At 50.6% G+C, this 67803-nt stretch overlaps 1 protein-coding gene across 5 annotated transcripts; it reads right to left on the reverse strand.

Moving 5' to 3' along the window:
• Positions 1–27197: 27197 nt before the first annotated feature.
• PRMT2 (protein arginine methyltransferase 2) lies at positions 27198–60167 on the reverse strand. Of its 5 annotated transcripts, none has more exons than XM_044250734.1 (11): positions 60073–60167; positions 57194–57292; positions 51057–51164; positions 49997–50179; positions 46963–47124; positions 45939–46103; positions 33588–33763; positions 31071–31200; positions 30131–30267; positions 28459–28630; positions 27198–27797 (listed from the first exon to the last, which is right to left on the reverse strand). In XM_044250734.1, the coding sequence occupies exons 2-11, from the start codon at positions 57230–57232 to the stop codon at positions 27765–27767; spliced, it is 1305 nt and encodes a 434-aa protein (XP_044106669.1). In that variant the 5' UTR covers positions 57233–57292; positions 60073–60167; the 3' UTR covers positions 27198–27764. The 5 variants fall into 5 exon arrangements, with proteins under 5 accessions (XP_044106669.1, XP_044106668.1, XP_044106670.1 ...); XM_044250733.1 differs by lacking the exon at positions 60073–60167 and adding an exon at positions 59109–59197; XM_044250735.1 differs by lacking the exon at positions 60073–60167 and having other exon boundaries at positions 57194–57295.
• Between the last annotated feature and the right edge of the window lie 7636 nt (positions 60168–67803).

The following is a 67803-nucleotide window of genomic DNA, read 5'->3' on the forward strand; positions in this document are numbered from 1 at the left end:
AGTAAGATATTACCTCCTACTGTCAGAATGGCTCACATACAGCACAAGAAACAGCAGATGTTGGGAGGATGTGAAGAAAGGGGAACGCTCATGCTCTGTTGGTGGGAATAAACCTAGCGCAGCCACTCTGGAAAACAGTATGGAGGTTCCACAAGATGTTAAAAACAGAGCTACCCTAGGATCCAGCAACCACACTACCACGAATATGCAAACAGTAACTCAAAAGGATGCATGCACCCCTATGTTTCTTGCAACATTATGTACAAGATCACAATATGAAAGCAACCCAAGTGTCTGTTGATAAAGCGATAAATGAGATGATAGATGCTTACACACATACACACACAGACAGTAGAATATTATTCAGCCATAAAAAGAATGAAATCTTGCCATTTGCAACCACATGGGTGGAGCTAGAAAGTATTATCCTAAGTGAAATCAGTCAGTCAGAGAAAGACAATACCATAGGATGTCCCTCTTGTCTAGAATTTAGGAAATAAACATACATAAACAAAGGAGAAAGAAGAGAAAAAACCAAAAACAGATTCTTAACAATAGAGTAAAAACTGATGGTTACCAGATGGGAGATTACTGGAGGGATGAGTGAAACAGAGGAAGGGGACAGAGAGTACACTTCTCCTGATGAGCACTGAGTCATATATGGAATTGCTGAATCACACGACTGTACACCTGAAACTAATACAACACTGGGTTAACTCAACTGGAATTAAAATAAATAATTTTTTAAAAAAGATTTTTCTTCCAATAACCTATTTGAAAGAGCTGTTGCTACATAATGTTCATAAGCCCTACTTGGGAGTATTTACTCTACGATAATTATTTGCGCTATGCCTGGAATTCAAATTTCACTGAATTCTTATACGATTTTTTATTTTATTTTTTCAGTATTCCAAGATTCGTTGTTTATGCACCACACCCAGTGTTCCATGCGATACGTGCCCTCCTTAATACCCATCACCAGGCTCACCTAACCCCCCACCACTTCCCTTCCAAAACCCTCAGTTTGTTTCTCAGAGTCCACAGTCTCGCGTGGTTCATCTCCCCCTCCGATTTCCCCCAACTCACTTTTCCTTTCCTTCTCCTAAAGGCCTCCATATTATTCCCTATCCTCCACAAGTAAGTGAAACCACATAGTCGACTCTCTCTTCTTGGCTTATTTCACTCAGCTTAATGTCCTCCAGTCCCATCCACGTTAATACAAAAGTTGAGTATTTGTCTTTTCTGGTGGAGGCATAACATTCCGTTGTATGTATGGACCATATCTTCTTTATCCATCAAGCTGTTGAAGGGCATCTTGGCTTTTTCCACAGATTGGCGACTGTGGCCGTTGTTGCTATGAACATTGGGGTACAGATGGCCCTTCTGTTTACTACATCTGTATCTTTGAGGTAAATACACACTAGTACAATTGCAAGGTCACGGGGTAGCTCTATTTTTAATTTCTTAACGAATCTGAACACTTATTTCCAAAGTGACTGCACAGACTTGCATTCCCACCAACAGTGTAAGAGGGTTCCCCTTTCTCCGCATCCTCTCCAACACTTGTTGTTTACTGTCTTGTTAATTTTGGCCATTCTAATTGGTATAAAGTGGTATCTCAAAGTGGTTTTGATTTGAATCTCCCTGATGGCTAATGTGTCTGTTAGCCATTTGTATATCTTCTTTAGAGAAGTGTCTGTTCATGTCTTCTGCCCATTTTTTGGCTTGATTGTCTGTTGAATTCTACTTTGCCTGTTAACCCTAGTCCATGGGAGCCATAGTCCCTTTCTGTCCAGTCTTAGCACCTATGCATTCAAGAGTATAAGTAGAGACAGATGCCACTTCATAATCCAAAAGGCTAATACTGTTACTGGTTTAGGATGAGATAGTCACAGAGTGTGGGACAGGTTTCAGAGAAGGTCTGTTATACATCCTGGATATCTAATTCAGTGATCTTCACCTGGATCCATTTGGCTAATAGTTTCCCCGTGGATGGGTTTGCTTCCAAGCACATACATGGAAGATACAAATGTGGATGGGCTCGGTGCAGGACAGGAAGAAGACCAAGTACAGACCAGGGTACAATCCCTCCCCTGATTGAGTAAATGCCATGGGTGCGGGTATAGGAGGCAGAAGCAATGTGAAAACACCAAGGTCACCAACTGAAGGCAGGAGTACAGATCAAGGGATCTTGAGATACGGGGCTTGGAGGCTGCTCTGAGCTAACTCTGGGAGGAAGAGGGGGTAAATAGTGATAAAGAGAAAGTATCTGCCCCTGTCCTGGCCCATGCCAGCTGCCCACCCTCCCGGCCACATCAGTCTACACAGAGGGCACATCCTGGTCTCAGGATGGGCTGGCTCAAGTCCTGCAACCATCAGGGGGACAGCTGGCTCCAGGGCTCAGGGATATGCTGAGGGAATTGAGAAGGAAGGCTTACCCTCTGAGGTCATCCCCTCCTTGAACAGACAGCCCTACAGGACTGCTGAAAACCCACTAACAGGTTCGAAAGACATGGCATGGGCAAACCAGGGTCATGAGAAATTGAAAACAATATTCATTTTTTAAGTTTAGAGCTGTAAGCTCAGGAAGTGGGGAGAGAGTCCCTGAGGAGGACTGAGGGGAGGGCAGGCCAGGCTGAAAAGGGAGATGGATCTCTTGATTGGGGACCAGCAGCTCCCTTCCAGGGCAAGGTATTGTCCTCACCTCACAGGGGATCCATAGAAGTGTTCCGTCAGGGTACTGACAGGGCTACCTCTTTAGAAGGCTACCCTGGCATCGGGTTTCACAGAGCAGAAGAGGAGGACCAGATGGAGGGAAAGCAACACCCCAGAGGTCATGGACAAGAGGGCAAGAATAGAGGCTCATGACCATGAAGATGATGAAGAGTAGGAAGCGACAGCATGGGAGCCCACTGGCACAAAAGTACCGTGGGCACAGTGTCCACAGCTTCAGTGACTGGGTGTCTCTGGCCAGGCATGACTGACCTCGTGAGCTCCAGATTAGTCCTGACCACCACCCCGGGAAGTAGGCACCACCACATCCCTCCTCTCCCCATGTTCCTCATAGGAATCACAGTCGCCAGATCCCGATCAGCTTTCATGGAAGTCAAATAGTGGCTCTCCCCACAACTGCCCTTCCAGTGGCACTCTAGTGTGACCCTGTGCCTGGCCAGGGACTGCTGTCTACCTGACTCCACACAACTCAATAGACAGGAGGGTGTCCCTGAATTCCACAGGACATGATGAGACAGATCCACAGGCCCTGCTACGCCACCAACCACCAACACCCAGTGGGTCACTCAGGACCTCAGCTATTGTCATGAAGCTCACCATGCCCTGTTTCAGTCACTTTCAACAGAAAGCCTAGTTCGAATCCCCCACAATACCATACATCCTGGTCGCTGACTTGGGGCCATGCCACGAACTCACATGGCACCTTTCTGTTAGAGAAAGGCACCCCTGCACCTCATATAAAATGCTTCTAATGAAGTACACGTCCATCAGGACTAAAGTGTGAACAGTGGTATACAGCCTGGATGGTAGTCAGTACTTCTGATGAGGGTTAACCCCCACCCCCCGACTCCAGTCTCACAAAACCTCCCTCTGTCCCCACAGAACTCGTGCTCTTCCCTCAGCCAAAAAAAAAAAAAGGAAACAAACATTTAATATGAATGGTCCCCCTTCACCTTCTAATTCAGATCTTGTCCAATCACAACGATATGAAACTGGCCATCATTCACAAAAAGAAAATGGGACTGTCAAGAATATGGGGAGATTTAACAACATGCTACTAAACAACCAACTGTCAAAGAAGAAATCAAGAAATTTTAGAGGTACCCTGAGACAAAAAGGAGAACCTACAAAAACTTATGAGATGCAATAAAAGTAGTTCTAAGGGGGAAATTCATAGAAATTCAGATCCCTGTCAATCCAGAAAAAGGCTCTCCAATACACTTCCATGGGAAAAAAGGAGGGGGGAGAAAAGCAAATCCCCAAATCAGTAGGAATAAGAAAATAACAAAAAGGAATGTGGAAATAATTCAATGGAGACTAAAAAGACAAAAGATCAATGAAAATAAGAGCTGGGAGCCTGGGTGACTCAATGGGTTAAGCCTCTGCCTTCGGCTCAGGTCATGATCTCAGGTTCCTGGGATCGAGCCCTGCATAGGGCTCTCTGCTCAGTGGGGAGCCTGCTTCCCCCTCCCTCCCTGCCTGCTCTCTGCCTACTTGTGATCTCTCTCTCTCTCTCTCTCTCTCTCTGTCAAATAAATAAATAAAATCCTTTTTAAAATAAAAAAAGGAGATGTGGTTCATATATACAATGGAATATTACTCCACCTTCAGAAACGATGAATACTTACCATTTGCATGGACATGGATGGAACTGGAGGGGATTATGCTAAGTGAAATAAGTCAAGCAGAGAAAGACAGTTATCATACGGTTTCACTCATATGTGGAATATAAGGAATAACACAGAGGATCATAGGGACAGGGTGGGAAACGTGAATGGGAAGATATCTGAGAAGGAGGAAAACCATATGAGACTCTGGACTCTGGGAAACAAATTGAGGGGTGCAGAAAGGGAAGTGAGTGGGGGGATGGGATAACTGGGTGATGGGCATGAAAGAGGGCATGTGTGGTGATAAGCACTGGCTGTTGTACTCTGTGAATAATGGAAGTAATTGAATCATGAATAATGAATCATCGAACACTACATCAAAAACTAACAATGTGGGGAACCTGGGTGGATCAGTGGTTTAAAGCCTCTGCCTTCGGCTCAGGTCATGGTCCCAGGACCCTGGGATCGAGCCCCGCATAGGGCTTTCTTTAGCCTGCTTCCCTTCCTCTCTCTCTGCCTGCCTCTCTGCCTACTTGTGATCTCTGTCTGTCAAATAAATAAATAAATAAAATCTTTAAAAAATATATATCAATGTATTATACCTTGCCTAATTGAATTTAAATTTTTAAAAATGAGGAACTTTTAAAAAAGGAATGAAAGATGATCCATGATGATGAATACCACAAAAATACAAAAGATCATCCGAGTACTATGAGCAAGTAGAGGCCAACACACTGGACAACCTAGAAGAAATGGGTAAGTCCCTACCAACAACCTAGAAAGACAGAACCATGAAAGGGACAAAATCTGAACAGACTGATCACTAGTAAAAAAGATTGATTTAGGGGCACCTGGGTGGCTCAGTGGGTTAAAGCATCTGCCTTTGGCTCAGGTCATGATCCCAGGATCCTGGGATCGAGCCCCGCATCGGGCTCTGCTCATCAAGGAGCCTGCTTCCCTTTCTCTCTCTGCCTGCCTCTCTGCCTACTTGTGATCTCTGGCTGTCTAATAAATAAATTTTTTTTAAAAAGATTGATTTGATAATCAAAAACCTCCCAAGAAACAGAGGTCCAAGACCGAAAAGTTTCACTGAGGAGTTCAGCCAGACAGTAGAAGAATTAATACAAATCCTTCACAAACTCTTTAAAAAATAGAAGAGGAGGGCATCCATTCAAACTCGTTTTAGGAACTAAGCACTATCCTGCTACCGAAACAATTCAAGAAAAGGATTCCAGAAACATACAAGAAAAGGAAATGCCAATATCCCTCATGAACATAGATGTCAAAATCCTCAAGAAATTAATCAGCAAATTGAATTCAACAATACATCAGAAGAATCCCACAACATGATCCACTGGGATTTTTCACAGTGAGGCAAGGACGATTCCACATCTGCACATCTGGGTACACCACCTCAACAAAATAAAAAATAAAATCCTATGATTGTTACAATAGATGCAGAAAGAAGTTCTCACAAATCTGGGTATTGGGGGAACATTCCTCAACACAATAAAGGCTCTATATGTTGCATGGAGCACTGGGTGTGGTACATAAACAATGAATTCTGGAACACTGAAAAGACATTTTTAAAATAAATACATAAGTAATTTTTTAAAGGCCCTATATGAAAGGCCCATAGCTGACACCATACTCAAGAGTGAAAAGCTGAAAACTTTTCCACTAAGACCAAGAACAAGACAACGATCACCACTTTCATTCAACACAGCACTGAAATTCCTAGACAAAACATTTAGACCAAAAAAATTTATGAAATCCAAATAGGAAAAGAAAACAGTCACTATTTGCAGATGACAGGATACTAAAAATAGAAATCCCTAATGATTCCACCAAAAAAACTGTTAGAGAAAACAAATTCAGTAAAGCTGCAGGATACAAAGTTGACATACAGAGACCTATTGCATTTCTTCTTTTAAAAGATTTTATTTATTTCTTTGACAGAGGAAGCATGAGCACAGTCATGGGGAGCAACAGAGGGAGAGAGAAAAGCAGGCTCCCCACTGAGCAGGGAGCCCGATAAGGAGCTCCATCCCAGGACCCCAGAATCATGACCTGACCTGAAGGAAGATGCTTCACCAACAGAACCACCCAGGTGCCCCAACTTGTTGTGTTTCTATATACTACAGACAAACTTTCACAAAAAGAAACTAAGAAAGCAATGCCATTTACAATTGCATGGAGAAAAAATACCTAGGAATAAGAGTAACCAAGAATAAGAAAGACATGGTGGAAAATAAAGGAAGTGCATGTGTGCATTGGGGTGGGGAGAAATGCGTGGGTCAAAGAAATGGAAGATGACACAAATAAACAGAAGCGTACGCCATGCTCATTAACTGGACATTAACATGTTCCTCATAGCCAAAGCAATCTAGAGATGTGATAAAATCCCTATCCGAATCCCAATGACATTATTCAAAGAAATAGAAGACAATTCTAAAATTCATATGGATTCACAAAATCCATATACCCAAATACCCAAAGCAATCTGGGGAAAGAAAGCTGCAGTCGCCACACTCCCAGATTTCAAACTAGAATACAATGTTATAATCATCAAAACCGAATGGTACTGGCATAAACACACACACACAGAATAGAATCGAACAAAATAGAAAGCTCAGAAACTGACCCACATGTATATAGTCTTAACTTACAACACAGGAGCAGAAAATGTACAATGCGGAGGGGACTTTCTCTTCAGTGAATGATACTGAAAAAACTGGACACTGAATGCAGAAGAATGTAACTAGATCACAACACCGCACACAGAAATTTTAAACGGATGAATGACTTGAACATAAGACCTGAATCCATAAGCCTCCAAGAAGAAAACACACGTAGTAAGTTTCTTCACATTGGTTTTGGCAAAGTCTTCAGATCAGACATCAAAAGCAAAGGCAACAAAGGCAAAAATAAGCAAGTGGAACAACATCAAACTGAAATCTTCTTCACGGCAAAAGAAACCAACAAAAACTTAAAAGGCAACCCACCCAGTGACAAAATCATCTGTAAATCATACATGTGAGAAGAGGCTAATATCCAAAATACACAAAACACACATACAAATCTAAACAAAAACTAAATAAAAAACGGGAAGAATATGTGAATAGATACTTTCCAATGATAACATACATGTGGGAAACAGACACAGAAAAAGTTGTTCAGCATCACTAATCGTCATCAGGGAACTGTAAGTCAAAACAGGAGTTAGCTGTCACAACTTTTGGAACGGCATTTGTCCCAGGGACAGATACCAGGTGTGGTCAAGCATGTGTAGACGAGGGACCCAATGGGCTGTTGGTGGGAATGTACATTGGTGCAGCCACAGCGGCAAACAGTAGGGAGGTTCCTGAAAATAATAAACACAACTACCATGAGACCCAGTAATTGCTCTATCGAATATTTTTTTGAAAACACAAAAACACTCCCTCAAAAAGAGAGATGCACTCCCAAGTTCACTGGAGCATCGTTCACAATAACCAGTCACGGAAACAAACCTTAAGAACATTATGATAAGGAACGTAGACACAGAACGACAAACCGATGCTCTCATGTCCAGTCCACATGGAAACAAAAACATAATGAACACATACATACTGAAAACAAATTGGTGGTTGCCAGATTCAGGGAAGTTGGGGGCGGGAAACAGATGAAGGTGGTCAAAGGCGCAATGTTTGAGTGATAAAATCTGCAAGTCATGAAATGTTCTGTGTCACAGAGAGACTAAAGCTAACCCTGCGGGAGGGGTCCAGGTTCCCCTGTTCTTTGAAAGTACATTTTTCCTAGGAAACCTTTCGAAGCAGAAATTGTGTAAAGAAGTAATTACCATTAAATTGTACAGAAAAATTACTGAGTATGATCAGAGTCTAAAAATTTCTTCTCCTTGGCCTTTCTTCAGCCTCAGGACACAACTTCCTAATGGATACCCAAGATAAATGGAGACAAAGCACAACGGATGCTCACAGCCACGATTCAAAGCACTGGTGGCTGGATATGGAGAGCACTGCCCAGGAAGGAGCTGGTTGGGGTGCACGCTGCCTCTGTAGGGGTTCCCCACAAAACAGGTGCTGAACGCAATGTCCACTCTTTGACTTTTTTCATAAGAGGGAAATCCTCTTCAGGTTTCTTCCTGCTACTGAAGCTGGGTGAAAACGTAGATCTTTCGAAAGAGCCAAGAGTCTTACCATGAACTTTGAAAACATGGTGGAGACTTGTACTTGAAAGTTGCTGAGGGGGCAGAAGCTCAGAGTTCTCCCAGACACGAACATCGGCAGGTCCACTGTGAAAGGTACTTTCCTCAGCATGTGGAACACAGACTCCCTCCTACTCCCAGAAACCTCCTCCTTCCCCTCACTTGGGGCAACCAACAAGAGCTGGGAGTTCTCTCAATTCCTCCTTTCTCCCATTCCCAATATCCAGGCCATCAGCAAATTCTGTGAACTCCGTCTTCAAAATGTACCCAGAATAGGATTAACCACTCCTTCCAAGGCCACCCATCTCTTGCCTATCTCTTGCCTGAGTTCCTAGAAAAGCTTCATTATTGACCTCCCTTGTCTATCCTCAACACTGTGTTATCTGTTCTCAACACTGTAGCCAGGATGGCCCAGTGAAACAAGGTCCCATGGGGTCACAGCCCTGTAATGGCTTTCTGTCACCCTACTGTCACCTCCTGGAGGTCACGTCCTAAGCTGCCTCCTGTGGCCACAGGGCCTTCTTGCTGCTCCTGGACATACCTGGTATGCTCCGTCCCAGGGCTTTTGCACATGCTTTTCCTTCCATTTAGAATGCTCTTGATGTGATATCAGTCACCTTCTTTAGATCTTGATTCAAGTATCACCTTCCTAGTGAAATACCACCTTCCCCCATGTGAACATCGACCACCACCCCACCTCCCTTTCATCACCCCGGCCCTGCCTCCTGCTTTATATTTCCAGAGCAGTTATCACAACCACCAGTCCATCTTGGAAAGGGAGAAACAGAGGCCTACATGGATGGTTTCACTTCTGACTCACTCCAATTTCCTACTCCAGAGCCCTGGGGGAAAAGGTGACCAAAGCTCTTGCACAGTCAGGATGCCTGGGCCAAGGAGTCCACCTAATGCACCCTCCACACCATCAGGGAAATGAGCCATAAGGGGAATCCACTTGCACATGAAACCTGAAACCAGACACCTTCCTCGATTACAGGTGAGCACACACACTTCCTCCCCTTGCCTGATGAGCTAACCTGAGAAAGCTGAGCAGAAAAGCATCCCAGGGCCTCAATCTCCCTCTGGTCCACGTCCTGGGAAACAGACATCTCTCCTCCCTACACCAGCTACCTGTGACCGACATCCAGCATCCTCCTGTGGTCAGGCAGAGTGCTGCACCTATCCCTCTTTCCTGGGATGTCATGACAAACCAGACTTTGGTGCAGTTTTCCGGAAGGAACCTGCAGCAGCAGCAGCAGCAGCAGGCTTCCCAGGTTTGGCCTCAGTCGTGCACATCAAGCCCCAAGCGGAACTAGAGCTTCCTGGAGACTGGTGTGCTGTGTGCCCTTGGAACCGAATAGCAGGAGCTGAGATTTCAGTTCCAAATGAAAACTGGCCTCTTCCGCATAGCACAGGAAAGTGGAGGATCTCTCAGGTGTGTGGCTTTGGAAGAAGTTCTTCTGCTGGTTGAATTCATAGACACCAGGCAGAGGACACCTGCTGCACCTCATCTGAGAAAGCAAGGGGCACCGGGGCAGGATCAATAAAGTTGCCTGTGGACTGCTTCCCACCAACCACCCTGCTGAGCCGAGGGCATGAGAACCAAAGAGAAAGTAACGATAGTGGTGCATCTGCAGCAGTAGGGCTGGCCAGGGAGCAGAGCCCTGTCCCTGGAGCAGGATGGCCTGCCCTCAAGAGTGGTGGTCCACCACCATGGCCTCACAATCTCCCAGATATCTGATCTGACAATGCTTCCAGGCTCAGACCTGCTCACATGATGAGTCATAAGATCCAGAGACTGCTTTCCACCCTGGCTCAATGCTACTCACAGAGAAGCAAACTCCAGCCTCAGAAATGTATTCATCAATTAGCCCTGGAATTCCCTGAGTTTGTCTACACTGGCCCACCCAGGTGTCCCATCCGATCATTCCTCAAGTGCCCTAGGGTTCCAAGCCACTTCCAAGCTGCCTGTAGTGAGTGTGAACCTTTAATTAATGAATGCAATAAATAAATAAATTAAAATGGAGTAGGCCTCCCCTACTCCAACTAAAAGTAAACAGGTAAAAACATTCATAGCAAGCATGGCAGGTACGCCTAGACCAATGTGTGTGTAGTGATAAGACTAATGTGTGTGCAGATTAACGTAGAGCAATAAGGTGTAAACATTTTGATCAGTGAAATGATGTTGCAAAAATGTTGCAAAAACATGTTTACGTGTGTGTGTGTATTTGTGGAGTGTAAGCATATGAAAAACAAGTGATGTAATATGTTCATGAAGGAGACTTAGCATAGCATATAAGAGAGGCATCGGGTTGGACTGAGGCGAAGCGAGTTCCCTGTCGGGAGAACATCGTCGCCGGTGCTGCCGACGCCCCGACAGTCTCGTTGCCGACCACTCGCTGGTTCTTAGTCGCAACTTCTGCGGTGACCTCTCTGTCTAGATTGTGAGGCGACGTCTCCTTCATCGTGACAACTTGACGAGCTGCCAAACCGCGATGATTGCGGTGCGGACCTCGTCCCAATAAATATCAAGTGAGTGACATCTTCCAAATCTCTCTTCATTCTTATAAGCCGCGACCTCCCGGCGGGACGCAGGGGCTTGCTCGCGACACTGCCCTCATCAAGGCAGGAACTGGTCCGAGTAGAAAGACCAGCCAAGTGACTCTGTGTGCTGGAAACTTGGACAACATCCTCCCTGTACCCCAACACTTCCAAGTCCAAGCTTCAAACCTTCGCTCACTGTGCACTGAGGACCGTGTCAGCATGAACACTGCTCTTCCAAATCTCTTATCTCCCATTTCTTCAAATCAGAAACCAGGCTCCAGTCACCACTTCCTTTTCCCTTCAGAGAAGTAAGGAAAAGGACAGAATAAAACACTACCTGTGTGGGGCACCTGGGTGTCCCAGTGGGTTAAGCCTCTGCCTAAGCTGAAGCTTGGGTCCTCTCTCAGCATCCTGGGATCGAGCCCCGCACCGGGCTCTCTGCTCAGCAGGGAACCTGCTTCCCCCTCTCTCTGCCTCCTGCTCGGCCTACTTGTGACGTCTCTCCCTCTGTGTCAAATAAGATCTTGTAAAAAACACACACGCACCCAAGATGGAGAAGTAACGGGCTGAGACAACATCAGTAGCAGGAGACCAGCTGGACCGCTTGTCCAACCATTGCGAACACCTAGAAACCCGACAGGAGATCGGAGAGAAGAAGAGAAACAATTCTAGAAACAGAACATCGACCGCTTTCGACAGGTAGGACGGCGGCGAAGTGACTCCAAAGCACAGGACCTAGACCGCGGGGGAGGGGCGGCTCCCGGCGAGCGGCGGCGCCGGAGCACAAAACGGGACTTTTACAAGTCGGTGCCGCGGAGGGACGTCGCTCCAGAGGCTGAACCGGGGCGAGCGCACGCGGGGTCGGCGTGGCCCCAGGTCCCGCGGGGTCGCAGAAGGATCGGGGTGTCTGAGTGCCGCAGCTCGCGGGTACTGGAGCGGGAAGCCGGCTGCGGAGACGGAGCCGACGGTGAGCTCGCCGCTCGGGCTCACCTTGACCGGCCGCAGGCTCGGAGGGCTCGGAGCGCGGCGGAGCCCAGGCGGACGGGAGGGCTTGAGCGCTTTTCTCCGAGGGCGCACTGGGGAGCGGGCCGGGCTCTCGCTGCTCCGCTGGAGCCCGGGGCCGCCAGCTTCATGCCCGCCCTCCGGAACTCCACCGACTCCGGGAACAAAAGCTCCTGAAAGCAAAGCCGAGCAATCCCTCAGCCCGGCCCCGGGTAAGGGCGGTGCGATTCCGCCCCGGGCAAAGGCACTTGGGAATCACTGCAACAGGCCCCTCCCCAGAAGATCAACGAGAAATCCAGCCAAGACCAAGCTCACTTACCAAGGAGAACAGCGGAATTCCAGAGAGGAAAAAGCAAAGCACGGAATTCACGGCTTTCTCCCCATGATTTAGTCTTGCAGTTAATTAATTTTTTAAAATTTTCTTTTTTTTTCTTCTGCTATTTTTTTAACTTTTACCCTTTCCTCTTTTAACGTTTTTTAACTAGTTTATCTTAACAATACTTTCATTAAAAAAGATAATCATAATCTTTTTTTTTAAGATTTTATTTATTTGACAGATAGAGATCACAAGTAGGCAGAGAGAAAGAGGAGGAAGCAGGCTCCCTGCCAAGCAGAGAGCCCGATGTAGGGCTCGATCCCAGAACCCTGGGATCATGACCTGAGCCAAAGGCAAAGGCTTTAACCCAATGAGCCACCCAAAATTAAATGGGTGACCCTGTTCTAGTCACCAGTCTAATACATATATATTTTTAATCCAGCTTCCAGGCCCCCAACTGGGGAAGCTCCTGCAGGATCCTGACAGGCTATGACCACCAACCCCAGGGCATGAGGCACGGTGCTGAAGTTGAAGGACTACTCTGAAGTTTGTTGCCACCACACCTGTGCCTGGGGGAACAGGGACCTGGAGGCCCCTCCTGCACAATACTGACAGCAGGGAACAATGCTAAAATTAGGAAATGCCTCTGGGGCTGTTTCCACTACACCTGTGCCTGGGGCGGGAGACAGGAACCTGGAGGACCCACCTGCATGATCCTTACAGGCCATTACCACCATCTCCAAGGGACACAGGGCACAATGCTGAAGTTGGGGGATGGCTCTGAGGCTTGGTGCTGCCACACTTGTGCCTGAACAGGGGGACCCTGCTGATCTGGAGGTGCTGCTCAAGGTCCATTACCCGCACTGTGTCAGGGACCGGGGTGCCGCCCACTGACGTGGGGACTGTGTGCCATCCTTACATGCAGTCTTCCAGGGGAACACTGGGAAACCTGAAATGTCCACAACTCATCCCACAAAACCAGGGGTGAGTGGGCGTCCTAGAGTTCAAGGATCTGGGGGTATGGCCAATTAACGGATATAGGGCAGAAGGGACTTTCAAGGGAAAAAGGAGAACTCACCTGAGTTCCCAGGATTAGCTCATTCCATGCCCCCTTCCAGTACCCCCACTTCCCACGTGGAGCTCAACCTACCACCCGGGTCCCCACCCCAGCCCCCAGCGTGTACTCACCCACCAGGGAGCCCCCACAGGTCAATCTCGCCTTCTCCTGCCTCACTGCTGTATCCAGGGGCAGCTGGGGGCCCACCCACAGAGAGGTAGCTCCACCCCCACACGGTGACTGGTCAGGGAGGGTGGTGCCCCAAGCCCATTGGTTGCTACACCTGCCTGCATCCCAGCACCAGAACTTACACCGGTGCCTCCCTGTAACTGCAGGTGGTCCTGGAGGCCCTTCCCACCTGTACAGCTGGCTGCAGCTGGCTGGGCCGCACAGGCATTGGCGGAGTTTGGGGCGGGTCCCCCACAAGCAGGGCCCCTTCCCCGGATTCCTCTAGCTGCAGACCACCCTCAGACCCTTGCCCCTTCCCTTCCTGCACCAACACTTCCTGAGGAGTTGTGCCTGGCTCCTGACAAGGTCAGCTGTTCTCAGACCTTCTGAGGCTTGGACTTCAGGAAATGCAAGGTTTCCCACATTTCCAAGACAATTTTAAGACCCAAATAGTAATGCTCCAAGTGGGAAGAACTTCATTTTCTGGTCTCACCCATGGAGTGGATAGTGCTTCTTAGACCTTCAAAGCACCCTTCTAGGATGAGCCCATTTGTGATGGAATATATATTCCCAATTAAAACTCTTCAGAGTGTAGGGATAGAGGAACATTCCTCAATTTCATAAAAAACACCTATGAAAAGTCCATGGCACATGTCATTCTCAATGAGGAAAAGCGGAGAGCTTTTCCCTTAAGCTCAGGAACACAACAAAGATGCCCCATTCTTGCCACTATTTTTCAACATAGTACTAGAAGTCCTAGCATCAGCAATCAGAAAACAACAAGAAATAGAAAGCATTCAAACTGACAAAAGAAGTCAAACTCTCTCTCTTCACAGATGACATGACACTATATGTAGAAAACCCAAAAGACTCCACCCCCATATTACTAGAACTCATACAGCATTCAGTCATGTGGCAGAATACAAAATCAATGCACAGAAATCAGTTGCTTTTCTATACACTAACAATGTAACTGTAGAAAGAGAAATTAGGGAATCAATTCCATTTACAACAGCGCCAAAAACCATAAGATACCTAGGAATATACCTTACCAAAGAGGTAAAGGCTATAAACTCTAGAAACTACAGAACACTTATGAAAGTAAGTGTTGAGGAAGACACAAAGAGATGGAAAAAATATTGCATGTTCATGGGTTAGAAGAATAAACATTGTCAAAATATCTATGCTGCCCAGGACAATCTACACATTCAATGTCATGCCTAGCAAAACACCATTGGCATTTTTCAAAGAGCTGGAACAAACAGGAACCAGAGAAGACTCCACATAACAAGGGAAAGGTTGAAAAAGAAAAGCAACTCTGGGATCATCACATCACGATGCCTGACTTCAAGCTGTATTACAAAGCTGTGAGCATCGAGACAGCATGGTATTGGCACAAAAACAGAACATAAATCAATGGGACAGAGTAGAGAACCCAAAAATGGATCCTCAACTCTATGGTAAACCCATCTTTGGCAAATCAGGAATGAATATCCAGTGGGAAAAGAACAGTCTCTTAAACAAACGGTGCTGGGAAAATTGGACATCCACATGCAGAAGAATGAAACTGGACCATTCTTTTACACCATACACAAAGATAAACTCAAAATGGATGAAAGACCACAATGTGAGACAGGAATCCATCAAATTCCTAGAGGAGAACATAGGCAGTAACCTCTTTGACCTCAGCCACAGCAACTTCTTCTTTCAAGACACGTCTCTAAGGGCACCTGGGTGGCTCGGTCATTAAACGTCTGCCTTCAGCTCAGGTCATGATCCCAGATTCCTGGGATCAAGCCCCACATAAGATTCCCTGTTCAGCAGGAGGCCTGCTTCTCCCTTTCCCACTCCCCTTGCTTGTGTTCCCTCTCTCCCTGTGTCTTTCTCTGTCTAATAAATAAATTAAAAATCTTAAGAAGAAAAAGACATGTCAAAGGAAACAAAAAAAAGAAATAAATTTTGGGGACATCATCAATATGAAAAGCTTCTGCACAACAAAGGAAACAGTCAACAAAACTAAGAGACAACCCATGGAATGAGAAAAGATATTTGCAAATGGCATTACAGATAAAGGGCTCGTATCCAAGATCTATAAAGAATTTATCAAACTCAACACCCAAAAAAACAAATAATGAAGTCAAGAAATGGACAGAAGACATGAACAGACACTTCTCCAAAGAAGACATACAAATGGCCAAAAGACAGATGAAAAAGTGCTCCACATCACTAGCCATCAGGGAAATTCAAGTCAAAACCACAATGAGGTGCCACCACATTCTAACACCAGTTAGAATGGCAAAAATTAACAAGACAGGAAACAAAAAATGTTGGCAAGAATGTGGAGAAAGGGGAACCCTCTTACACTCCTGGTGGGAGTGTAAGCTGGTACAGCCACCTTAGAAAACAGTATGGAGGTACCTCAGACATTAAAAATAGAGCTACCCTACAACCGACCGATTGCACTACTGGCTATTTACCTAAACATATAGATGGAATGAAAAGAAGGGACATGTGCACCCCAATGTTCATAGCAGCGATGTCCACAATAGCCAAACTGTGGAAGGAGTCAAGATGCCCTTCAACAGATGAACGGATAAAGAATATATGGTCCATATTTATGATGGAATATCACCCAGCCATCAGAAAGGATGAATACCCGCCATTTGCATCAACATGGGTAGAACTGGAGGGGGTTATGCTGAGTGAAGTAAGTCAACCAGAGAAAGACAATTATCATACAGTTTTACTCATATGAGGAACGTAAGGAATAACATGGAGGACCATAGGGCAAGGGAGGGAAAACTGAGTGGGAAGAAATCAGAGAGGGAGACAAACCATGAGAGACCCTGGATTCTGGAAACCAAACTGAGGCTTACAGAAGGGAGGGGAATGGGATACCACAGTGATGGGTTTTAAGAAGGGCACGTGTTGTGATGAGCCCTGGGTGTTATACACAACTAATGAATCATTGAACACTACATTGAAATCTAATGTACTATATGTGGCTAACGGAGCATAATAAATAAATAAATGTGCTTTCTACATGAAAAACAAATAACAATGGGAACAGAAGTTCAGATTTGTAAGATATAATGTTCAGATTGTACGATGAAATGCTCTCAACATCTGTTTCACAGCAGTGTAAACACACTTACCACTGCCAACTTTATACTGAAAATGCTTAAAATGGCAAAATCAATGTTCAATTCTTTATAATTTTTTTAAAGTACATTCTGTATGATGCCATTTTTATATTTTACTCATTTATTTCAGAGAGAGAGTGTGTGGCATGAGAGTGGTGGGAGAGGCAGGAGGGGGAAGGGAGAATCATGAGCCCAAACTGCACTGAACACAGACCCTACACTGGGCTCGATCCCACATCCTGAGCCAAAATCAAGACTCAGTGGCTTAATTGAGGCACCATCCACCCCCACAAGCACTGGCGTTGTTTACTCCGCTATCTCCACCACCGCTGTGTTGAACTCTGTTGGAAATACATCTATGAGGGGCACCTGGTGGTTCAGCGGGTTAAAGCCTCTGCCTTCAGCTCAGGTCATGGTCCCAGAGTCCTGGGATCAAGCCCCCTATCGGGCTCTCTGCTCAGCAGGAAGCCTACTTCTCCCCACTCCCCCACCTGCCCCTCTACCTACTAGTGATCTGTCTGTCAAATAAATAATCTTTTAAAAAAATACATCTATGAAAATCTGTGCCAGAGCTTCCAGGGGTGAGTCGGAGTATAAGCACTGCCAGGTGACGGGTGCCCCTGTGGCCTAGGAAGGATGCTGCTCGCCATTCTCCCAGACAGGGGTGTCCATCACTCTTCTCTCGGGGGGAACTGCAGGAGACCCTCTGTCCTCAGGCACCTGAGCTCCACCTGACCCAGGAATTCACCTTCTCTAGCAGAGGACAGATGGGACTTCCTTCTGTGATGTGTGCAAACAGAGGGAGGCAGGGGTGGAGGCTTCTAAGCCACACCAGTCTCTCCCTTGGTCCTGAAACCAGCAGGAAGAGAGCGCTGAAGACAGAGACTCCAGGGGGATTCCCATCCAGGGAAAGGGGGTCCACTGGAGGGCACTGAAGCTGCCAGGCCCGCCGACCACAGGCCATTTGCACAGGATCACCTCTGGCACTTCCTTAGCACGTTGTCCGTGTTCATGTGTGGCTAGTGATTGACCCACTGGTGCACTTCCCAAGTCAGACTGGAAAACTTCCAGTGCCTGCTCATGGGTCAGAGGACCCCACGCCCAGAGAAGCAGAGGATGTCCCTCTTTCTCCAGACCTGGAGAAGGCAGCCACCACCCTGGGGCAGGACCTGGTCCAGGCATATGTTCTTCCTGAAACCCCCACTTTCAGGGGGCATTGCTGCACCTGAGAAAGGCCCCCTCAGCCCCAGAGTCAGGAGCTGTAAGGGGCTGTCTCCCATTCTGGCCCAGGACCATGACGAGAAACAATCCTGTCTTTGAGATGACGGGTCTCCTTCAGGAGCCAGAGAGAGGACTGGTCCCTCCCCCTTCCCAAGTCCAGGACGCCCAGGACCCTGCGAGAGCTCTTCATTCAAGGAGGAGTCATGGAGAGCGTGTGTGTCTTGTCAGCCCAGCAAGTGAAAGAACCAAACCCCAGTTCTCAGGTTCTAACAGAAGCAGATTTTCAATGTCCTGCTTGGGGGCAGCCACCTCCCCTCTTACATGGCCTTGGGGGACCCCAGGGGAAGTCTTCCTTGATCTCCTTCCCTAAGAGTGAGGAGATGACCCCGTGTTCCAGGGTCCCACCCTGTCCCACTGCTGAAGAAGAGCCATGCATAGGGACCTGGTGTCAGGAGTGTGGCCTCCCAGGGGCCTGGCAGCTGTGTGGAAGGGCTGAATGGCTTGGGGAGGAGGGGTGCTCACTGGCAACACTGAGCACCATCCCCCGCAGCACTCTGCAATCCAGACCCTATGCCCACAATAGGTCAATCACCAGCATCCCATATGTTCCTGCCACAGGAGTGATCGATCACTCAGGATCACTGCATTGCACAGAGGCAGAGAGTGAGGCCCAGAGAGGGGAGGCAAATGACTCCAGTCACAGGGCTGCTCAGCAGAGGGGCTGGAAGGCCAGCCCTCCGGAGCCACCATTACCCCAGCCAGGGATTCCCTGAGCCCAGGCTGAGCTCTCCCCTGCCTGCCCGGCCACACACTGGCCCCTGAGCTGGATGATGGGCTGTTCTTGGCTCTGAGGGTGTTGCTGACCAACTGGGAGAGGGAGTCCCGCTGGCAGGACAGGCTATAGTTAAAGGACAGAGTGACAGTCTGAGCTAGCACAAGCCACACTCTGGTTTCCCTTCCGGAGCGTGCCTGGGAGCTGGAGTATGGGTGCCCTAGGGGCCAGCACACAACAGGGTCTGTGCAGACCAGGGAGCCATGGCCCCCAGGGAGAGTCCATTCTGCCCTCTCCCTGCTCCTGTGCCACATAACCTCTCCTCACTGTGGGACTCCAGGACCTAAAATCAGGCCCCATAGGGCTGGCGCGGCTCCAACTTGTAATGAGTTTAAAGCCTCCTGGAGCAGCAGAATTCCCTGGGGCTGGAGGGAGGACTGGCTGCAGACAAGGACTGGGCTGGGGGAAATGCGGGACCTCATGGAGGGTGAAGGATGGGGCAGGGGCCGAGTCCTGGGGCCACTGCTCATGGCTAAAAAGGGCTGAAATCCATGAGTGTCCACAGGGTCCCTCATTACGGTAACAACACCCTCACACTTGGGCATCCTGGTGGTGACCCCCTCCTTCCTGCCCTCCTTCCCACCCCTCTGACTCTAGCCAGGGCTGAATCCAGGGACAGACTAGAACTCTGTCCCAGGGCACAGCCAGGAAGACAAGCAGAAGGAGGGGAGGAGAACTGGAAGGGGTAGACTGATCTTCGCCCTGCCCTGACTAGGCCTCCACTGATGTCGCCAAGTCCTCTGGCTCAACCCCGCATTTAGCTGGGTCCTGTAATGGAGTCTGAATTCCAGAACAGCTAGGTGGGGGGAAATCAGTTACTTTTGCATCCCCAGATGTCCAACCGACCTGGCCTTGAACCCTGAGCCTTGCTTCCCAGGGTAGGCACGGTTCTGATGCTCAGCAGACTTTGAAGTCACAGAGCACTTGGCAGTGATGAGGGCACATGAGGGACCACTCAGGTACAGAGCCATGGGTCGCGTACACGTCCACTGCAAGGCTGGGTCATGGTACAAGTGCTGCGTGCAGGTGTCCTGTGCACACCTGGCCCTCTCAGAATGGAGGTCTGTGTACCTGGTGCACCTTTCCACCACCTCCGCCTACCCCTGGAGCAATGGCCAAGTTCAAGCATTTCCATGACCAATCCTAAGGGATAGTTGGGAACCTGGGCTCAAGAGAGGCAGGGACTGTCCCAGGACAAAAGACGGGTACAGAGTCCAAGGGGCAGAGCTTCCCTCCAGTCCTAGGCAAGCCCTGACCCTCTCATGAGGTTTGCTTTGAGGGTGAGAGCTCCTCAGATCCTTGGGGAGAGCTACCCACCCCATCCCATGTGGGGACATGACCTCGGGCATCTCCAGACAGCTAGAGGCATATGTGTTTGAGCGCGCCCACGAGCGCACGCGCACACACACACACCACACTGCCCAGCTAAGGGTCAGAGGGGGAGACACCCTGGGAAAATGGTGGGTAACAAGGGGGAAAGAAGAAAGAGGTTGGAGACAGCTGGGCCATGGGGTCAGGGGCTTCAGGACTCCTGGCAAAAACCGAGATCCATAGCATGGAGAGGGGAGACAGGAAGGGTTGATGGTCAAGAGGCCCAAGGGGCCCAGGGGCTTTGCCAGGGCACTGGGTGGGGACAGGGTCTGGGACCTGGTGTCCATCACCACCCTGGACTACTGGAAGTAGGAAGAGGTACCCCCTCCCCGTGTGGACAGGGCTACAATACCAAAGGCCTCCCCTTACTCTTCTATCAATGGGGCCATAGAGACAGGGTGTCCCTAGTCTCCCACAGGCTTGTAGAAGAGCCTGTTGGCCTGGAATCGCTCTCCCTGACCCACTGTGCTCCCAGTCTTGGGAAAATGCTTTGGACTCCCTCGCAGAAGACAGCCTGGAGGCTCGGGGGGCTGACACTGTGGGCTTGCAGAATGTAGCAGAACACTAGCCCCCTGGTCTGGGGACCAAGGGCAGGACCCTCCTTGTTGCAGCCTCAGGGTCCCCACTGGGAAGAGGTTCCAGAGTCAGTGCCCTGCTCAGGGTGAGAAGGCCTTACTTAGCAAGGAACCAAGCACCAGCCCAGGAGAGGGAAACAGGGACAAGGAAGACTTCGGAGGTTTCTCCCATCACCCCTGGAGCCCACAGATCCTGCTCCTGGGAGACACACACAAACAGAGACAGACGCAGGCACAGAGACAAAGACAAAGACAGAGACAGACACTGAACACAGGAGAGAGGGAACCAGAAGTCCCAGACTTTCCTCCATTGGCTGGGAAATGACAGCCAAACATTTTGTCCCCTTCTCAGTCCCACAGGCCATCCACCCTGGGAGGACAGATTCGGGAATGCCCGGGGTCCCCTGTGGGGGCTGGCCAGCACATGGGCGCAGTCGAGGCCCTTGGACCTCAACCTAATGGGAGCCCCGGGAAGTCTGTGTCACCAAGGTCAGAAGCCATGCACTGCAACCTTGCCACTGGGGATGGGACACAGGCAAGAGGAGGGTGGCTTTGCCTGGATCCCAGAGCAGATCCAGGCCCCTCTGGGCTGTGTTCCATGCCCCCGTCCAGCCCCTGGCTCACCCGTGCCTAGCCAAGTGTGTGCACCAGCCTCCTGGGAGAGCAGGGATGGAACGAATGGAGAGGTCCTACCCCTGATGACATCCCTAGAAGGAGAAGCCAGAACAACCCCAGTGTGCAGACGGGGAGACTGGGGAGGCCCTGAGAGCCGCAGGATGTGTGCGGGCTCACGGTCCTGGGCAGGAGCAGGAGCCCGGTCTGAACCCAGCTCTGTGCCCCCCCAGCGGGGACAACAGCTGCACCCAGGCCTCCCAGGGGCTGTGGGGGTCACTGGATGGACAGGGCATGGTGTGGAGGGGGAGCCTTGAGCAGCTGGGGGAGGGGCGCCCTCAGGGAGCCCTGGTGGGAGCAGGAAGTCGGGTAAGGAGCCCCCAGGCAGTGGTGACCTCACTTCCTCGACGACGGAGCCCAACGGAATTGGAACCCACGTATCCAGGCACCCACATTCCAGAGAAAACCCCCCTGCCCAGCTCATTTCTGTGCAGATCCTGTAGGAAGCGACATGTTCTGGTGCTGCCTACCGAAGCCCAGAGGATGCAGGCAGAGGAGAGCTCGCCCGCCCGACACGTCCCCTCACTGGGCGGGTCGTGTCAGGCTTCCCCGACGACTCTGGCCCTTTGGCAAAAAGAATCGAAAGGTGACCCCGGGAGGCTCCGAGTCAGACAGCCCCACACCTTCTGACCGACCCGTGTAGGCCTAGGTCTCCTCCCCGTGTGTGTGTGTGTGTGTGTGTGTGTGTCAAGAGCGCTCATCGGGGGTGGAGACGCCCCGAGCAGGAGCAGGCTGATGAGGGGTCAGATGCCTGGTGGGGAGGTCATGTTCACACCCCAGGTTAAGGCTGGCGAGGTGGGACGGGGTGTGGGGGCTGCACCCTTCTGCCCAGGGTTGATCCTGAGACCCTGCAGGGACGGGTCACCGACCCAGGTGCGGGGCTGTGCACACACAGGTCTGCGTGGGATCTGGGAGAGGCAGGGACACTGGGCAGGGGGACGGTGGGTACGGCCCGGCAGGGCTCTGACGCCTCTTGCACACTCCCCGTCTCTGCCTTGGCAGGCCACGGATGAACGAGGAAGGAGGCGGGAAGACACGCCCTCCTCCCCGACCCCGGAGTCCCCGGTCCTGGGAAGGCCTCCGCTACCTCCCAGACCACTGCCCGCGGGACTCCACTGGACTGCGGTCCTGGACACGGAGCCCACGGAGGCCAAGTCCGAGGGTGAGAAGGCTGGGATGGGGTGCCTGTGGCTGTGTGGGGAGGGGTCGCCGCTGGGCCCCACAGGGAGAAGCCCCCACAGGCTGGTGTGGGGCCAGGAGCCCCGACTTGGCTCGGAGCACCCAGGGGGTGGACTGCAGTCGGGAAGACGTTCCTGGGAGGGTTCCTTCGTGGCTGCGGCTTCTCCGGGAGGCCCTGGGCTGTGCTCGGTCTCTGCAAAGCCACAGGGAGAGGCAGGCCCGTGGGTGACCTTCTCTCCTCTCCCAGCTTCTCCAGCAGAGGAGCTAGACCCACTCCCAACTTCAGCCACTCCGGAGGGGCAGATGGTGTCTGGAGTCACTTCGGCGGGAGACCGGGACCCCACAGGTGCCCGGGCACCTGCCCACGGAGATGCTGATGCTCTCCAGGGAGAGCTGGCTCCTGCTCCTGCCCCCACCCCTGCTCCTGCCGCTCCCCCTTCCCCTGCCCCTGCCAGAGCGACTCCCACTTCCCCTGCCCCTGCCTGTGCTCCTGTTCTGGCCCTTGACCCAGATCCTCCCTTGGTCCCACCCCTTCCCCGACCCCTCCCTGAGCCCCTGTTCCTGCCCCAGACCCAGCTCCTGCCCTTGACCTCGCACAGGCCATCACCCCTGCCCTTGCCCAAGCTCCTGCCCCTGCCCCTTCCCCTGCCCCTATCCCTTCTCCTTTCCCTGCCAGGGCCACTGCCCCAGCACCTGCCCCTGCCCCTGCCCCTGCACCTGCCCCAGACCCAGGTCCTAACCCTGTTCCTGCCCTTTCCCTTGCCCCTTCCTGTGCCCCTGCCAGGACGGCCTCCCTTTCCCCTGCCTGTGCCCCTGTTCCTGCCCCAGACCCAGCTCCTGCCCTTGACCCTGCACCGGCCATCACCCCTGCACTTGCCCCAGCTCCTGCCCCTGCCCCTTCCCCTGCTCCCATCCCTTCTCCTTTCCCTGACAGGGCCACGGCCCCTGCACCTGCCCCGGCTCGTGCCCCAGACCCAGGTCCTGCCCCTGCACTTGCCCCTACACCTGACCCAGACCCGAGTCCTAAGCCTGTTCTTACCCCTGACCCTGACCCTGACCCTGCCTCTGCCCCTGCCAGGGAGGCCTCCACTATCCCTGCCGGTGCCCCTGTTCCTGCCCCAGACCCAGCTCCTGCCCTTGACCCTGCACCAGTCATCACCAATGCACTTGCCTCAGTTCCTGCTCCTGCCCCTTCCCCTGCCCTTGCGTCTGCCCCTGCCCCTGTACTTTCTCTTTTCCCTGCCTGGGCCACTGCCCATGCACCTGCCCCAGACCCAGGTCCTACCCCTGTTCTTGCTCCTGGCCCTGTCCCTGCCCCTGCGTCTGCCCCTGCCCCTGCCAGGAAGGCCTCCACTTTCCCTGCCTGTGCCCCTGTTCCTGCCCCAGACCCAGGCCCTGTCCCTGCGTCTTGCCCTTCAACTGCCGCCATCCCTTCCCCTGGCCCTGCCAGGAACACTGCCCCTTCCCCTGGCCCTGCCTAGGCCCCTGTTCCCGCCCCAGACCCAGCTCCTGCCCTTGACCCTGAACCAGTCATCCCCAATGCACTTGCCCCAGTTCCTGCTCCTGCCCCTTCCACTGCCCCTGCATCTGCCCCTGCCCCTGTCCTTTCTCCTTTCCCTGACAGGGCCACTGCCCCTGCACCTGCCCCAGACCCAGGTCCTACCCCTGGTCTTGCCCCTGCCCCTGCCCCTGCCAGGAAGGCCTCCACTTTCCCTGCCTGCGCCCTTGTTCCTGCCCCAGACCCAGCCCCTTCCCCTGCGTCTTCCCCTTCAACTGCCGCCATCCCTTCCCCTGGCCCTGCCAGGACCACTGCCCCTTCCCCTGCCCCTGCCTAGGCCCCTGTTCCTGCCGCAGACCCAGTCCCTCTCATTTGCTCCTGCTCCTTTCCCTGCCCTTGCCTGTGCTCCAGTTCCTGTCTCTGACCCAGCTCCTGCTCTGGATCCTGCACTGGCCACTACTGCTGACCCTGTCCCCGCCCCTAGCCCAACCCCTGCCCCAACACCTTCTCCTGCGGGACTCCCAGACCCGAGTCCAGAGCCCACAACTCTGCGGGGAGATCTCCCCATAAAAATGCCGGCAGTTCCATCCCCTGACCCCGACATCCCCCCAGAATCTCTCATCCCCTCCCCTTGTGTCCTTCCTCTCCTGTATGGAGTCACCGTTATCGTCGCCGTCCATCTCCTGTATGCCGTGTATTATTTATTTTAAATAAAAGTTCTTGCTTTCCCTTGAACACGTCTTGAGCATGAAGTGCATTCCCAGCACTGGGCCACCACGCCACGGAACATCGTTGCAGGCTATCTCCTTCCCCAAAGGAGACCCTGAGCCCAAGCCCTCCTGCCCATTGTTCCCCCAGCCTGGCCCCTCGCAACCCTAAGCTGCTTTCTCTTTCTGGTCCTGCACGTGTTCTGGAGGTTTCCGGAAGCGGAATCCCTCAATAGGTGCCTTTGTGTCTGCACCTATTTTCAAAGGGCCCTTGTTTGGGGTTGGGTTGGGTTGGGTTGGGTTTACTTTGCTTTTTGTTTCTTCTCTCTGTTTGACATAGAATTTCCCTTATTGGATGTTGAGACGCCCCATGGATTACAGAGGAGATGTCCTCCTAGGGACCCCTTTAGGAATTCTGGGCACAATCTCGGGGCCAAGGCCCCTGTTCCTGCTGGGACACCACAGTCGGTCCCCGGACAGGACAAGGCTGTTTCCTCCTGTGGCCCACACAGAAACCAGGGAAATGTAGAAAGCTGGAAGACACACCACAGAGGGCAAAAGCATCGCTCACAACCCTAGGCCAGAGAAAGGTCTCCCATGGGTCTGCTCCAATCCATGCTCCAAGTCACTGGGTCCCACAGGAACAGAGACAGCGACAGAGACCAAACACGTGCAAGTTCAAGGGGGAGGAGAGGCACACAGGCACTATGTGTCAGGAGATGCAGGAGCTCCCGGGGAAGGACTCAGGCCAAGGAAACCCTGGGGAGGCAGTGATGGTCACCCTCAGACTGGCAGGTGTCTGGTCTGGGGACCAGCAGCCCTGGGGAGACCGTGAGGAAGCAGAGGTGCGATGCAGGGACCCTGGAGAGAAGGCAGACAGGCACCAGGCACCCCTGTCTGGGACAACAGTGAGTGGCCCCCATCCCAGGCCACAGGTCCACCTATCACCTAGCAGGGCTCAGCCTGGGACTCACCCCCAGAAACTCTGGCTCGGTGGGTCACAAATGTGTTTTCAGTAGTATTGGGCACAGCAGTGGTGGAGACAGCAGGGAATGGAACAGTGTTCATGCCCAAGGAGGTGGAGGGGATCCTCATCCCAGTCCTCATGACACAATGTCCTGGGGCTACTTTCTCAGTGCTCTCTGGGGCACAGGATCGCGGCAGGCCCTCCTGAACCCCACTCTGCCACCCTGCTCCTGGGGACATTCATAATAGTTTAAGGAGGACGTAGAGAGGATCCAGGATGACAGAGGGCCAAGGACAAGGAAGGTCAGCACTGGATGGACCAGCCCCAGGCCACCATTCAGGGCCTAATCCTAACCCGAACCCGAACCCTAATACTAAGCCGAATCCGAACCGGAACCCGAACCCTAACCCAATACCCTAACCCCGAACCTGAACGTGAACCCAACCCCAACCTCAAATCCTAAACCTGAAACCAAACCCGAACCCTAACCCTAACCCTAACCGTAACGCCTAACCCTGACCCGGACCCTGACTGTGTAACCCTAACCCTAACCATACCCTGACGCTGACCCTGATCCTAACCCTGACCCTAACCCTGACCCTAACACTGAGCCTGACCCAATCCCTGACCGTGACCCGAAACCTAACCCTGACCCTGACCCTGACCGTGAGCCTGACCCTAACCCTAACCCTGACCGTGAGCCTGACCCTAACCCTAACCCCACCCTGATCCTGACCCTAACCCAAACACTGACCTTATCCCTGACCCTAACACTGACCCTGACCCGATCCCTGTGCTAAACCTAACCCTGACCTTGACCGTGAGCCTGACCCTACCTCTAACCCTAAACGTAACCCTGACCCTGAACCTCAACCTAAACTGACCATGACCCTAACCCTGACCCGGCCCTGACCCTAACACTAACCTAACCCTGACCCGGCCCTGACCCTAACACTAACCCTGACCATGACACTGACCACGACACTGACCCTAAACCTAACCCTGACCTTGACCCTAACACGGACCCTGACCCTTAACCTATCCCTGATTCTAACCCTAATCCTAACCCCTACTCTAATCCTAACCTTGACCCTAGCCCTGTCTTTCCCTATGCTAACCCCAACCCTAAGACTAACCCTAACCCTAACCCCAAGCCCTAACCCTGACCCTGAACCTAACGCTCACCCTGACCCTAAACTGGAACCTAATCTGAACCCTGACTCTGACCCTATACCTAACCCTGGCCCTGACCTGAACCCTGACCCTGACCCAGTCCCTAAACAATACAAAAAACTGTGGACCTCTCCCCTCCAGGCACGGAAGTTCTATCAGAGGAGAAAGGTTCCGAAGCAACGCATATAGCATGACCCCATGCTTGTAAACAGAGCGTGCACACAGCAATGGGTTACACGTCAACATCCTTTATTTAAAAATATTTATTGGACACGTGCGATGTGTCGACACAGAACAGACCTGGAAGATGTCTCTACGACTGTACTACCCATGCAGAGTCCCGTGCATGCACGGCCAGCTCCGGGGCCGGCCCGGCCGGGACAGCCCCACCTCCTGCATGGCGAGGGGGGACGGGGGCTAGGGCAGCAAGGACACCACGACACACGATGCGTGAACAGTCACTTTCACAGGACCACAAGGGTGATGCGTGTGTGTCCTACGAGTTTAGAACTAGACCTAGCTAGGGACACTGTGCCACCAACTCACCACAAGCCAGCACTGTGGACACCACTGGTGGACACCTGCAAACACAGCTACTTCTAGAGGACGGACACAGGCAGTGACGGTGGTGAGGGACTTCCCGCCGAGCCCGGCGCGGTCGGCAGGTGACTCTGACGACGGGACCAAGCCCGCAGAGGCGGGTGCTGTCGCCCACCAGGCGGCGAGCACGGGGGCTCCTGTGCCAGGGCTCCTTCCTGCAGTGTCAGCTCCCCGCTGCCCACAGAGCGTCCGCTGTCATCTCCAGATGGGAAAGACCTTCTCTCCGCCCTGGCAGAGGCAACGCAAACAAAGCCATCAAATCAGCCATCACTGCAGGACGATTAACGTGCCGTGTTTCCTAATAACTGATTGTCGTCCAAAAGAACGACATTCAGGTGCAGAAATTTTCCTGAAGACACGTTAAAACTTTTAACATGAAATCAGCGCAAACAAAGTACAAAAGAGGTATTAAAACATACAAACATCTGATTTTCCTTCCTGCTCTACACGAACCCAAGAGTGTCCCCGGCGCAGCAGCCCCTGTGAGACTCCAAGCCCCAGGGCCCAGCTGGCCACAGCCTCTCGGTGGGCAGGATGGCTCCAGCACCCTCCAACCACCGCCGTGGTCAGATGACCCACAGCACACCCCTACGCCACACGCCCCCGGCCCCGCCTCCGCCCCCAGCCTCCCCAGCTCTCCACGGGGCCTCCTGGCCGCGGGAAGGGTGGACCTTGGCCAGGCCGGGCTCTGCCGTCACAGACTCACGCTCTTGCCCTCTACTTCCGGTTCTGCACGTAACAGCATCCTATTCCCACCGGGAGGATCAGAAAAATAACGCAGCGGACAAGGCCGTGTCTTGGCTGGTCAAGGGCTGGCCACCGTGATCACCCCAGACCCGTCTCCCAGGACCAGCGCCCCCGCCCCTGACTTTACAGCTGAGTATCTCACTTTCTGCGACGTGGGGTCTTGCGTGGAAGTGACAGACCAGCTCAGCGCCACGGACATGTGCCTCCTCCACACCGGGTTTCTCTGCAACACAACTGAGCCCGTGACCACGTCCCCCGGGACGACAGAGACAGGCTCGTCCATCATGAAGAGCACCTGCTTCCAGTGGGTGGTTCTGCAAGGCACGGGGCAGGGGTCACCGCGCTGGAGCCGGACCCTCTAGGCTTCCCCGCAGGACAGACGCACCCCAGCCTGACAACCCGGATGGCCTCTGTGGGGACAGGGACTGAGTTACGACCCAGGGCGGCGGCAGCTCCTGGACACGGCACAGATTGCAGGCAGGGGAGGGCAGCTGGCACGGGTGGCTCAGAGCACACACGGCCGGGCCCAGGCCCCTCGCTCCTTGCCACAGACCCACACCTCCCCAAAGTCCCCTGCTCGGTCGCTGAGCCGCCCGTGCTGGAGCCCCCGTTTCTGCAGCCCGACAAGTCGTCCTTCCCGTACAAGCCCGGGGGAAGGTGAGCGGGACAGCCGTACCATCCGGGAGACACAGTCACACTCCGAGCTCCTCAGGTCTTACCGGCTCGGACAGCTTGGCCCGACCACCCACTGCCGCCTCTGCCCCACACCTGGCATGCAGCCCACGGTCCCGCTCACCGGCCCCCCCCCTCCTGCCCCAACCACTGGGAGGGTCTCTCTCCGCCCTCACAGAGCGCCCGTCCCGTGTCTGCACCCTGCAAGCCCACACCACCTGTGTGTGGACACTCCGGGGGGGGAGACTACCCGGGCACACGACCGTCCCCTGGGTGTCTGCCATGGTCCTACCCTCACCTGGCATCTGTGCTCGCGGGACCTGGACGGAAAGCTGGCCAGAGCCCAGCCCCGCCTCCTCCACAGGACACAGGGCGCACAGCCCCTCGCCTCTGCCCCCCCCCACTTTCCAGAAGGGCATCTGGGGTCCTCCTGGGCCCACTGCCATAGCTAGCATCTAACCGGGTGTTGCCACAACCCTCCCTGGTCCAGACAAGTTACCGAACAGGACAACAAAGGCGCCAGAGGGAGGCAGCATCCCCACAGGGGCTGTTGTCGACCACGGAAGCTTCCCAGTGTGTCAAGCAAGTGAGCGGCATCACGTTACTGCATGAAAAGTTGTCTCAAGGGGCACCGGGGGGGGCTCAGTATGCGAAACCTCTGCCTTCGGCTCAGGTCATGATCCCACGGTCCTGAGATCGAGTCCCCATCGGGCTCCCTAGCCCAGCGGGGAGCCTGCTTCCTCCCTCTGGCTGCCGCTCTCCCTACTTGTGCTTTCTCTGACAAGTAAATAAATAAAATCTCTTTTTAAGAAATTTGTCTCAAGAAGCACTGACCTTCCCCCGGACAGCTGGAGTGGAAAGCCCTAGAGCTCTATGAGACCACGGGACGCAAAAGCAGCTTCCAGGGCCAAGACCAAGTCTGCTCCTCCTAGTCACGCAGGGGTCAGAGGGCAGCCCAGGGGAGCCCAGCGCGGGGACGGGTGGGGCCCGGCCCGGACTTGCCCACCCATGGCCCGCACACCCTGCTGCGCGGCCCAGGACCGCTGGGTCTCGGCCAGAGGGCTGACCACCCGAAGGCAGGCCAGCCGCGTCAGCTCCTCCCGGGACTGCTGGTGGGGCCCCCGCGGGAGACGCACACTCACGGGTGAAAGGGGCCTGTGCTCAACACCAGCTGGGGCTCGTCCTCCTCCAGACTCTGGAACCGCACGCTGAACCAGGCCGTGAACCCGTGCAGTGCGCCGGCTTTCCTGATCTCGAAGTGCAGCTCGCCTTTCATCGTCTGTTCAAGCGGACGGTAAGAAGGGGACACGCGTTCTGTAAGTGCAGGACTGGGCCATGAGGGTCCCCCCGAGCAAGAACTAGCACCTGTCCGCCCGGGCCCGCCCCACAGATCCCACAGCCCTGCCCTGCCCTCAGAACCGTCTAGTTCAGCAACGGCGAACAGGACTTGCTGGTTTAGCTGAACACCTCCAACACCACGTAAAATTTCCTCCTCCTGAAACTACTAAAACTGGCATCATAAATCCAAATGCTGCAGATAATGAGAAAAGGTTTCAAGCAATCTGGGCCTCATCCGCCCAGACAGGAGTGGAACCGAATTTCCTCTCAATTCTTTGCATAAATGAAGTTCCAGGCTGGGTCTCTATTCTGCAGAACTACGTGCAGAGTCAAGAGCTCAGTCTCCACGTTGTTCTGTCCGTCGGAACCCCGCAGGGGCTGCCCGGGACCCCCACACTCGCTGCTCCCGCACCTCCCCGCACACCGTCAAGTAAGGTCCCGCGGCCACATGCGCCACCGCGTGGCAACAGGAGGAAGTAAAAGTAAGAATTAAGAATTCTGTCATCAACGGAGTGAAAACAGTATTAATTCAGTCCGTGAAGAAACTGGATATGATGCATTAGAATCCAAAGACGCTGAAAATATTAAACATAAATCTGAAAAGAATGGATGATGTTGGAGAGGCCAGCGGTAAAGAAAATAACTTAAAAGTAAAAAATACAAAATCAAACATAAAGTAGCCAAGACTCTGGGAACGTCAAAGCCAGGTTCACGGCATGCGCCGAGGTCCGCGTCGGGTCTCACCTCCAGGTCCGCGATCTGCACAGTCCTCATGTCCAGCTGTAATATGGTGCACGGCTCCGAGAGACAGTCTTCTGGTTTCAAAATGTGGTTATACTTGGGCTTCGAGAAAAACTCCTTAATTGCTAAAGATCTAGGGGAAAAGTCAAAGGCCTTGCTCAGAGGCGCGGACCGACATCTCGGGCTCTGACACGCGCACGCACGCACGGCCACAGCACGCGCGGCGTCTCCAGCATTCGCCGGATTCCAAGCCACGGCCTGCGGCCCAAGGACACGGAGACGGGCTGGGGGTCCCCACGGGCGGCCCGGCGAGACCGCAGGGCGAGCGCCTCCCAGCTCCACCCTCTGCGCAGGGCCTGAGCTCCTGGAAACCAACCGCCCCTCGCAGGCGGCGCCCGGACCCATCGCACCTCCCCCTGACTCGTGCACAGAGTCCGCGGGAGCCCAGCGCGGCCCCGTCGCCTGGCCCGACCTCGTCCCGTGCACACGGCCTCTCACGGCACAAGAAGGCGAGTACAGGACAGTAAGATATTCACAGTAAATGACACACTCCTGCTCTAGGTGACCCTCTCTGACCCGCGTCAGCCCGACTCTCAGGAGGGGTCCCCGCACACAGGGGCCGAGCCCCCGCACCGTCCCTCCTTGTCACTCGCCTGACCCCACCGTGGAACGTGGTGCTTGCCCAGTCGCAACGTACCACGGGAGAGGGTTCAAAAATGGAGCACAGCACTAACTTCTAAAATAACAATGAAAAGTCAACATTTTAATGATGCCATGATATGGCCACGTTTTTGTAAATATTTTTCTGATAAAAATAATTATGCACATATAAAGAATTCGGAAAATACAGAAAAGTTCAAAGAAAAACCTTGAGTCTCCCATGCCCTTGCCTCGGTACCTGCTACAGTCATTGTCCCCCTGGGGCTCTATGTGTGTTTTTATGCAAGCAGCAGCCATTCTGCGTCTGTGCTCTGTGCCCCCCCCTCCGGTGTCACCATCTCCTAACCCATCGGACGGGCGTACAGCCATCCACCACGCTCCACGGGGTCGTCTGTTCCCTGTGCTGTGTGTTCGGGAGCACGCCGTGGCGGGACCGACGGGGAAGGGGGCGGATGCCCCCGCACCCACAGCTCTGGGCACATGGCGCGTCTCCCCCATCTCACCTACAGCTCAGACAGCACCAACTGCCACTTTAATGTGATCTTTGCCCATCCGGTTGGCAAAAATGGCATTTAATCTGCATTTCAATCACTAATGATGCTGGGATTTCTTTCAAATATTTATTGGTGACTTTATTTAGTTTTTGTGACTTGCTTATTCCTGTGACTGGGCTATAATTTCACTGGACACTCAGCTTTTCCTAACTGACTCTAGGGTCTGCCAGCTGGCACCTCCCTCCAAGCCCAAGCTTGTCCGCTTGTCCGCTCAAGGCCAGCGGAGCTTTCCTTCTTTCTGGTCACTTTCTTTCCATCGAAAACCTGACACATGGGCCCCCACCGATTCCGAGAGCTGATGCAGATGCTTTAACACAAAACTCTTAAATCCATGGGAAATTAAATTTCCGCGCACAGGATGAGAGAAGGAAAGAAGTTTCAAGGGCTCATCCGTGGCCCAGAGCACTCTGCCGCCTGTGCCCCTCACGCCCCACGTCTCCCACACACACTGCGCGGGCCCGTCCTGCGCCGCTGCTCTGTCCTTCCCTGGCTCAGGACCACTCTGCCTTGGTCACTGAGCCCCCAGCTTAGACCTCACACCTGGCCCTCGATGAATGAGGGGCCGGCTCTGCCTGGACCTCTCCTCCACATCCTCTGTGGGGTTTGGGTTGAGAGGGCAGTGGTCCAACATGTTAACTGGGGAAGGCGTCTTCCTGTGGCTTTATCGTCTCTTTTTTTGAGTTGCTTAATAGAGGCCAAAAGGGCCCAGAGCCTCCCTTCTTCTCACCCAGCAGACGTCCATGCTCACCGGCCCGCACGGCATACGTGAGACGTCCTGCAGTTTGAGCCGTGGGCCCCCTACTTCCCAGGGCTGACGCTGGCACCCCCGACAACCAAGGCACACCGGCTTCCGTCACCATCTTCTAACGAGCGGCAACAGTGGGAACGTGAAGGCCTCATCAGCCGCGTTAGATCACAACCGAGTTCAGCAGTGTGAGTGCGTCCGGGTCTACAGCGAGGGAAGCGGGCACTGTGGGCGTCGCGTCCTCTGCAAACTGCCAGGGGTGACTTCACAAATAACCTTCTCTGATCCTCTAAACTGAACAGCTCTTAGCAGGAGCACATACTTGTGTGTTAACAGACCATGTACCGACAAAGGCCTCATCTGTAACCGTGACCACATTTTCCCACCATATTTGAGCCTTGCTAACTCCCGTCACACCTGCTACCAGCGTAAAGGCTCGAGGGCCGGCCTGCCAAGTCCTCAGGCCTGGCGTGAACCCCTCAGCGCCGCGGCGGGCTCCGCACTCGGGGTCTCCCCAGCCCGCGCAGCAGAACACGCCGGCTCCCGGCCCGCCGCACTCACTTGAGGGCACTGAGGTTGAACTCGTAGGCGTTGTCCCAGAAGAGCACCTTGCTGCGGTAGTCCCGGTCGGCGCTGCAGGGTACCAGGTGCAGCGCGGCCGTGGTCGGCCAGATGACCCCGTCCTCCTTCAGCCACGCGTCCCGGGCGTACAGGATCGACTCGATCATGAACTCAAACTGCACAGGGGGGAGACACACAGGGGACACGGCGGCGGAGGCCGCGTCTGTGACCAGTTGTCTGGGGGGCCGACCTGTACCCGCAGCAGCGGTGGCGCGGACCCTTACCACGGCCTCGGCCAGAGTCCCACCAGCTCCCGTGAGACTGAGTCTACAGCCAGGCGGCCGCCGGCCGGGAGACAGCTTCACCCCGTCCCCCGCCACCCCACGCCAGCTGCTACCCCGTTTCTAACAGCCCCAAAGGGCCGCGGCGTTTTCACTGTCCCACTGTGGAAACTTGGCCTGCGGTAGTCTCAGAATTTTCACAATCCTGTAAGTTCACTGAAATCACCTCCTAAAAACACGAGACATTAAAAGCAGGCGCACCGCGGAGGTTCACATGGTACTTAAGTCGTACGAGCGGCCCAACAGCTGCCGACGCCCTCAGAGCTCCCCGGACAGGCGGGAGCGGTGCCTCAGCCTGAGACAGCAGCGGCAGGAGGCCAGCCTTTGGGTCAGAACCAGGGAGCGTGCGGGGAGCGTGCGGGGAGCGTGCAGGGAGCGTGCGGGGAGCGTGCGGGGAAGGCTAGAGGCACTTCGTTCTGCAGCCGAAGGGAAGCCACGAAGGGTTTTTTCTCAAATAATTTCAGGCGCTTTTCATTTCAGAAGTAGTGGATGTTCCGTATGTAAACATTCAGAAAAGTCAGAAAAGCACAAACCTAAACAAAAGTCACGAGTAAACCCAGCACCCAAGGAACCACTGCTCGCTTGACACTTTATCCCAAGGACTTTCTTCACGTACACAGACATGCACGCAGGTGAAAACCATATACAGATAATTTTTAATTCTATTTTATTAAACTATCTATGGTCAATCAGTCAGTCCACCGATTTTAACCCTTGTATGGATCTGTGTATCCACAATCGGGACACAGAACAGCTGCATGACCCCAAAGCCCTCCTCCCACCACCCCCGACCTCTGGAAACCGCTCAGCGGCCTCCCCGCAGCTCTTGGGGAGAATGTCGCACAAATGGAACAACTTCTTTCTACACTGATAGGTTCTGTCCTGTGCTTTCCATCGCTTCTGTGTCTTTCCTTCTTACAGTGTGACACTGTTCCGTCGCCCTTACTGACGCCACCGGCTCTCTGGGGTCTGTCCCTGGCATCCGAGTACGAGCCGCTCATCCTTCATCACCCAGCAGTAGCCCTGGGGCAGAGGTACCCCCGACGCGCATCCAGTCACCTGCTGGCGGACATTTGGGTTGTTTCCAGGTTTTTGGCAATTTTAACTGGAGCAGTGTAAGCATGCACAGGTTTGTGTGTGGCACAGCCGGCGTTTCCGTGTCAGTACCCAGAACTGGAATCACCGGGTCACACAGCAAGCGCACCGGTACCTCCAGAGGACACTGCCCAATGGCCCCAGAGCGGCTGCGTCACTGCCGGGAGCCTCGGCGGTCCACGGCACTCGGAATCACGGAAACTGCAGCCACCCCGGCAGGCGTGTGGTGGCACCGCGTACAGCCTCAGTCTGTGTCCCCTGGTGACTGCTCTGCTTCCTGTCTTCACACGCTCCCTTCTGAGACATCTGTATACTCTGGCAAACTCTCTGTTCAAGTCTTTTGCACATTTTTCACTGAGGTTGTTTACTTTCTTCCTGTTGAATTTTGAGAGCTGTTTGTATATTCAGGACACATATTAAATATGTGATTTGCAAATACTTTCTCCCACTCTTACCATGTTTTTTCATTTTCTTTTACAGAGCAGACATTTTTAATTCTGATAAAGTCTGGCATATGCACCTTTCCTTTAATGGACCATACTTAAGAATCAACCAAAACCTCTTTGCCTAACCCATGACAATTTTCTCCCAAGATTTCCTTTTAAAGTTTCATAGTTTTAGTCTATGCTATTAGATCTAGAATCAATTTTGAATTTTTTGGAAGAACGTATGAGGCTTAAAAATGAAGTTCTTTTTCTCTTTTCTTTTCTTTTTCACACGTGGATGGCCAACTAACTGTGCCAATATCTTCCAATGAAAAGACTATCTTTTCTCCATTAAAATGATCCCACTCCCCTGTTAAAAGATCAGTTAACCATGTTTTTAGGGATCAATGTCTCTACTTTAGGCATCGACCCATGTGTCTGTCCAGTCACCAGTACCGCACTGTTTTTACCACACAGCTTTACACTAAGTTTTAAAGTCAGGCACGTAATCCTTCAGATTTTATTCTTCTTTTAAAAATTGTATCCGCCTGGGGGGCTCAGTGGGTTGAGCCTCTGCCTTCGGCTCAGGTCATGATCTCAGGGTCCCGGGATCGAGCCCCCATCACCCGCGTCTCCCTCTCTCCCTCCTCCTGCAACTCCCTCAGCCTGCCCCTCTCCCTGCTTGGGCTCATTCACTCTCTCTCCAATAAATACAATTTTAACAAAACCAAAAGACAGCTGACAGAATGGGAGAAGATATTTGCAAATGACATGTCAGATAAAGGGCTAGTGTCCAAAATTCATAAAGAGCTTGGCAAACTCAAGAACAAATAATCCAATCAAGAAATGGGCAAAGGACATGAACAGACATTTCTGCAAAGAAGACATCCAGATGGCCAACAGACACATGAAAAAGTGCTCCACATCACTCGGCATCATGAAAAAGTGCTCCACATCACTCGGCATCAGGGAAATATGAATCAAAACCACAAAGAGATCCCACCTCACACCGGTCAGAATGACTAAAATTAACAAGTCGGGAAACAACAGATGCTGGCGAGGATGCGGAGAAAGGGGAGCCTCCTGCACTGTTGGTGGGAAGGCAAGCTGGTGCCACCACTTTGGAAAACAGCATGGAGGTTCCTCAGAAAGTTGAAAACAGAGTTACCCTGTGACCCAGTGATTGCACTATTGGGTATTTACCCTAAAGATACAAATGTAGTGATCCGAAGGGCACATGCGCCTGAATGTTCATATCAGGCAATGTCCACAATAGCCAAACTATGGAAAGGACCTAGATGTCCATCAACTGATGAATGGATAAAGAAGATGTGGTGTATATATACACAATGGAATACTATGCAGCCATCAAAAGAAACGAACTCTTGCCATTTGCGACAACATGGATGGAACTAGAGCATATCATGCTTAGCGAAATAAGTCAATCGGAGAAAGACAAATATCATATGATTTCCCTGATATGAGGAAGTGGAGATGCAACATAGGGGGTTTAGGGGGTAGGAAAAGAAAAAATGAAAGAAGATGGGACTGCGAGGGAGACAAACCATAAATGACTCTTAATCTCAAAAAAACAGACTGAGGGTTGCTGGGGGGAGGGGGATTGGAAGAAGGGGGGTGCGGTTATGGACATTGGGGAGGGTATGTGCTATGGTAAGTGCTGTGAAGTGTGTAAACCTGGTGAGTCACAGACCTGTACCCCTGGGGATAAAAATATGTTATATGTTTATTATATGTTTATTTAAAATTTTAAAAATTAAAATTTAAAAAATTTTACCAACTATTCTAGTTTCTGTACTTTCCAAATAAAGTTTACAATGAGCTTGTCTACACAGACCAAACAACCCTGCTCCGACCCTGACTGGAACTGTGTTCTGTCTACAGACCAGTGTATGAACATCATTACCAATATGTCTTCCAGTCCATGAACACTGTATCTCTCCATTTATTCGGGTCTTCTGTGACCTCTTTCATCAGCACCTTATAGTTTTTGGCCTATAAAACTTGTACATGTCTTGTTGCCTTTCTAAGTATTTCACATCTGGGGGCTACTGCAAAAGCTACTGTTAGTGGATAAAAACCCTCAAACAAAAATAAGCCTCCTGAATCCAGCAGTACATTAAAAGGACCCTAACCCTCGACCAAGTGGGATTTACTTCTGGGATGCAAACACAGTTCAACATACAGCAAATCAGTAGATGTGACATACAACATCAACAAAATGAAGGTTAAAAATCATATAGTCATTTCAATACGTGCAGAAAAAGCATTAATAAAATTCAACTATATTCCATGATCAAAACCCAAAAATCTACAAATTAGGAGAATATCCCACAACATAATAAAAGCCACATACGTCAAGCCTAGAGCTAGCACCATACTCGACGGTGAAAAGCAGAAAGCTTTCCTGTAAGATCACATGAAAGTCAGGCATGTCCTCTCTCACCATTTTCATTCAACATAGTCCTGAAAGTCCTAGCCACAGCAAGGCAAGGAAAAGAAATTTAATAAGCATCCAAAGCAGAAGGGAAGAAGTAAAACTGTCTCTATTTGCAGATGATGTACTATATATAGAAAATCCTAAAGACTCCACCAAAAACCTTTAGAATAACAAATTCAATAAAGCTGCAGAATATGATATTAATATGTAAAAATCAGTTGTGCTTCTATACACTAACAATAAACTATGAGAAAGAGAAATTAAGAAAATAATCCCATTTACAGTTCCATCAAAAATAATAAAAATACCTTGGGGCGCCTCGGTAGCTCAATGGGTTAAAGCCTCTGCCTTCGGCTCAAGTCATGATCCCAGGGTCCTGGGATCGGGCTCTGAGTCCCACATCGGGCTCTCTGCTCAGCGGGGGGCCTGCTTCCCCCTCTCTCTCTGCCTGCCTCTCTGCCTACTTGTGATCTCTCTCTGTCAAATGAATAAATAAAATCTTTAAAAATAATAATAATAATTTAAAAATACCTCAGAATAAATTTAACCAAGGGAAGTAAAAAAGATAATGAAGAAAGAAATTAAAGAAGACACAAACAAACAGAAAGACATCCCCTGCTCATGGACAGGAAGAATCAGAATTGTTTACCTGTCCACACTTCTCTATCTACAGATTCAATTCAATCTCTATCGAAATCCTAATGGCATTTCTCACAGAAATAGGAAAAGCGGTCCAAAGACTACAACTGAACAGAGCAATCTTGAGAAAGAAGACCGAAGTCAGAGACGTCGCATTTCTTGGGTTCAAACTGTATTATAAAGCTGCCGGAATCAAAACAATACGGTACTGCCATAAAAACAGACGCGTAAGTCAACGGAACAGAACAGAGTCCGGAAATTACCCCATGCATCTGTGATCAATTAATTTTCAACAAAGAAGCCAAGAACAGACAATGTGGAGAGGAGAAAGTCTTCAAGATGGTGCTGGGAAAACCGGGTTGCTGCACACCCAAGAGTGAACAGGACCACTGTCTTACAACACACACGAAAATTGACTCCAAATGGATTAGAGACTTGATTATAAAATCTAAAACCAAAAAATTCTTAGAAGCAAACACAGGGAATAAGCTCCCTGAACTGACCGTGCCAGTCGACTTTTGGATGAGACACTAAAAGCAAAGACAACAAAAGCAAAAATAAACAAGTGGGGCTACATCAAACTGAAAAGCTTCTGCACAGCAAAGGAAATCATCAACAACAAAAAGATAAAGTTTCACCCGATAAGGGGTGAAAACCCAAAACATACAAGGAACCCATACAACCCAACAGAAAAAAACTATTTTAATTGGACAAAGGGACTTGTTTTCCAGTCATACAAAGGGCAACGGACACAAGAAAAGATGCTCAGTGTCACTGAGCATCAGGGAATGCAAATCAAAGCCCCACTGAGGTGTGACATCATACCCCTGACGTCAATTATCAAAAAGCCAACAGGTGGAACGCGCGGGTGGTGCAGTCGGCTGAGCATCTGACTCCGGGTTTCGGTTCAGGGCATGATGTCAGGGTCGTGGGCCTGAGTCCCGTGTCAGGCTCCGTGCTCAGCGGGGAGTCTGCATCTCTCTCTCTCCCCCTGCCTCTCCCCGCTGTGCTCTCTCTCCCTTGCTTTAAAATAAATAAATAAATCTTTAAAATAATACAACATACAGCAGATGCTGGCAAGAATATGCAGGAAAGGGCAGGCTCTCGCACCGCTGGTGGGAACGTAAACCGGCGCAGCCACTGTGGGAACCCGTGTGGAGGACCCTCAGGAAATCAAAACTAGAAACACCAGGAGACCCAGCAATCCCACTTCCGGGCTATATCCAGAGGAAACAAAACCACTACCTCAGAGAGGTGTCTGTGCTCCTGTGCTCACAATAACCAAGACAGGACAATGGTCTGGGGATGCACTGACAGACGAATGGATCAAAGAAAAAGTGGGAGATGCATTCCTGAGACCACGTGACACACACTCTAGACACGGACAAACATGGCGGGGAACCCCTCAGCCCTGGGGCGGAGGAAGGCCTGCCGTCTGCAGGAACACGGATGATGCTATAGGGCCTTCAGCTACTGAAGTGAGCCACACAAAGACAGACCGACATTGCATCCTATCACTTACACGTGAAAGTCTAAAAATAAAATTTTTTTTAACTGAACCCGTAGAAACAGAAAGTAAAAAAGTGGTTACCAGGAGCTCAGGGGTGAGGAAAATAGGGAGACACTGGCAAAAAACTATCAATTATAAAGTGAGTAAGGTCTGAGTATCTATTATATACCCACCAGGTGACTACAGATGACAACACCCTCATGGGGAGGTAACAGATGTGTTAACTCAGTGGGGCAGTGGGGCAATGGGGAAGCTGTCGGTAATGTACACAAACACCAAATCATCAAACTGCACACTTTGCTATCTTACTATTTCCTAATTATACCTCAGTGCAAGAGAAGATAGACAACAGATAAACAGATTACAGAAAAAGAAGCGAGCTTCAAAGGGAAATTAGAGAATCGACTCCATTTACTATAGCACCAAGAACCATAAGATACCTAGGAATAAATCTAACCAAAGAGGTAAAAGATCTGTACTCGAGGAACTACAGAACACTCATGAGAGAAATCGAAGAAGACACAAAAAGATGGAAGACCATTCCATGCTCATGGATCAGAAGAATAAACGTTATTAAAATGTCTATGCTGCCTAGAGCAATCTAACCTTTTAATGCCATTCCAATCAAAATTCCACCGGTATTTTTCAAAGAACTGGAACAAATAATCCTAAAATTTGTATGGAACCAGAAGAGACCCCGAATCGCTAAGGAAATGTTGAAAAACAAAAATCTGGTGGCATCACGTTGCCTGATTTCAAAGCTGTGATCACCAAGACAGCATGGTACTGGCATAAAAACAGACACATAATTAAAACCACATTGAGATATCACCTTACACCAGTTAGAATGGCCAAAATTAACAAAACAGGAAACAACATGTGTTGGAGAGGATGTGGAGAAAGGGGAGCCCTCTTACACCATTGGTGGGATGCAAGTTGGTGCAGCCACTTTGGAGAACAGTGTGGAGATTCCTCAAGAAATTAAAGATAGAGCTTCTCTATGACCCTGCAATTGCACTCCTGGGTATTTACCCCAAAGACACAGATGTAGTGAAAAGAAGGGCCATCTGTACCCCAATGTTCATAGCAGCAATGGCCACGGTCGCCAAACTGTGGAAAGAACCAAGATGCCCTTCAACAGACGAATGGATAAGGAAGATGTGGTCCATATACACTATGGAGTATGATGCCTCCATCAGAAAGAATGTAGCGACATGGACAGGACTGGAAGAGATGATGCTGAGTGAAATAAGTCAGGCAGAGAAAGTCAATTATCATATGGTTTCACTTACTTGTGGAGCATAAGAATAACACAGAGGACATGGGGAGATGGAGAAAAGGGAGTTGAGGGAAATTGGAAGGGGAGGTGAACCATGAGAGACTATGGTCTCTGAGAAACAATCTGAGGGTTTTTGAGGGGAGGTGGGTGTGGGCTTGGGTGAGCCTGGTGGTGGGTATTACGGAGGGCATGTACTACATGGAGCACTGGGTGTGGTGCATAAACAATGAATTCTGGTACACTGAAAAGAAATTTTTAAAATTAAAAAAAAAGTGAGCTTCAAGAGAGATTACAACTGAGAAATATTTTTTAAAAGCTGGAAATGGTCTACAAAGCAAATATAACATCAATTTACGAAAATACGAATCTTGCTTACATTATCAAGGCATGTTCATGTCAGGTTCTAAACCAACACGCTTCTGGGGATTAAATTAACTCCCCCTTAATTTATACTCATTATTCCCTTTATTTATTTGCTTAAAAAAAACAAAAAGAAAAAAGAGTGTAAGAAAAAAACAGGAACAAAGAACAACAAATAGAACACAGTAACAATATGGTGTATAAATTAATCGACTATATTAACAATCACTTTGAATGCCCATGGTCTAAATATACCAATTAAAAGACAGAGATTAGGGGCCCCTGGGTGGCTCAGTGGGTTAAAGCCGCTGCCTTCGGCTCAGGTCATGATCCCAGAGTCCTGCGATCGAGCCCCGCATCGGGCTCTCTGCTCCGCGGGGAGCCTGCTTCCTCTCTCTCTCTGCCTGCCTCTCTGCCTACTTGTGATCTCTGTCTGTCAAATAAATAAATAAAAATCTTTAAAAAAAAAAAAAAAAAAAGACAGAGATTGTCAGAGTGGTTCAAAAACGAAGACCGAGACATTGGGGAGGGTCTGTGCTATGGTGAGTGCTGAAGTGTGTAAACCTTGCAATTCACAGACCTGTACCCCTGGGGATAAAAATACGTATGTTTATAAAACAATAAAAAATTAAAAATAAAAAAAAATTAAGAATAAAAAAAACTAAGACCGAACAAGGTGCTGTCTCTAAGAAACTCCAAATACACTGACGGGGCACCCGCCCGGCTCAGTTAGAAGGGTGTGCAACTCTAGATCTCAGGGTCATGAGTACGAGCCCCACACGGGGTGTACAGATTACTGAAATGTTCTTTGAAAGTTAAGAATAAAATGAATAGATATACTGACACATAGAAATTAAAAGTAAATGGACGGAGACAGACATACGATGCTAACACTGACCCAAAAAAAGCGGGAGTACCTTGTTAATTTCAGACAGAGCAGACTTCAGAGGAAGGAAGTTATCAGAGATAAAAAGGGGCCTAACCTAATGACGAAGGGGTCAATTCTCCAACAAGAGCTTCTACACCCTAACCACAGAGCACCATGTGTGAGGGGAAAACACAGAGAGCTGTAAGGAGAGAGAAGCAGCCGGCGGCCCTGTCCCAGAGAAGAACAGATCCAACAGGCAGAAAGTCTGCAAGGACACGGTGAACTCACCACCACCATCTACCCCGGCATGTGCTGCACATCTACGAACCGCTTCATCCAGGGCAGAATACACCTCCTTCCCGGCCTCCACGGAGCGCTCTCCAAGAGACACGTTCTCTCCTTCCCCGGCACCCACAGAACATCTCCAAGAGACACACGTTCTGGGCCATAAAACACATCTTCACAAATGTAAAAGAAGAGAAATCATACAATGTCTGCTCTCCGACCACAGTTTTAACAGAGTTAAGCCAGAAATCAAGAACAGAAAGATAGCTGGATAATCAAACAACAGTGGAGAAATGAAAAAGTATTTCTAAAAAAAACAAATACAGGATCAAAGAAGAAATCTCAGTAGAAATTTTAAAAATATTTTGAATGTCGCCAAACCCTTTGTGCATTAACTGATAGAGTCATGTTTTATCTTGTAAACTGTTCATATGTTAATATAGATTACACGGAATTTTTTTTTAATATGACAGAGATTGAGAGACAGCAAGAGAGGGGACACAAGCAGGGGAGTGGGAGAGAGAGAAGCAGGCCTCCCGCTGGGCAGGGAGCCCCATCCCGGGACCCTAGGATCATGACCCGAGCTGAAGCCAGATGCCCAACGACTGAGCCACTACCCAGGCATCCCACACAGATTCATCCTTAAATACTGAACCAGCCTTCAATTCCAAAGATAACTCCTTCTCTGTTAGAATGTTATTCCTTTTGTGTGCTGCAGGGTTACACTTGCTAGTACTCCTGAGGACTTCTGCATTTATGAACAGGAGTTACTGGGTTGGGTTTTTGGTTAGGGTTTGGTATTCAGGTCATGCAGGTCTCACCAAGTGAGCTGGGAAGTCTGTCCTCTTCCATTTTCTGAAAGACACTGTTCAGATCTGGTGTTATTCTTTCCTAGAATGTGTTCATACATTTCACCAGTGAAATAATTTAGGCCTACAGATTTCCCTTCAGAAGGTCTTCAACTGTAAGTTCAATATCTTTACTAGTCATTGCATTATTCAGGTTATCTACTTCATTGTGGGTTAGTGTGGAAGGCTGCAGTTTTCAGAAGGATGGATGTTTTCACCTAAATTTCTGAAGCTGTGTCTGGGGGAGAGAGCCAGAGGAAGAATAACAATGAACTCAGGACCAGCTCAGTGTACTTCAAACCCCGGTCTTCCTTCCCAGCCTGCCTGCTCCTATATGCCGTTCCAAGTGCTGCAACAGCGTCTCCCTGAGCCCTGCCTTGGACCGAAAGCTGCATTACGTGGAGAGACAGGGTGGGGTGTGTTTACTCCGTCTTACCAGGAACTAAAGCAAGGTCATGGCTACGTATGATTTTCTTTTTAATTTATGCATCGGGGAGACAGAGAGCCTGAGTGCACAGGGAACAGGGGCAGAGGGGGAGAGAGTCTCGGGCCGACTCCACGCTCGGCAGGGAGGCCAGTGCAGGGCTTGGTCTCGGAACCTGAGATCACAACACGAGCCCAAACCGAGTCAGCACTTAACCGAGGGCGCCAGTATGTATGATTTTTAAAAACAAAACTGGATTCATGTTGTACATGCTTTTTGTGCCTTTTTTTTTTTAATTCCACCAACCTATGGCTTTTCTCTACGATTATTACAAGTTGAAGGTGTACAGCCTGGTGATTTGGTTTACATACATTAATAACAATTACAACAGGGTTATCCATCACCTCCTACTGACACATTGAAAAGATAGAAAAACTTCGCCTTGTGATAAAAACTCTTAGATCTCCTGGGATCGAGCCCCGCATCGGGTTCTCTGCTCAGCAGGGAGCCCGTTTCCCCCTCTCTCTCTGCCTGCCTCTCTGCCTACTTGTGATCTCTGTCAAATAGATAAATAAAATCTTTTTTTTTTTTTAAAGATTTTATTTATTTATTTGACAGAGAGAGATCACAAGTAGGCAGAGAGGCAGGCAGAGAGAGAGAGAGGAGGAAGCAGGCTCCCTGCTGAGCAGAAAGCCCGATGCGGGGCTCGATCCCAGGACCCTGAGATCATGACCTGAGCCGAAGGCAGCGGCTTAACCCACTGAGCCACCCAGGCGCCCGATAAATAAAATCTTTAAAAAAAATTAAAAGTTAAAAAAAAAACCCTTAGATCTATGGCTGACCTTGGGACAAGCAGGGATTAAGACACTGACACCCCACACAGTCAAAAATCCACACAGAACCTTTGACTCCCCGAAAACTAGATTCCTAATAGGCTACACTGACCTGAAGCCTTAACAGGAACATAAACAGTCAACAGGCATTTTATGTTATTTGTATTGTGTACTGCGTTCTGACAAAGTAAGCTAGAGAAAAGAAAATGTTAAAATCATAAAGCACTGTCCTGTGTTTATAAAAAAAAAAAATCCCATGTATAAGAAAGCCCACACGGTCCCAACCCACGTTGTTCGAGGGTCGACAGTCCTCTGGTAAAACCGTCCCGTGCATCGCACAGCTGTGTCACTGGGGTTGCCACGCTGTATGTGACGGCCCCGGTGCTCACCTGCGTGGTACCTGAAAGCTGGTACCTTTCAACCACAGCCCTCCAATTCTTTCTCCCCTCACCCTCCCCCCCTCCACTAACCACAAATTTGATCTATTTTTCTAGGAGTCTGGTGGGTGAGTTTTGTGTTGCTGGTTTTAGATTCCACATATAAATGAGACCATACGATGTGTCTCTGTCTGACTTACTTCACTTAGCATAATGCCTTCAAGGTCCGTCCACATCACGGACGGCAGGGTGTCGTGGCTCATGGCCGTGCGGCACAAAACAGAAGACAGCACCCGGACAAGCACCAGGTGGCTTCATTCAGCACGACAGCCACGGCTCTCCCCAAGACGTTCTGCTCACAACAGCCCCTCCAGACCCAGTCCACACCCCTCCCTGGAATCTGCGCTTCCCTGGCACAATCCACGGCCATCCCACGTGGCCCAGCGCCCGTCCACGGCCATCCCGCGTGGCCCAGCGCCCGTCCACGGCCATCCCGCGTGGCCCAGCGCCCGTCCACGGCCATCCCGCGTGGCCCAGCGCCCGTCCACGGCCATCCCACGTGGCCCAGCGCCCGTCCACGGCCATCCCGCATGGCCCGGAGCCCCTTACCAGCAAGCAGGTCCCCATCCACTCGGACACCAGCACGTCCACCTTCTCCGGTAGCACCACATCCTCCACCTTCTGCTGGAACACAGTGATGATGTCGGCAAAGCCATTCTGCATGACCAGCTGCCCTGTGTGCTGGGCCATCTCACTGGCCTCCACCGCGTACACCTGCATGTCACAGAAGGGCCATCAGCAAGAGTCCCACCCACAGAGCAGCCTGGCATCCACTCTCCCTGGGCCCAAGGCTCCAGCCAAGCCAGAGGCAGCCTCAAAGAAAACAGCGACAGAAGGAAAGAGGTGTGCTGGATAGCAGGACAGACCTCCAACAGCTGAGCCCTGACAAGGGAGCTACCGCCCATCTTAACTCCACCTTCTGCCTAAAACAGATGGGGACTGCCGGTGGACAGAAGAGTCTGCATGCACACCGGGTACCCGTCGCAGAGGCCCTGTGGGTCAGACCCGGTGGCCCAGCCCCCATACACACAGCCACGTACCCCAGAGTTTCCCACACCGGCCTGAGAACGATCGGACTTTAAGGGTACCAGTGGCTGAGACAGCTTCAAGCACAGGTTGTCACTGGAAGGTCCTGAGTGTTACGTCTTGGTTCCGATAGCATCTGAACTCCAGTGATCACTGTCCTGCAGTTTCCCGTATAAACTAGAATTTCACCCACCTGTCTCAGGGGCATTTCAGAGGCTTCAACTCTGGAGCCTCACACATGCTTTGCAGGGAAGAGGAGAAAGGACCCCAGCATGCGTCATGGAGAGTGGGCTGTCCTGTCCCTGCCAGGAAGTCCTTGTTCGGTGCAGGGGTAACACACCCAGCACACAGACACGTGTTCCTCTAGCTGATAAGCATGTTAAAAAAGACATCCGACTGCACGCAACTCCGATATTCGCTGCTCTGTCCTACTCTACTGGGTGCTGCTGGTGACTCAGCAGGCCGAGGTCATGACCGCCGACAGGCTCAGCCCACAAGAACACAGACTCAGCTCGAAGACGCTGAAGGAGAGCTGTTTCTTACTCACGGCTTTAGGCTGCGCATAGTGGGCACAAAAGAGGCTGATGATCCCCGTTCCGCAGCCAACGTCCAGAATCACTTTATCTTTCAGGGATTCTTTATTTTGCAGGATAACATTGTGGTATTTAGTTGTCCGCGGCTGGTCTGCCAACATTTCCAAGTGAAGTTTCTAGAGGAAATACACATTAGGAATCACTGCCTGTAATATGAACTGTGCTGAACTCTGGTTTAAGAAGGAAGATCAGAGACTGAGCTAATAATCCCCTTGAGCCCACCACACCATGCCTAAAAATACGAGTAACAAAGAAAAAAAAAACCACAAAATCCAAAGACCTAAATATGCTGGCATATAAAAACACAACAGTGAAGAAATGAAATGGAATTTTCTGGAATCCTTCCAGTTCAGTGTGATGCTACGTACGGCTTCACCCTGTACCTCCCCAACAGCCGGATGAGCACACAGGCGGGTAGACCACTCAGGAAGTGGAGCAGACACTGCCCTCCTGACCACTGTTCCCACTGGAGACAGGAGGAACCACCAAATTCCCCAGCAGGTGCCACTTGGCCAAGTATCCACCAATACAGATGCCAGAGGAGGCACACTGGCCCCTCATGAAACTGCAGCTCTGGAGGGAGCTGACGACCCCACAGGGGTGAGCTCAAGGTCTCCAGCCATGTCCAGAGGGAGGAAAACACATGAAACCCAAGATAACATAACACCCCATGGGAATCACACCAATCCCCAGAGAAAAAGAGAAAGGGTCCTCCAAATGGTTCATGAGGCCACGGGTGGAAGTCAGAGCCCAGAAAGGCTGCACCCACAACACTGGCCCCCACGCCCCACTTCTTAGGTCCCGAGCTGCAGAAAACGCAGCGTACACACAGTGCGGCTGCGAGGCAGACCCTGAAGCTACCCAGACCTCGTCAGCACAGACAGGAAGTCTGCACGGGGCCTTCACGAGCCCATCGTGGCTCCTCACAAAGACACTCCGTGCTGAGAAACAAAAGACTGAGGGTCAGAGGGGACACCATCAGGACTCAGCCATCCCACCTGAGTAGTCCACCTTGACAGAAAGTCAGAACAAAGTTGCTAAGGTGCACATATAAGTTGACAAAAATAAAAAGAACAATGAGCAAATTACATGAAAGTTTACCCAAAAGAGAAGAAACAGAAAAGGCCAACAAAACATAGAAGATGGCCCATCTGACCCTAACAATGGAAATCAAAATCAAGAAACAGCAGTTTCGCCTTTCAGATGAGATCCGTATTCACTTTAGCGAGGTCTGGGTGGGAGACGAGGGCTCACGTACACTGGTGGCGTCCAGTTGCCCATCTTTCTGGAGGGAAACTGGCAAGACCCGCCAAAGGGGGTCTTTTGTAATGTCTGTCCAACCCTAGTTACACTTGGCATCATAAAACATTAATCAAAGGTTTGCTTCAGTGCACACTGTGATAATTTCCTACTTAGAAAGTTTGCCCACATACACAGACACCCTACAAATTCACCAAGAGAAGTCTGGCAGAAGTTTAGCAAGATTTCTGTAAGAGAACCCACTGGGGCACGCTCGCCGTGGGGCAGGGCTCAAGAAGCGAACCAGCAGGGTCCTTTGACGACCAGTGAAACACTCTGGATGGTCCGAAAGCTCTAGGACGCCTGAGCGGCTCTGCGAAGCGGCTGCCTTCAGCTCGGATCATGATCCCAGCGTCCAGGGATCGAGTCGCACACCGGGCCCTGCCCCGCGGGGGTCCGCTCCCTCCTCTGCCCGCTGCCCCCGCCTGCGCGCCCTCTTCCCGACAAATCAGTAAGTACATCTTTCAGAAGAAGCGCTAATCGTCCGCGCGCATCGGGGTGTCCTTCCCGGCCGCGCGCTCAGCCACGAAATGGGGCGAGACGCGGCCCTGCAGCTGCGGGTCACACGGCGGGCGCTCGCGCAACGACAGCAGGAGCCTGCCCAGCCCGGCCTGCAGCCGGGAAAGCCAACCGCACCGAGCGCGGAGACGGACGCCGCAAGCGCCGGGCCGGCGCAGCGCTCCCCACCAGCGTCCACCGCGGCGGACTCCGGAGGAAGCAGCTTTACTACCCCGCAGGAGGAAGCTCTTCTCCTGGCCTAGCAACAGTCCAGCCAATGAGAAACTGCCGCACTCGGCCAATGAGAAGCCGCCGCCGCCCTCCGGAGGGCGTTCCTTCCACACAGCCCCGCCCACTCCCCCTTCCTGAGGAAGCGCCTCCTGGCCTGGGTGCTCCAGACCGGCCTGCAGCTGCCCACCAGCGCTCGGCCTGCCCGGCGGTCCCTCCGCTCCTCCCCAAGAAGCCCACTTTGCTGGCACGGCCGTTACGTTTAAGGCTGCCGCCACCAGACGCCCTGGCAACAGGAACCGCCATCCTGACTCCCGGAGAACCAGCTCCCTGCTCGCTTCCCTGCATAAACCTCTTCCAACTCTGCTTTTTACTTTCCGTAACTGAGTCGGAAGTTACTCTTCCATGTCTTGCTTCTTTCGCCCAACATTCTGTCTGCGAGTTTATTCTGCAGCATCAGCTTCTGTCTAGCTTTAAGATGTAAACGGGCTGCCTGGACCATACAGTTATGGGTCTTTGTCCTAACTGGGAGACAACTCCAAAAAACCAAGAAGCTAGTTATTTAGAGGTATTATTGTTGGCTTGCAAAACATTTTTGTATTTTATTTTTAAAATAAAATGTGTTACGGTATTTTAAATGTTGAGAAAAGTTCATCATCTCATTGCTCAGAGAACATCTCTAAACCACCATGGGCCACTCCAGCCCACCACCTGCTTCTGTAGGGTCTGCCAGCGAAGAATGGCTTTCACATGTTTTAACTGGTTAGGGTTAGGGTTTGCTCATCTCCTCATGGTCTTATGGCCACTCACGCACCACGATGGCAGAGCCGAGGAGCCACACGCCCTGCTGAGCCGAAGAAAACGTCTGGGAACCCTGCGCTAAGCCACGAAGAGGAGCAGCCCAGCTGAAGCTAACTCGAAAGCTGAGGCAGGAAACCGCCACCTCCGTGGCCCCAGCCGTACCAGCGTTCCATAGCTGCCGAAGTACTCCTCGTCCTGCCACGTGTCCTCAGGGTCACAGTCCTCCAGGTGCTTCCCGAGGTGGTTTGCAGGTATGTACCCACAGCAGCCCGCACGCTCGCCCCACCACCAATCAGCAGTTGTCTGCCTCAGGATGAGAATTTTTTCTCCTCTCAAAAAGCTGAGCTGGAAAAAAACATACAAAGAAGTCAAAATTCAAGAAAAACCTGTAGTTGGTATTTCAGTAGTGGCTCAGTGGTAAGTCCCCCATCACTGGGGCCAAATCAGCTATTTCAAAAAAGACTCAATGGGTAATTACACAAACTCACAATTTCTGAAAATGATACCAACATTGAGAGACTTTTGTGGAACATCTACATGAAAGAAAGCACAGCTTAACTGGTATTTTTTTAAAGGAAAGATTAAACATTTTTGAACAACTTAAGACAGAATTTCTCTATCGCCTCTTCACTGTAACTCGGCTATGTAGCAGCTGATTCACTTACTGGAGTAGAAAAAAAAAAACTACACTCAAGTCAGTATCTTTTTTAAAGATTTATTTATCTGAGATCGAGAGTGGGGGTGGGAGAGAGGACCTCCAGCAGACTCCCCGCTGAGCACTGAGCATGGAGCCCAGTGCTGAACTTGACCTCACAACCCTGAGATCATGACCAGAGCTGAAATCAAGAGGCGGAGGCTTAACCATCTGAGCCACCGTCCTCAAGTCGGTATTTTTATTTTATAGCCTTAATGTCCATTAACTAGAATAGGTTCTAAATCAAGGTTTCTAAAAAGAAACTGCAACAGGTGCTTCCTTCGCCCATTCCTCACCCAGATATCCTTCACCTAAGGCTTGGCATCACAATCTGTTAGGCTGGGAGAAGTAGGGTCACTCCCAGGTCTCACTTGGCTCTAAACATCTGAATACTTCTTTACTTAACTTTGGTATGACTTCTTCAAAATTCTTCTCTAATTCTGTCACCTAGCATGCCATTTAGCCAAATCCATAAAATACGGACCCAAGGCCCGAGGCCCCTGCCTATAAGCAAGTGTGTAGGGTTACCTGCGTCTGGTCAGTGGCAGAATAGTCTGCAATGGCCACGAACTCTTCTGGCTGCACACCCTCCTGGAGCTGCTCCCGGTCACCGCACTCCACGTGACCTTCTCCCTCCTGCTCAAAGCCAGGGAAGAACAGGGGATGACTATGGGGCTCCTCTCCATGTCCATCCTAATAACCTGTAGCCTTTGGTTATCAGGAAGGTTTCACATGAAGATCCACGTGACCAGAGTTAATCGCACAATTTGGGTCATCTTCACCAGAGGGTCGAGGGATCTCACCCTTACTCCACCTCTCCTTTTCGTCTCTAGTACAAAATCACTTGCATCCTAAGAAGGACACCAAATAAGTAATAAAGAGACACTTTTAGTGTCTACTTGGGGACTGACGCCGATCACCAGCAACTCCTTCTGAAAGTGGTGATTGGCCCCAAGAGAAAGAAGACCTGCTTCTGGGCCTCCTGCTCTCTGGACCTCTTCAGACTGGAGGACAGAACTGGGCAGGTTTCCGGAAGGTGCCAGTGACCAGGCCCGACCCTCATGGCCTGACTTGGACCGCAAGGCTGCTCATATAGACTGCTCAGGACCCAAAAGGGGAGCCTGAGACCACACACTGCCCAGTCTCTACTTTCTGTCAGAAGAGGCTTGTCTGGAAGATGTCCACTGGAGGTGGCAGAACCTCCAAGCCTGTGTTCCAGTTCAATGCAGCAACTCCGTCCCAATATATACACATTTTTAACGAAGTTTCCTAAATATACACGTAATTCATGTTCTTTGGAAAACATGTGAAGCACAAGTGTACACAGAGGAAAATTAAAACCATCTGTAATCTCACCCACTGGTCAGAAATAATGATGCTTAACAAGTTAACATTTATATTTTTTTCAGCCTTTTTTTCCCCAAGATTTTCTTTATTTACTGTCAGAGAGAGACAGTACAGCAGGAGGAGGGGCAGGCAGAGCAGGCAGAGGGGAAGCAGACTCCCCATCGAGCAAGGAGCCCAACACAGGACTCAGTCCCAGGAACCTGGAATCATGACCTGAGCCGAAGGCAAACCCTTAACGGAGTCACCCAGGCATCCCTCGTGCTTTATTTTTTAAGATTTATTTATTTTGAGAGTGAGAAAGAGCACTCCTGTGTGGGAGAGGGGCCAGAGAGGGAGGGAGAGAATTTCAAGCCAATTCCCTGCTGAACACAAGCCTGACACAGGGCTTGACCTCACAACCCTGAGGTCATGACCTGAGCCAAAACTAAGAGTTGGACGTTCAACTGACTGAGCCACCAAGGCACCCCCAGGACTCTTTTGAAGTGTACACATAGCATGTGCATACAGGGTGTTTACTGAGATCATGAAATTCTGCCTTGTGATATGTGTCCCACTTATTAAATTCCTTTTTTTATTAAGTTCAATTTGCAACATGCAGTACCTCATTAGTTTTCGATGTAGCATCCAAACATTCATTAGCTGCATGTAACACTCACTTATTATAATCCTAACATTTTTCCTCCTTGTTAAATTATTTCTAAATACCACTTTCTAACATTTGGTAATATTCTGTGAATTATCATAACTTATTTAACTGATTTCCTAGTTTGCTACCCTTAAACTATTTCCAGTTTATACTTTTACAAATTATGTTAGGATGAACTTTTTTTTTTAAGATTTTTATTTACTTATTTGACAGAGAGAGATCACACAAGTAGGCAGAGAGGCAGGCAGGGAGAGAGGAGGAAGCAGGCTCCCTGCTGAACAGAGAGCTCGATTCGGGGCTTGATCCCAGGACCCTGAGATCATGACCTGAGCCAAAGGCAGAGGCTTAACCCACTGAGCCACCCAGGTGCCCCTAAGATGAACTTTCTTAAAAAATATCATTTTGTCTGTCATGACAATTTTCTTAGGATAAACTTGGGAGTGGGAAATGGCAGATTAAGATGCCATGTATTTACACGCATGCACAACTCACACACATGCACAGTTGTTCTTTTGACACAGTTTTTTGAGAAGGATGTGACACTTTTTTTTTTTTGCCTTTTTTACTAACATAATGCCTTGTGAGAAACTTCCCAATTCTTAGAACCCTAACTTACAAATTTCAACAACTGTGTAATATTCCGCAGTAGGAATTCTTCGTGATTCCTCAGTCATCCTTGACTAATGGACGTTCCCCTGGTGTCCAATTCTCTACCACGGTGCGGCCACAACATTCATACACATTTACCCTCGTGGGACGACATTCTATTTCTAGGAGACAATGACCGAGGCTGGACCATAAGCTTTTCATTCACACATTTGCGAGACTCTTCCGTACAGGGTGCGGCGCCCACACTTCTCCAGCGAAGCGGACAGCACCCTCCGGCGACTACTCACGGCAACGGGCGCCATGGTGGTCTTTAATTTGTGCCGGAGCGACAGGTGTAGAGACACCAGAAAAAGCAAATATGTGGGGAAACAAGACTATTTCTTATACTCCGTAAGAAAGACTCTTAACAGTATAAGGAGACACTAATTATTTATTGTGGGATTTATGACAGATGTTACAAGAGCACAAACAGCGCAAAGCCGGGGGTGAGTAAGTAGAGCTAATGTGGAGGTGTCTCACGCGGTGAAGCGGTCGGACACAAGCAGCACTGGGGTGGGTCAAAGATGCGCATCACAGTTTCCTGGTAACCACCAAAATATTAGTAAAAGATACAGGTGCAAAACCAACAGAGGAGACAATGTGGCAATATTAGCAATATTTCATTCATCCAAACAGAGGTAACACTGGAGAAAGGTACCAAGAAGAAAGGGAAAACAGCAAGATGGCCAACTCAACCGCATCAGTCACCATGTTCAATGTTAACGGACTAAATACTCCAATTAAAGAGCAGAGATTGGGTGCCTGGGTGGCTCAGTGGGTTAAGCCGCTGCCTTCGGCTCAGGTCATGATCTCAGAGTCCTGGGATCGAGTCCCGCATCGGGCTCTCTGCTCAGCAGGGAGCCTGCTTCCTCCTCTCTCTCTCTCTGCCTGCCTCTCTGCCTACTTGTGATCTCTCTCTGTCAAATAAATAAAATCTTTAAAAAAAAAAAATAAAAAATAAAGAGCAGAGATTACCGACAGGAAAGAAAAGGACATTTCTACAGGCTCTTTACAAGAGAAACATTTTAAATATAAGGTCTTTGATTCAAAATATAGGTGTATGTGCACCATGCAAGCTGGTACACCCATATTAATATAAGACAAAATAGATATAAGACAAACAAAAGTACTAGGTAAAAAGAGATTTCATAAAAATAAAAAAGTCAATTAGTTTAGAAAGTAAAAACTATCCTGAATGTATATGTCAAATAACAGATTCAAAATATGTGAAGCAAAAAGTGACAGATTCAAAAGGAAGTTAAAAAAAAAAAAATGACAAACCCACAATCATAGTGGAAATTTCTTTAAAATTGTATTTATTTATTTTAGACACAGAGAGAGCAGGTGTCTAAGCAAGTGTGGGGAGCGGCAGAGGGAGAGAAACATAACCCGGGGGGGGGGGGCATCTGACCCCATGACCCTGAGATCATGACCAGAGCCAAAACCATGAGTCAGACACTTAATTCACGAGTGACCCAGCACAGCCATAGTGGGAATTTCTGAAGCTCATCCCGCTTCACAACAAATGGGCAATAAAGCAGAAAGGACACAAATGTTTGAACAATACTAGTAACACATTTGACCTTAATGACATTTATAGAAAACCACCAACTGCAGAAAACAGATTCTTTGTGGGTGTGTGTGGGGCGCTCACAACAGCCCACCTGACTAGGCCACAAAGCAGGCCTAAACAAATTTCCAAAGACTGAAATTGTACAGAGCAAATTTTCTGACCAAACATAAGCAAACCAAAATTAAATAACAAAGAGATAAATAAAAATCCCTAAATCTCCAGAAATAGACAGCACACTTCTGAATAGCCCAGAAACTGTCTGATTTCCACTGTGACATATTATAAAGCATTTTAACTGATCAAAAATAAAAATACAACATAGTTACGTGTGTGAGGCAAGAAAACTGAGGCCAGAGGAAAAGTCACAGCTTTAAACACATGTACTAGAGGAGAGAGGTTCAAGTCAGTGTTGCAAATTTCCATCACAAGATGGTACAAGAAGAGAAAATTAAACCCAGAGGATGAAAGAAATAAAGTAAAAGCAGAAATCAATAAAACAGAAAGCAGATGAACAAAGAAAATCAAAGACAAAACCAGTTCTTTGAAAAGATAAAACTGTTAAAACTCTAACCCTAACCATAACCCTAACCGTACACTAGTAAGACTGCCACAGACCTGCACACAACGGTGACAGTCACACAGGGGGTGATCCACCGAATGTGACAATCACACGGGGGCGGGGGGGTCCACAGAACATGAGAGTCACACGGGGGGCTGTGATCCACGAACGTGACGGTCACACATGGGGACACTCTGCGGGACATGACAGTCACACAGGGTGGGGGACGCCGCGGGATGTGAGGGTCACGCAGGGAGCACACGACAGAAGCATCTCATAGGGCTAAATTAGCTCTACACACACATCAAGGGCAAACCCCCAAAGTAACACTGGGAAAAGGCAAGTTGCAGACAACACAGATTGAGACTCCGCTTAGGCAAATTCTACAAAGTGCACATAAACAGCGTCACGTACTGCTCCAAGATGCCTCTATTAGGTACAAAAGCATAGAAAGTGGTGCAGAAGCACAAAGATCAATTTGCCTGCGGAAACAGAGGAAGAGGAATGGGGCTGGGGTTAGGGAACAAGCTTTACCTACGTTTCCTTCAGACTACGTACACCTAAGTACACACAGACATTCACAACAAAATGTTAATAAGTTCTCACTTCTCTGTGCTATGAACTTGATGTTTACATTATTTTGTAAACGTTCTAATATTTTCTAAATTTCTCAAAAGAACTAGAGTGCATCCACAGAATTTAAGTTTTATGATTAATTTTAAGAAACAGATTAATGAGGGGTGCCTGGGGGGCTCAGTCCTTAGGCGTCTGCCTTCAGTTCAGGACCCTGGGATCAAGTCCCGTAAGGGGGGCGGTTCCTGCTCGTGGGGAGCCTGCTTCTCCCTCTCCCACTTACCCTGTCTTGCTGTCTCTCTCTCTCTGTCAAATACATAAATAAAATCTTAAAAGAAAAAAAAGAAACAGATTAATGAAACGACACAACTATGAATCAAATTCCTATATATAAAAACCAAAATGGGATTATACCAACCACTGGAAGGGTAGAGAAAAAAATGTCAAAACTGACATCACAGCTATGAATATAGTTGATTTTTTTTTTTTAAAGATTTTATTTATTCGTTAGAGAGAGAGAAGGAGCGAGAGCAAGCACAGGCAGACAGAATGGCAGGCAGAGACAGAGGGAGAAGCAGGCTCCCTGCCGAGCAAGGAGCCCGATATGGGACTCGATCCCAGGACGCTGGGATCATGACCTGAGCCGAAGGCAGCCGCTTAACCAACTGAGCCACCCAGGCGTCCCTATAGTTGATTTTTTAAAAAAACATTTATTAGTGGGGTGCCTGGGTGGCTCAGTGGGTTAAAACCTCTGCCTTTGGCTCAGGTCATGATCCCAGGGTCTTGGGATCGAGCCCCACATTGGGCTCTCTGCTCAGCAGGGAGCCTGTTTCCTCCTCTCTCTCTGCTTGCCTCTCTGCCTACTTATGATCTCTGTCAAATAAATAAATAAAAATCTTAAAAAAAAAAAAGAAAGACCATTTAAAAAAAAAAACACATTTATTAGAGTATTCATCTGGTTTTTAATTTTATATATTCAACATTCATTGAAATTTAGGGTAATTTTTTTTAACCAATAGCTTGAATGAAACTAAACGTATGTCCCAGGCAGAAAAAGATATGAATAGATAAATCATTCTAAAGTGTCCAGCCTGCTTTTAAGATATTATGCCTGGGACTTTACCAAACCACTAAAACAGTGCGCGCTTCACAGCACCGTGCCAAAGGGGAAGTCGCGGCGGGCGGCACACAGCTCCACTCGGAACGTCACATGTAACCCTCACAAAGACTGCATCTCCTCCAACTACGCGGCCCCTGCCAGTGGCTGAGCCGTGCTCTCCGCAGTATCCGTGGTCCTTACACACCGAAACCCACGTTACCTGCAGTTCACCTTGGAGGCAGTCACCGGATGCGGCCATGGTTCTCCTAGGTTCTGCCGCATCGCTGCCGCGTTTAATTCTCCGTTTTCCCCTCCATTTCTACTTTTAAAAAGAGAGACAATAAGAAAACACTTCGTTATATCTGCTTCACTTCTAAGGTTCTGGTAAAGGCCATAGTAAAGGTCCTATGCCGAACAGAAGCAAAACGGTGTCGAAAGAGTGAAACAGAGATCAAATTTTTTAAACACAATTCTTTACAGAAACGGGAAGCATTTAAAATTTATGAACTTCTACGAGTAGGCTTTCTTCACTAGTCTGCAAAGGTGCTGATCTTACTACTGCATGAACCCTGTGAGCTTTCTTTAGATTACTGGGTTGATTTAAAACAACAAATCAATGTCAAATCTTTTCTAGAACCTCAATTAAAACTCCCTACTGTGAAAATAAAGGAACCCTCGTTGGAAATGGAGTTGGGACCAGCATGGGGAGTTCTAACCCCCACACAGTCCCAGACCAACAGGAGACAGCTCATTTTAACCACCAGAGCAGGAGGAAGATCTCCTACCCAGGCCACAGCCCGGCCAACGGGAGACTGTCACGGTGACACAGTCCGGCCAACGGGAGACTGTCACGGTGACACAGTCCGGCCAACGGGAGTCTGTCACGGTGTCACAGTCTGGCCAATGGGAGACTGTCACAGTGTCACAGCCCGAAATGGGAGACTGTCACGGTGCCACAGTCCGGCCAACGGGAGACTGTCACGGTGACACAGTCCGGCCAACGGGAGACTGTCACAGTGTCACAGTCCGGCCAACGGGAGACTGTCACGGTGACACAGTCCGGCCAACGGGAGACTGTCACAGTGTCACAGCCCGAAATGGGAGACTGTCACCGTGTCACCGTCTGGCCAACGGGAGACTGTCAGTGTCACAGCCCGAAATGGGAGACTGTCACGGTGTCACAGTCCGGCCAACGGGAGACTGTCATGGTGACACAGCCCGGCCAACGGGAGACTGTCACAGTGTCACAGTCCGGCCAATGGGAGACTGTCACAGTGTCACAGCCCGAAATGGGAGACTGTCACGGTGTCACAGTCCGGCCAACGGGAGACTGTCATGGTGACACAGTCCGGCCAACGGGAGACTGTCACGGTGACACAGTCCGGCCAACGGGAGACTGTCACAGTGTCACAGTCCGGCCAATGGGAGACTGTCACGGTGACACAGTCCGGCCAACGGGAGACTGTCACAGTGTCACAGCCCGAAATGGGAGACTGTCACGGTGTCACAGTCCGGCCAACGGGAGACTGTCATGGTGACACAGTCCGGCCAACGGGAGACCGTCACAGTGTCACAGTCTGGCCAACGGGAGACCGTCACAGTGTCACAGCCCGGCCAACGGGAGACTGTCACCGTGTCACAGTCTGGCCAACGGGAGACCGTCACAGTGTCACAGCCGGAAATGGGAGACTGTCACAGTGTCACAGTCCGGCCAACGGGAGATCGTCACAGTGTCACAGTCCGGCCAACAGGAGACTGTCACAGTGTCACAGCCCGAAATGGGAGACTGTCATGGTGTCACAGTCTGGCCAACGGGAGACCGCCACAGTGTCACAGCACGGCCAACGGGAGACTGTCACCGTGTCACAGTCTGGCCAACGGGAGACCGTCACAGTGTCACAGCCCGAAATGGGAGACTGTCACCGTGTCACCGCCCGGCCAACAGGAGACTGTGACGCTGCCACAGCCCAGCCGGGCAGGCAGGCTGTCCCCGCCCCACACTCTTCCTTAAAGCAGCTCCTCCCGCCGGCCTCTCCGACCTCAGCCAGACCTGCCCTTAGTTCGCACGCCTGCAACTGCAATTCCTGTCACTTCCGAATTAACCCGTTTTGCGGGTAAAAAACCGGTTGCTTTACTTTCAAGGTCATCCACGGGGACTTCCAGGTGCACCAACAGGGGCCGCGACGCACACCTCGCAGAGGGTCTCCCTCCTCGCCGCACGTCCCCCCGCCCCGCGACGACCACGGTGCCCCGCACCAACGGCTCCCCCCGCACAAGTCTGCGTCTGACGCGCGCGTCGCCGGCCGAGGTCGGGGCGTCCTCCGGGGCGTCCGTCCGCGCAACCCCGGGTGGGCGGCCCGAGAGGAGGGGCAGGCCTTGCGGGCTCGCCTCTTCCCTAACCCCAACCGCAGAGGCGAGCGCGGCCGCGCGTCCTCGTCCGGACCGCGGCTCCCGCACCCGCCGGCGCCGGTCCGACACCCCGCAGCGCTGGTTTCTCGCGGCACGAGCGCCCTCCCCGCCGGCGAAGCCTGGCTGGGGCCCGGGTGGGACGGCCGCCGGGGTGGGGCTGCTAGACCCGCTGACCCCGCAGGGCCCGCTGACCCCGCAGGGCCTGGGGGGCCGAGCGGGGCCTGAGGGACCGGGCGGGGCCAGGTCAGCCGAGCGGGCGGTGGGGGCAGAGGCCCTGGGATGCCAGGGACGCGCGGCCAGCGGCAGTGGGTGCGGTGGGGGGGGCGAGGGGCCGGGAGCACCGCGCGGGGAGGACCAGCGAGACGGCTCCGGGGCCCGCGCGGCGGAAGGCCGGTGGGCGCGGCTCCGGGGAGGCGTGGCTGGGGAAAGGGGCGCGGCGCCGCAGGGCGTGGCACGAGAACGGGGGGTCAGCGGGGCGGTGGGCGTGGCTCGGAGGGAGGGGCGTGGCCCTGCGGTTGCCCAGCCTGCGGTCAGCCGCGGGAGCGCCCCGCGCACAGCCGGGAAGGCTGGGGGCCTTCGAGGGGGCCGCGGCCTCGGTCGACCCACGGACGCACGCGCCCGGAAAGGACTCACTGGGCACGTCCTGCCTCCGTGCGGTCCAGCCGCTCGAGCTGCCCACGGGAAACCTACCTCAGCTGCCTCTCCCCGCCGAGCTCTGCGTCCACACCGCGGGTGCGGAGGGGCGGACGGCGCCTGCCAGCAGCCCGAGCCGCCGCCCTCGGCTCGCGCAGGCGCAATGCGCGCAGGCCGGCGGCGGACGGAGCCCCTCCCTGGGCTCCGCTCCCCACGCCTGCGCAGTCCGTCCCCGTCCCTCCGTAGGGAGAATGGAGCCCCCGCCTTCGGCCGCACGCAGGCGCGGTCGTTCGGGCCGCTCTGGGAGGAGGCTCGGGGCCGGGACGAGGGCCTCGCGCAGGCGCACTTCTCGGGTTGCGCTCCCCGCCGCGGCGCCCGCGGAAGGCGGATTCCTGTGTCCTGACGGGCGGGCGGTGGGGTCGCGGCGGGGCCCGGGGGGTGGGGAGGTGAGGGGGTCCCGGGGCCGAGGCTGGCCTGGGGAGCACGGACCCACCGTGAGTGACGGGAGAGGCAGGTTTGGGAGCGGGACGCGGTTTCGGCTGCTTTCCCGCAGTAATCGGGTCTGCGCGGGGCGGGGGGTCCGCCGCGTCCCCTCTCGGACGGACGGACGGACGGGGAAGCTCCGTCACCGGGGCCGAGTCTGAGACCGAGACAGGTTGGGGACATCAGGGCCCCGAGTGTGCGGCGGCCTCGGGGTCGGCGAGGGGCCCGCCCTGTCGTCGGGGAGGGGTCGGGCCGGGCCGGGGGAGTGGGGCGCTCGGGCCTGCGTCTCGGGGTGCGGGGCTGGAGGCGGCTCCGGAGAAGCTGCGTGGGGGCGGGGCCGGGGGCGGGGCGGGGGGGCTGCGGGCGCCTCCGCGCGTCTGACCCGGAGGAGCGGGAGGAGGGTCCCGGGCGCGGCTCAGCCGGGCGGTGTTGAAGCGAAATCAACGGACAGTACGAAACCGGGTCAGGAGCTTCGGGAATCCCGTGAATTGGGAAAATTTCTAGGAAAACGGTGCTTGGGAAAGCCGCAAGCCTCCGTATTTGTTGAGGGAACTGATTTTGTCATTTAGAACCTGGCGAAGGAGACTCCGGGCCGGACGGCCTCGCTAGGAAGTGCTCCCGGCCTTCCGGGAAGAAGACACCGCTGGGACCCTGATCTTCCAGAAAAGACAGAAAAGCGTCGTCCTGTGGCCGGTTCTAGGCCAGCGTGACTGCACAGACACGCAGTGGGAGAGCCGTGCTTACACGTCATGACCACGCTTTACTCCAGGAACGAAGGATGGTTTAAAGTTTAAAAACATTTCCCCAGTTCAGATGAAACCGTACGAGCATCTACGTGGTGCAGGAAAAAAAGTTCATAAAACTCAACACACCAAATTCACAAAACTAGAAACAAAAAAGAAAGGAATAGCCTAGTCTCAGACATCTGCTAAAAACAAATAAAAGCAAAAGAGTGAGTGCTTTCCCCCGGATTCAGAAGAAGAGGACGGGGTCCTCCGTAACCTCCATTCAGCTGTGCCCAGTGATGCAAGAAGGTAAAGACTCGAGAAAAAATCATTATTCACAGATAGTGTGACTGTGTTTGCAGATAATCCAGAGTAGTCTGCAAATACAGTACTGTAATTGATGAGTGAGTATCCTGGTCTCTAGATGAAGGGCCGATACAGTAGCGATTAACAGAGAGTGCAGACTACAAAACCAAGTGCCAAAGCAACAAGTAACATCAAGTGTCCTCTGTCTTCAGTAGCTGAGGAAACAGGACAAATGTACACAAGGATATAGATCTAAACAACACTGTTCCACCAGTCACCTAATTACCCATCATAAACAGGCGCAGAACACGTATTATTACAATCTCAGAATGCTAACCAAGACAGACCATGTGCTGGACCATGATATAAGTCACAATAAATTGCAAAGGTTGAAATCTTAAAGCGTATGTTCTCTGATCGTAAATAAAATTAGAAAATAAAAAATCTAGAAAAGTCCCCAGTATTTGGAAATGAAACCGCACACATCTAAATAACCCATGGGTGAAAGGAAGAAACCAGAGAGTTTTAAAAATGGAAAGCTAGTGAAAATGTACTCCTATAGTCTGAAGTCCATGACCCCTCAAAATTCTTACACTGAAATCCTAACCCCCAAGAGGGTGGTGGTCAGAAGTGGGGCCTTTGGAAGGAGACTGGATCATTAGAGCAGAACCCTTGTGAATGGAATTAGTGCCCTTATAAAGATACCCCACGGATACCTTACCCCTTCCACCATGTAAGGACACAGCAAAAAAATGACCTTCTATGACGCAAGAAACCCTTATCATACACGAATTTGCATGATCTTGGCCTTCCCAGCCTCTGGAACTGTGAAAAATAAATGTGTACTGGTTGTAAACCATGCCATTTATTGCAACCCAAATGGACTAGAAAACATATTAAAATTTGGGGGGATGTGGATAAAGCAGAGCTTTGAAAGAAACTGATGTTTTCAATGTTTATGTTAGAATGGAAGAAGAATTCAAAAGCAGTGATTGAAACTTCCAATTTAAGAAGCTAAAATTTAAAAATTAAAAGCAAATCAAAACCAAACTAAGTAAAAAAAAAGGAAATATTAACTAAACAAATGTTAAATATTAAATAAACCAGTGAACTAGAAAACAAGTTAACAAAAAGTTAACGAAGTTGGTTCTTCAAAAAAAATTAATAGAATTGATAAATTTTTAGCTAGAATTATCAAGAGAAAAAATGTAAAAAGAAAACCAATAATAGAAACACAAAGGGGGTCGTCTTCCAGGACGACACTAATGTTAAAAAGATAAATAGTCTTCAAAAAAAAAATAAATAAATAGGGGTGTCTGGCTGGCTCAGTCAGACGAGAGTGGGACTCTTAGCCTTGGGGTTGTCAGTTCAAGCCTGTGAATTCAAGTCCCACATTGGGGGTAGGGATTACGAAAAAAAAAATAAAAACAGTTAAATAGAAGACATGACCAACTTTATGCCAACACATTTGATAATTTGTATGAAATAGACAAACTCCTTTAAAGGCATTACTTATCAAAAGTGACACAAAAGAAAAGAAAAAATGAATTAAATGCATTATCAAAAAATCTTCCCAAAAGAAAATGTCGAACACAAATTGTTTCATTGGTGAATTCTATCAAATGTGTAAGGAAGAAATAATACCAGTATTAAACAAACTATTAAGAAAGTATGGAATGGGCACCCAATTTGTTTTATGAAATTTGTTTTATGAACTCTGATACAAGCACCTGACAAATACAAGAAAATTACAGACAAATATCCTTCATAAAAATGGATGCAAAAATCCTTAGCAAAATATTAATAAATCAACCCAATAATAAATAGACAAGGTAATATATTACTAAGGTCAACTGAAGTTTATCCTAGTAATGCAAAATTGGACTAACACTTGCAAATCAATATACTTCAGGGCACCTGGGTAGCTCAATTGGTTAAGTGGCTGCCTTCAGCTCAGGTCATGATCTCAGGGTCTTGGGATCGAGCCCCACATCGGGCTCTCTGCTCATCGAGGAGCCTGCTTCCTCCTCTCTCTGCCTACCTCTCTGCCTACTTGTGATCTCTCTCTGTCAAATAAATAAATAAAATATGAAAGAAAGAAAAAGAATGAAAGGAAGAAAGAAAATATAATTCACAATTTTTTATGATTTTATTTATTTATTTGACAGAGAGAGACACAGTGAGAGAGGGAACGCAAGCAGGGGAGCAGGAGAGGGAGAAGGAGGCCTCCCGCTAAGCAGGAAGCCCGACACAGGGCTAGATCTCAGGACCCTGAGATCATGACCTGAGCCAAAGGCAGACCCGCAAAGACTGAGCATCCCAGGTGTCCCTACAATTCACAATTTTAACAGAATAAAGGAGAGAATCTATACAGTTACTCATTAATTTTTTTAAAGAATTTAGCAAAATCCAATACCCAATCATGATCTTTTAAAAGATTTTATTTATTTATTTATTTGAGAGAGAGAGAGAGCACAAGCCAGGGGGAAGAAGCAGAGGGAGAGAATCTCGAGCAAACTCCCTCTGAGCATGGAGCCCAATCTGGCCCAACCCCAGGACCCCAGATCATGACCTGAGTGGAAACCAAGAGTTGGAAGCTTACCCAACTGAACCACCCAAGTGCCCCAGTCATGATATTTTTTTTAATATCAGTAATACAGGAAGACTGGGTCAGACGACCCGGAGGAGAGGTCTCACAGGACCAGCCAAGAGGGTCCTTGGGTTCCCACAGGTTAGACATCAGATGTGAGACAGAGAAAGGGAACAGAGTTTACTGAATAGTGTGCGTGACGGAGAGTAGCAGGTGGAGTGTCTGGCAAGCTTGGGAAGGAGAGATGACGGCGCCTCGTCCTCACCTGGGTCAGGGTTACTACTGGAAAGGGGTCTGTAGGATAGGCTCCTTCGGGAATCCAAGGTAGAGTTCAATGAGTGTCAGGTGGTCTGCCACAAATCACTGAAGGTCGAGGATGATTTTGTGGTTTTGTTTTTGTTTTGCGGGTAAAGCAACAGAACTTTAGGAAGCCAGGATACAGAAAAAGCTCCCAGGAGTGAGACGGGCCTGACAGTGTTGTCCTGAAGGTGGAGGGTGTTGGTTCCAGTGTCAGCCAAGTTCTGTTGGGAGTTAGCGTCGTGGAGCACAGTTGGGATCTGGCTTGTCTTAGATGGTATCAGGTGTTTGGGGCCAGGACAAGACTCCGAGAACGATTACCTTTCTTGCTTGCCCCTTGAACTGGGCACATAGCTTCTTTGGCTTGTGTAAGGGCAAAATAAGCCTGAGTAAGTGGGGCCTCGCAGAAACACAGCAGAGACGGAGCCTTTCTCAAACAGACTCCCTTCAGCCTCCCTGCTTCATCGGTAAAAGCAGAGCATCTTCTATCTCTAAAAAGGCATGTGCCAGAAACCCTAACTCTAAAATCATGCTTAGTGATGTTATACTGAAGGTTTTTGTTGAAAACAAGCAAACGTTTCCACTTTCACTACTTCTACTCAGCACTTTGTAGGAAACTCTGACCAGCACAAGATGCAAGTAAAGCAATAAATAAATAAAAAGGTATAACTGTTAGAACAAAAGAAATGAACTTACATGTATTTGCAGATGAATACAAACATGAATCTGTTTGCATGGACTAGCCTGAGGAATCATCAAACTACTAGAACAGATGAGTGAGTTTACCAAGATCACAGGATAAGGTCTATGTAGAAAAACACGGGTGTGTGTATAGGAGCGCCTGGGTGGCTCAGTCCCTCACGCATCCGACCCTTGGTAGCCTCAGGGCGTGAGCTAGCAGTCCTGGGATCGAGCCCTGTGTGGCGATCACTGAGCTCTGTGTTCGGTGCAGAACCTGCTTCAGATTCTCTCTCCCTCTCCCTCCTGCTCACTCTCTCTCTCAAATAAATAAATAAAATCTTTAAAAAGAAAAAGAAGTGTATTTTTTATTTATTAGGAGCAAAACATCAAAAATGAACTTTTTAAAAAACCCACGTACGGTCCCCCAGGCGGCTCAGGCGGTGGGGCGTCTGACCCGATTTCGGCCAAGGCTGATCTCAGGGTTGTGGGATCGAGACCCACTCCAGGTTCTGCGCTCAGTGCAGAGTCTGCTTGTCCCTTTCCCTCTGCTCCTCACCCGCCACTCTCTCTCTCTCAAATAAATAAAGAAAATCTTTAAAATATAGATTTTTTTAAAAACCCTGTATACCAGAGTAGTATTAGCACCTGACGATTACATTCTTATAAGGTAAGCGCCTGCATTAAGTTTTTGAGTTCAAGGCATCCACTCCACAGACATCTACCCCCCAGCAAACGCGTCCCCTACTACACACCACATGAAAAGCCATGAAGCCACCCCACCCACCCATCAAGGTCCCTTTTCCAGAAAGCACTAGCTGACCTAGCCGACCTCTGATCACTTGCTTTTCCTTTCCTGTGATTAATGTTCCAAATTCACCAGCAAAGAATGAATCCTTGAAACCCTAGACCACTAGCCTTGACCCCAATAAAGCCAGAACCCCAGGCCTACCTCCTTTCCTCTACCCCTGCCCGACCTGTGTGGCCCTGGGAAGGTGCCCTCCAGGGTCTGTGAGTAATAACCGTCTTTGAGTTCCCTGATGGTTGTTGCCAGGATGGCCTAATAAGAACAAGGGCTGGTCCAGCCACAACACTGGCTGCACCTGGGGAAAACCCAGTGGAAGCTTGCCACAAACGGTACCGGGGGCAGGGTGGGGCTGTGCGGGTGAGTGCCCCAGGCACTTCGAGCGGGTGACCTCACTAGCCATAGGCCCAGGTGAATGCAGAACGAACATCAGCGATAAAATGTACAACAATAAATGCTTAGAAATAAATTCAACAAAATATGTGAAAATGTGCACAAAAATATGTGCACGACTTGTACACTGAAACTGTTTGAGCACGGAGAGGAAGTTCAAGGGCTCGAAGTAGTGGCGAGCGTCCACGTTTACCTACTGGAAACTCAGCGTACAAAGGTCAGTTCTCCACATCGTGATCAGGCCATTCAGCGTAATCCCCACAGGCCTTTCCTAGAAGCTGACAAACTGATTCCACAACGTGTGGAGCCGTGCAGAGGACCTCCAGTCACGGAACGGTCTCACGGGAACGGTACCGTAAGATACATCCTCTGACTTCGAGAATGACTGTAAAGACACAGGACTCGAGGCCGTGCGATGTTGGCAAAGAGCTCCGTGGGGCAGCGGGGAGTCCAGGAAGAGACGCCCTCACTCACAGTCCCAGAGGATGGGCCCCGGGAACAGGCTGCTCGGACCTGATGTCGCCGGTGTGCACTGTACACCACGCGGAACTCACGGGACACGTCACAGACGCAGACGTGGAAGGTACAACTTCAGGCTTCCGGCAGCCAAGCTTCCTTAGATGTAAAAAGCACTAACAATAGAAGCAGAAGTCGGAGAACTGGACCAGGGGTCAGCAAATATTTTTTTGTAAAGGGCCAGGTAGTAAACGTGTTCAGCTTTGCAGGCAGAGTCTCCGTCTGAACGACTCACCGTCACCTTCGTAGCGTGAGGACAGCTGTAGACAGCACGCAAGTGATGGGGGCAGCTGAGTCGCTGTTTCTTTAGAGGAAGCTCTATGCCCAACGTGGGGCTGAACCCAGGACCCCCAGACCAAGAGTCACACGCTCTACCGACTGAGCCAGCCAGGTGCCCACCAACCTTTTTTTTTTTTTTTTTGGTACAGCTGTGGAGTTCGGTTTTTGCTTTTTGTGTTTTTTTCTCAACTTTCTTAACAAGTTAAGCATATTATAGAAGTCTGTTCTGGTTGCCGGTAATGAAATACCACAGACTGGTTGGCTTAAACAACAGACATTTATTTTGTTAGAGTTCTGGAAACTGGACGTCCATGGCCAAGGTGCCAGCAAGGTCAGTGTGGTGCGAGCAATCTTCCCGGCTTGTGGGTGGCTGCGCTCTCATGTCCTCGCATGACACAGAGTCTGGTGTCCCCTCTTCTTAGGAAGGACTGGGCCCCCTCGGACTGCATCAACCGTAATTACCTCCCAGATAACCCTGTCTCCAACATCTGCATATCAAAGGCCTACGTTCATGGCCCAGGAGGGGAACTGCAGGGCGTCTGTCTGAGAGAAATGAAAACATACGTCCAAAAACGCCTCATCCAAGCATGTTCGCAGCAACTTTATTTACGACAGCAAAAATGCTGGGACCATTACAGACGCCAGTCAGCGGGAGATGAACACACAAGTGTAGTATCTTCATAGAATGGAACATGACTCGGGAAATTTGTGTTGCC

The sequence above is a fragment of the Neovison vison genome, chromosome 6 (assembly GCF_020171115.1).
Source record: "Neovison vison isolate M4711 chromosome 6, ASM_NN_V1, whole genome shotgun sequence".
In the NCBI taxonomy this organism is placed as follows: Eukaryota; Metazoa; Chordata; class Mammalia; order Carnivora; family Mustelidae; genus Neogale; species Neogale vison.

Bases quoted from the DNA above. Each gene is read 5' to 3' on its own strand.
- PRMT2 (XM_044250733.1), bottom strand. The intron at 50,180-51,056 runs GTAACCCTACAC...GTTTTTTTCCAG, and splicing joins CTGCCACTGACCAGACGCAG to CTCAGCTTTTTGAGAGGAGA. The intron at 28,631-30,130 runs GTGAGTGTGCGT...CGTGCCTTGCAG, and splicing joins AGCACAGGCCCCTTTCACCC to AACCACCCACTGGAAGCAGG.